Source organism: Vitis riparia, chromosome 1 (genome assembly GCF_004353265.1).
Source record: "Vitis riparia cultivar Riparia Gloire de Montpellier isolate 1030 chromosome 1, EGFV_Vit.rip_1.0, whole genome shotgun sequence".
NCBI classification, from domain to species: domain Eukaryota; kingdom Viridiplantae; phylum Streptophyta; class Magnoliopsida; order Vitales; family Vitaceae; genus Vitis; species Vitis riparia.
This window is the reverse complement of record NC_048431.1, coordinates 12,276,478-12,348,566: the sequence shown is the minus strand read 5'-3', so window position 1 is coordinate 12,348,566 and position 72,089 is coordinate 12,276,478. Positions and strand designations below refer to the sequence as shown.

Below are 72,089 nucleotides of genomic sequence, written 5' to 3'. Positions count from 1 at the left end.
TTGTCTCAATCAATTCATCATTTTTCACCTCAATTAGAATGTAGTCAAACATGATTTTTTTTCATAATCTTGTATTTTGCAATAATTCCCAATAAAAAAAATGAAAACATAATAATGAAATCCCCAAAATTATTAAAAAAAAATGAACGAAATTCTAAGGTTAAAATAGAGTCCATAAAAAGTAAGGGTTTAACTAACAGTGTTCTATGTTTCTATTTTGTGATTTTTGTTTTATTTGACTAGCCTTCAACATTTTTGGTTTCCAAAAACTTAACTATACCAAAATATTTTTATCCTATTTTCAATTTTAAAAACAGAATGTGCATTAAAAAAAAAAAGTGCAACCAAAAGGACTTAGTAAGACAAGTTGGTAAAGAAAGACACTAAATAACTTTACTCATTTTCTACAAGTTATAAACTTCATTACCATTATTAGGAAGAAGAATCTGGGAAAAGAAACTCAATCCACAATAGAAAAAAAGCCCAGTAACTAAAGAAAGAAGCTTTATTTGGTCATTGCTTAAGCAATGACAATCTATTTGCTAGCTTGAAAGGTATAAGTGAAAGGAATTTCTTCTTTAAGGGCATACATGCACAGAAGAAGGAACACAATAGGACATGTAATGCTCAATTTTTTGGTAATTGCAACATTGATCTATTTCAAATCTTAATTCAAAAAAAAAAAAAAAAAAATTCATGTTGTATACCTTCTTATTTAAAATTCAAGAACAACAATTTAGATTAAGAAGCATTAAGACAAATAATGAGTTTAAGAAACCTAAAATATAAAATAAATTCCTTTTATTTTTATTTATTAGAGTTCATAAATTTTATATAAAGTTGCTATTATTTTATATTTTTAAAAATGAAAAATTGGAAGTGCATCAAACCACACCTTACTTATGGGAAAAACAAGTCTATCAAAAGAATTTTCCTAATTGATTGTTTATTTGCTAAGATACCCGAGGAAAAGAATAAAAAAGAAAATGAAATCTAAAACCTTGAGTTATATTTGATTGATTAGATAAGTGAAAAGTGTATTTTCCATTGATTCTCATTCACTTGTAGAAAATCATTTCCCTAAAATTTTCTTTTGCAAGACAAAGCATCACATAAGAAAAAAAAAAGATATGTTTTTTTGTAAAATTTGCCCACAAACCTAACATCTACAAGAAAATAACTCTATCACTTATTGAAATTGGCATATAAATGATGAATCACATAGTAAATAATGAGAAGTGAAGAGAATTATACCATAGAAATATTGTTCTGGTTTATCACATATTCTAGTTCACTCTATGAATTTGATACATCAACATACTGACCATTAATCAGTTGTTGCTTAATCTTCCCAGCTAAATTATTTTCATAAATGAATTTGTTAGGTGACTTAAAGTCTTGAATTTTATAGCTTTTTCTTGTGGGGAAGGGGGTATTGGAAGTGGGAAAATTGGACTTGTTTGATCTTTATAGTCCTGTGTTATCAATCCTTGACAAGTCTTTGAGAAGGAGACCCCATGAGAATTGAAAATTTTCATATTGAGATTGTATATTTAGGACATCGATATTTGAATGGAAACGTTTTTTGTTTGTCGAAAACATGTGAAGTAAATAAATAAATAATTTAAGACAAACTACCGGTTATTTTATATTTAAACGATTAACATAATTTTTCATTTACCAACAAAAAAAATATTGAATTTGAATTTTTTTAAAAATTATAAAAAATATACCCTAAGATATGCTTAAGATAAGATACAGACTGATTGTTGTATCATATCATTTATCATAAGTTTTTAACAAGTACAAATATAAGCATTACAACAATTAGCCTAAAAATTTAAAATCTAGAGAGTGACCAACAATGTATATCAAGGCAACTAACACTTAACATGCTAAAATGAAGAATATGGAAAACATAAATTGCCCAATCAAACAAGATTCAATAAGAATTGCCATTCTTGCATACATATCCCTATTGCATGGATTTGTCAATGCATAGGGGCAAAGTGATAAAAAAAATTAAGGGCATTTTTTCTCCATTAGCATTCCTCAATTTAACTGAACAAAACCAAGGCACAATCGTATTTAATAATAAATACCATTTCTCAATTCAATCCAACAAAACCAAGATATAGAACCCACAAGGGATTAAAAACATTGCTCAACCCATTCCAACAACACCAAGACAATGATCACTATAACATTGCTCAACTAAATCAATCGATCAAACAAAAAAAGACACAGATAATGTCGCCAAGTACTCATTGTTATGGTATGCCAAAAAACCCTTTCTAGATTTCATAGAGTTCCTCGAAGTCGTCCACCTTCTTGTCCAACACCATCAGGGCTAGAAAGCTGAGCGGCTTCAATGAGAGAAGGGTCAACACATCCTCGGACAAAATTGATAACAATTTTTGAATGTTGTAAGCCAAATCGAGATCACCGATACCTTCAAAGTCGAATCAGAAGCAAAGTCGGAGATGACAATGGCGACGAAGAAATTGGCAAGATTTTTAGGATTTGTGTCGATGAGAATACAAGCCCTTCTTAGGGCTTGAAGTCTTCATTGAAGAGGAAATCATTGTTGTCATCACTTTCTCTGCTTTGATAAGGAACTAAGATGAATTAATCTAGAGTTTAGCAAGAGAGAAACAAAGGATTTAGATAGAGACGAAAAGTGAACGAAGCCTTTGCTATTAAGTTTCTACTATTAAGTTTTTTTTTTTTCACTTGTGGAAGTTGACTTGGCAAAAAAAAAAAAAAAAAAAAAAAGGCATGTTGGGCTTAAAAAACACCTCAGCCCAAAGTGCATAAAACCCAAAATATTTTTGGGTTTAACATTGTAAACTTGAAATTGGAAAACCTAGGTTCTCAATTTCATAATATTACGATATTAACATCCCAAAACATAACTTTCCCTTAAAAATTAACTTACCAAAATTTATTTATAAACATACCACTAAAAAATATATATTTAAATACTTAAAAAAATAACTTATCAAAATTTTATTTTCGTATGTACCAATAAACCTTTTATATTAAAACACTTTAAAAAAAAAAACTTACCAAAATTATATTTATGTATATACCACTAAAAAATTTACATTAAAACGTTAAAAAAAAATTAACTTACCAAAAATATATTAAAAGCACTTTAAAAAATAACTTACTAAAAATTTATTTACGTATATACTACTAAAAATTTTATACTAAAACTATTTAATAATAATAATAATAATAATAATAATAAAACTTACTGAAATTATCTACGTATATGCCACTAAAAATTTTATATTAAAAACAATTTTTTAAAAAATAACTTACCAAAAAATAAATAAAAATTAAGTGAACTAAAACAAAGCATCTAAGTGGCCTAAACCTAAAAAGCGTCCAACTGAAATCCAACCTAAAAAGTGTCTAGGTGAACTGAGTGACAAAGATCTAAGTGAAACCTAACCTAAACTCAAAGAGTGGCCAAGGTCACAACAAGGGTCCAGATGGGCCTTTGAACCAAAGGTCCTTGAAGGTGGCTCATAAAAAGAAGTTTCATGAGTGTCAATGGGCCACTAAGGGATGACTATGAGTAAAAAAAAAAGTATAAGGGTCACTTAGTATCACATGTGCTAAGAGGACAAAATAGAGGGTCTAGAGACTCAAGTCACTTAAGATCAATGGGCAACCCTATAAATACCTCCTTATGGGTTAGGGCTTCCTAATTTTAGTTAATCATCTTCCGCATCCAGAGATAAAGAAAGCCAAAGTTTCCACCATTCCAAAGCCCACACTTTGGAGTGTCAAGATTGTGGTTTGTGTTATGCCAAAAGATTTTGGGTGTATAAGATCTCCAAGCTACTCATACATGCTCTTCACTGCAAGGAATTGATATGAGAAAATCTAGACCCAAGCATGAGGTTCATATCTTTAGATCCATAGTTAATAATGGTTTTTATTGTCATTTGATTTCGTTGCGATAGATAAGGATAGATACATGCACCCTACGAGATCTGAGGCATGGGAATAGAGTAATTCAAGGTTCCCAAAAACTAGTATCAGAGCCTTAGTTAGGTTCTATAATGTTAGATATGTTCTAAGGTGTGTGCTAACTCTATTTTGTAGGGTTATTTTTATTCATCCCATAGCCCAAAATGATGAATGGATTTCTTTATTATGTTTGGATTTTTTAATGATTCAATTTCTTTTTGATTCTCTAGTTTGCATTATACACCCCATAAGGGGTATAAGATTTTTATTTGATTGTAAAATTTTCCTCTTCAATAGATGAGTTGTAAGCTCCATTATAGGAGCATATGGATTTTTTTTATTGTAAAAATTTCAGTTTTTTATACCCATCTATGGTTACCTAAGAGAAAAGAAAGAATCTTGATGTTTCTTTTTGAGATTTTATGATGAACCAAGAGAAAAAGAAGGTTTCTTGGAAGTTCTTGTTTTGAGATCCATGATAACACAATAACATCAACATTGACTCAAAATTGGGGCTAATTCTAACAAGTTTCTTGGGGAAGCCACATATGGTTTTGAATCTTAGGAATTCAGGAATCTAATGCTTTAAGTGGATTGCAATTTGAAGTTGAAATGGGGAAAATATGGCTGATTGAAACAAGGCTGTGCAAAGTGCATGGCAGCATAGTGACATCACCTTTGAGTCAAAACAGAGTTTCTTCTAGTTATTTTATTTGGGTAAATCACATATAGTTTTCAAGCTTAGGGATTTAGGATTTCAATGCTTCAAACGGATTGCAATTTGGAGTTAAAACGAGGGAGATATGACTAATTAAAGCAATATTGTACAAAGAACATCATGTTACAGGATTGCATATGGGTCCAATTGCTTTTGGTTGTTTAGGCTCATTTTTTGGGCCTTTTCTTAGGCTTTTTTTTTCCTTTTTTTTTGGTGGCAATTAGGTCTTTTAGAGTTTTTCAATTTTTACTAATCCTAATCTTTTGTTGCAAGGCTATTGTGGTAATTTGAATTTTATCCAAAATTTAATCATCAAATATGCAACAGGATCCCTAAAGGCCATTGGAAATATTCTTTCTAATTATTCCCTTGTTTTTATTATATGCTCTTAATTAATTGCATATGTGGCCTCAAGATATTTTGGTATTCTTAATTACAACTAAATTTTCATGCATTTTTCAAAATTGGAAAACTTACTTAAATTGGAATGTGCATGGTTAGGAAATTTTATTTTAAGAAAAGATAAGTTGGAAAAATGATTAAGAGCTTTCTTTTCCATTTTAAAATTAATTCTCAGAGATTTTAATTTTATTTAAAATCTTCTCAAATCTTTAAGATCTCTAAGAATAAAATCTTTCTTTTAAGGAAAAGCTCTTGTTTTTCCAAATCTTTATAAAATAATATTTTTCCTATCTTACACAAGATTCTAATTTAAAGAAAATAAGATAATTTTATAAATACATGATAGATAATTTATAATTAAGAAAGTTACTAAAATAAGTGTTAAAATCTAAAGAAAAGTATTTTGGTATTTTTAGTAAATTTTTATGAGAAGATATTTTCCAAGATTATTTATTTAAACTAGTTGTTACTAAGAAGAATGATATTCCTTTTGGAATTATCCTTTTGATTTGTGGTATAAGTGGTTCTCCATGCGCTCACCCTTTAACAAAAGAAGGAAATCGTTTTGTTTGGATATAGATAGTTCAAGGGTAAGGAACAAGAGAGCAATTCTTTTGGCATAGAAGTCTCGATTTAAAAGATAAATAATGGATTTGGAAAATCTCATGATAGAGAATTTATGATAAGAAGGGTTGCCAAAATATTTTTAGAAACTTTTAGTAATTTAATGGAGATATAAAATATTTTGAAATTACTTTTCAAAATGGATTGTTTAATTACTTTTTGAAAATAAACATTTTTGGATTTTTTTCGTGGAGAATATTTTATCCATTGAAGAATTGCTAAAAGGTTTTGTTTTTTCATAGTATTTAATGGGATAAATTATTATGAAGTTTCCATAGAAATATTTATTAAATTGGAAAAGTGTAGGGATAAGGAAAGTAAATTTATAAGAAATTTTGAATATGAGAAGCAAAACTTCCATTATTGAATAAGATGCTCTCAAGATTTTCAAAATCTTATAAATTGGTAATTTCCTTATTACACTAGAGTTTTCAATTTGAAAAATATTTTGAAAATATTAATTAAAGATAATTTATCATTAAAAGATTATTACCAAAAGACTTAGTAATTTGATGGAAATAAATTTCTTTGAAACATTTCCTTAATAAAATATTTATTAATTGGAATTGTGTATAAAATGGTAATTTTGTGAAAATAGATTTTAAAATTTTGAAAATGGATATTTTATCAAAATTCTTTTTGAAAATTACTTTCATGGAAATTTTAAAATTTTCAAGTTCATATTCTCCTTTTACACTAGGTATCCAATTATTAAATAAATATTTTTGGAAAATTTCAAAGTAACAATTTATTCATTAGGGAAATTACTAATGATTTTAAAATGCTCTTATTTATCTCAAAAGATTAAGTGGGAGAGTGCCTTAGGCAAGCCACGACCTCCATTGTCAAGCTTATCTTGATTTGGGTTCATCACCACCCTACAAGTGGGTTGGGGCCTAGGAATCAAGGGATGTGGACTTTTCATTAGAACAAGACTAGACATGTCTATAGTGGGAGCAACCACCCCACCCAATGGGTTCCTTACTTGGTGACATTGATAATTCAAGGACAATGGTTATACACTTATCATTGGATATGAAGTAGTTGAATTGCCCATCGTGGTCCTACTTGCATACTCCATGGACCAAGTAAAAAGTATGTTGATCTTGCGTTTAGATAACTTTCATGGTTAAGACAGGGTGATCAATCTAAGAGGGTCTTTAACTAGTAATAAGGTCATGACCTACCCATCGTAGACTTGACTTTTATGATACTAGGATGTCTTGCAAAAGGATATGTAGTTTGAGAGCACTACATTTTTGCTAAATTAATTTCCAAATGTCTTTAATATTCAATTATGTCATATGATTGGTTATATTCTTTGTTATAAATATCTTGTTGGTTTTATTATCACTTTCTTTCTCACAATAAACCAAGCCTAACTAACCAATTGGACTAATTTTATTCTAGATATGGTAACTAATTGCATAGAATCTAGTTTAAGAAAAGCTAGCTATTCTTTATGAACTAACCTAGCAAAAAGGAAGAGTGGTATATCAAGGTGGTATTAGACGAATCAGAAGACCAAGTGTCTAATACTTGGATCTTTGGATAATGTGTTGTAATAGTAACACATGTCTATTACTAAAGACTTTGATACTATCTTTCTAGTTTGCAATGGTCATTTGGTGATAAGGATAAGTTAGCTTTTATAAGCTATTATTAGAACTATTATGAACACCAGTATTCATATGATCTTAAAGACCTTGTCATTTTTCTTCGAGATGGCTAAGGGGATTCTCAAATATTATAGGGTGTTCATATGGAAGTCAAAGGTTCTTCAGGTTCTTTCAAGAAGAACAACAATAATACCAAATAAGGAAAGTTCAAGAAAATAAAAAATAAAAAATCGGGCTCAAGGGCAAGCGATTCCTTTGTGACCTTTTAGGATACTATAAAATGAATGCCTAGTTTACCTAAGTAAAAAAAGGAAAGTATACATCACTTTCTCGTTCTTAAATATTTAGTGGTAGATTTCACCATTTATGGTGAATAGATTCCAAACCCATTATCTGTAAGTCCTTATAAGATATTTAACAAGTGAAAAGATTAAATGACAAGATTATACTTACCTTAGCTTCAAATGCAAGGTTAGTTGTGTAGGTTAGTGGTAGATAATATCTTTTTCTTTTATAGGTATTTCATTATCACTTTGCCAAGTGATGAGAATAGTTAGATCTCAAGATTGAACCTAGCACTAATTAAATATTTGGTATCTAGACCTAGATCATATTAATCTAAATAGGATTCAAAGGTTGGTAAAGTCTAGACTCTTTGATTCTAGAATATCTTCCAATCTGCAAATCCTGTATAGATGGTAAAATGACCAAGAAGACTAAAGTCAAGAAATGTTTGGAGTTAGTGCATACTGACATGTTTATACTTTTAGTGTCCATGCATAGGGAGGGTATGGGTATTTCATCACTTTTAGTGATGATTACTCTAGGTTTGGATATGTACATATGAAATCTAATGCCTTGGATACATTCATTGAATTTAAGGCTAGATCAGATAACCTATTGGTATACATACCAAGGCACTTCGATTAGATTAAGGTGATATGACTAGTAAGTTTGATTCTTTTCGTTGGAACACAAGATTATTTCCCAGTTATGTCCACTAAGGTCTCCACTACAAAATGGAGAAGTGGAAAGAAAATAACAAACTTGGATGGACCTAGTGAGATCATGGATAGGATTTTCATTTTTTTTCCCATATTCTTTTGAGGATGTCTTATGGACTATGTAATACCTCTTTTTCTTAACAGGTATATCAATTTATAAGATATCTAAGAGGATTTCAAGGGTCATTAGAAGATATTTGTTCACATAAATGTCAATTTTTTTTTATGAAAACTATATGATAAGGAATAAGGCAAAGAGTGATATAAATTGGAGGATATATTAGAATATAGTCCCATATTTCATAGGATACCATGGATCCAAAGGGTTAAATACATATCATTCCTATGATTTATAGTACACCAGTGTCTTATCATAGTGGGAAGTTTATATCCCACAAATTATGATGAAGCAATGAGTAATATTTATGCTCACTTAAGGCAAGGAGTTACGAAGAGGTAGTTAGAATCTTTGTATTCTAACATAGTTTGGGTTCCTGTAGAAGCACCTAAAGGGATCAGCCCCATAGGTCTAAGTTGGTTTACAAGAAGAACACATGAGTAAATGAAAAGCTTGAATTTTATGTGGCGAATGTTGTAGCTAAAGGTTATAGTTTGAAACTTTGCTTTAACTAGGGATTAAAATATCATGATATTTCAGCGATATATCGTAGAAATATCATGTGTCGGAGTGTATCGATACAATAATACCCTTCGAAATATCGACAATCGATATTTCTAAAATATCAAGATTTTGCCAATTTTTCGACAATTTTAATGCCACATCACCAATTTTTTTATTTCCAAAATTTTCCAAAATCCTACCTCATATTTCGGGCCTATTGAAGGGCAACCTAGCCCAGTAGCCTAATCCACTTTACTCCTTTCCAATTGCAATAGCCTTTGCTTTAAATATTGGTTTTGAATTTTTTTTGCTAACCCATGTGGGATTGCATTTCAAGAAGCAATGGAAAATAACTTGGTGGTAGTGTAGAGGCGTGAGATTGAACCCATGATCTTGGGTTCAAAATAAGCCATCCATTCCACTAGGTTGACATTGTTGATCGTAATATATTTTATACGCATTATATATATTTAAGTTATAAACAAACATTATGTATAAGGTTCATAAAATAAATATCATTTATGTATTTATATTATAAATTAATTAAAATATCGATTATAGTAAGTAAATTAATTTTAATTATTATGTATTTTGTATAATAATTAAATATAAAATAAATAAAATTATCAACATTTTAAAAATAAAAATAATTATACATGTATCATCATTTATTTTATATTAGTTAATACAATTGAATTAAATGGATTATAATTTTAATATTAAATATATTTAAAAATTAAATATATTATAATAAAATATCACAATATTATTGTTGAATAATATTTAATAATAATGTATATTTATAAAATTCATATTTTTTATTGACGCATATGATATTATTATCAAATATAATAAATTATATTATATATATATATATATATATATATATATATATATATATATATATATATTTCATTTTTTATTTATAAAACAACTTTAAAATGTCTATTATTGCTCATTATATTCTTTTTAGAGTTTTCATCAATATTTTCATGAGTTTTGATCAATTTTGGGCCGATCGATATTTTATGTCAAAATATTCGCCAATATATCTCCAATATATCTGTAAAATCGAAGTACTAATATATCCATGATTACTGATATTTTCATCCTTGATTTCAACTATGAAAAACTTTTTCAACACTAGTTATACTCAAATCCATCATATTACTCCTATCTATTGTAATGCGTCTCATTTATGAGATATAGCAACCCAACATTTTCATAGCAAAGGGTTTTGTGTGTACTAGAAGGCATAGAGAAGCGTGGTGATGTTCTAAGATCTTGTAGGTAGATGATAATCTACTCATTGGATATGATGTAGGGATATTATCATCAGTCAAGATCTAGTTGTTTACTCTATTCTAGATATAAAAAAATAAAAAAAAATTAAAGGAAAGTGCAATATATTTTTGGGGTTAAGGTCCTTTAAGACTGTAAGAATAAGAAAATTGTGTCATGTCACCTACATTGATGAGCATTTGGTCAAGTACATGTGCAAAACTCCAAGAAAGGTTTGTTTCTTTTTGGGTTTGGAGTTGTCTTTCTTAGGATCAATTTCCTTGGACATCTGTGGAGAAAAATCACATTAAGGCAGTATCCTATGTCTCTATAATGGATAACCTTAAGTATGTAATGTTATATGCTAAACTAGATATTTGTTTTACTATAAGAATAATGAGTGGATATTAGTTCATATCCTGATTAGAGCTTTGGGCGAATGTCAAACATATACTCAAGTATCTTTGGAAAACGAAGAATTATATGTTTATGAGTCTTCACAATGAGTTGGTACTCCTTTCGTATTGAGAAATTGGATTTTCAGTCTAATGAGAAATCTTGTAGGTTTACCTCTGGGTATGTGTACACTCTAAGTGGTTTTTGTTGCTTCTATAGCAACAAAGAAATCTTTTTAGCTTATAGGTAGTTCCCTTGGCTAAATAGTCTAAGATCTTGTTATGTGATAATAGTGAGATATTGACATGGTATAAGGATCAAAAGTACCATTAGAAGAAGAAATGCATAAAGAGAAAGTATCACCTTATTGTGAGATAGTATAGGGAGGTGACATAATTATGGAGCATAATCATTCTATGGTGCCCAGTATGCTTTTGGGGTTAGTGGGAGTTTGTTGGGATTGAACCCCTAAAAGCAAGAGATAATGTAATAAAGTTAGACTTAACTATCTCATTGTTATCATTTTGGTGTATTGACATTGATTTAAGCATTCAATTCATGTCTCTTACATTGTACATGATTTGGGTGCATTAGGAGCTACACAAAAAATACAAGTCATGGTTTCCTTGTAAGTAAATAAGTTATCCACAATTAGTTCATGGATTTGGGCAATCCATTAGAGAATATAGTGCACCACCTTCTAATTAGAAGGATAACTTATCTTGGCCGTCGAGTAGAGTTTCCTATAATGAGTGCACTAATGTATGTGATACACACTAGACAAGACCTACGATGAATCATGATGCAAAACTATCAATTTTCATGATTCATCAAGCTACTATACTGCATGGACTTTCAACCTTGAGAGGATATTAAGCCTACGCCAAAATCAACATGAGGCTTTGACCTATGGGTGAGACCCTAAAGTGATCATATATCCTTATGGATTGGGTCATTATTAATGGAAGTTGGTGGTAACAAGTATTCTCAATAGAAACACCATGATATCTCATGAGATTGAGACAGTGTGTCCTCTTGGGTGATCTGAAGGACATGTGATCATGAAATATGTAACCACAGTAATTCTTTTAGTGGAATTTGACATATGCTTCTTGGAGTCAGGGTATGTTAGTTGATCACGAAATAAGTGGGATTTTTAAGTCAAGGATTTGAGAGGTAATCTTAATAGGTGATAGCACCACCTTGTTAGATTATGAACACTAGTTCATGAGAAGTCTACTTGTAATGGATAGTAGTTCACAAACCCAAGCTCCCTCTCATTATTATTTACATAGGATATTGGAGTGCAATTGATTTTCTTTAGTGGAATGTTGAATCAACTTCAGAATTAGATTATGAGAAAGTTAGCACTCCTATGGGTCCCAATGGTCCTCGCACTCTAAGCTCATATACCATGATGACATAGTTTATGAAGGTTGGATTGGCTCTAAGTTCATTCTTGTGCATAAGTGCATTTTGGTAATTAAGTAAGGTTGCATAGGGGATAATGAATAAAGTCTCTAGATTGGGCTAATTGATTAATTAGATGTTGTATGTGGTTAATTAATCAATTAGAACATGTTTTGGACTAAAATTAAATGACCTAAGCCTTGATGGGCTCAAGTCACTTAAGCTCAGTAGGCAATCCTATAAATACCCCTTTATGGGTTAAGGTTTCCTAATGACTTTATTTAGTCGTCTTCTACCTCCAGAAAGAGAGAGTTAAAGTTTCCATCCTTCCAAAGCCCACACTTTGGAGTGTCAAGATCGTGGTTCGAGTCATTTGGCAGAAGATCTTATGTCTACAAGACCTCCAAACTATTCAGACATGTTCTTCACCGCAAGGAATTGATATGAGAATATCCAGATCCAAGTATGGGGTTCATTTCTCTAAATCTATGGTTAATAATGGTTTTTATTACCATTTTATTCTGCTACGATAGATTTAGAGATGTCTAAAGATAAATGCATGTACTTAATGAGATCCAAGACATGGGAACGAAGTAATCTAGGGTTTCTAACACTAGGCACACATTAGACCCACCACAGATCATTCCATTGGTACACCTAAGCCTCTTTCCAATTCACTTTAGCTCACTCAGCTCACTAGTTTTTTTTTTTTAAGAAAGTTTCACTTTGAGTTTGCTTTAACTCACTTAGATCACTTATGTTCACTTCAAGTACACTTTAGCTCAGTTCATCTAATTCATTTTGTGAAGTATTCTCTAGGTTGCACTTTAGATGACATTGTATGTCACTTGATTTTTTTTTTTAGTGGGAAACTGAATTTTTTAGTGGAAAATCAGAATATTTTTTAAAGTGAGAGAATTAGATTTTTTTAATGGGAAAGTCACAATTTTTTTTGAAAATGAGAGAATTAGGTTTTTAAATTGGAAAATAAAGAAAAATGAAAATGAGAGGATAAGTTTTTTGAAAATCGGAAATTCTTTGAAAAATAGATAATAGGTTTTCCAATTAGAAAGTCGTTATTCTTTAAAAAAAAAAAAAAAAAAAAGGCAAATTTTTAAGTGGAGAGTCAGAATTTTTTTTTAGGAGAGACACAAGCTAATATTTTGATGAGAGAATCACGTCATTTGGTAGTAGTGACAGACATTTTGGAAAGGGTATAAGGAACAAGAGTCCTTTTTGGGAGAGAATATTGACCTAAAGATGAGCCATATATAGGATGAATTCAGGCTAGTCTAAAGGGAAATTGAGCACACTTTTGGGGAGTGGAGAATGACAACCGTTTTGAGAGAGAGGCATGCACCGTTGGAGGTATAAGCATCATTGGATTTGAAAAAAAAAAAAAAGGATATCATGAGGTGATAGACACCACAAAATCTTTTGGAGAAGGAATTACGACTTTTGAAATAAAGATACCATTTTTTTTAGAGGCAACACTAGTAACGCACAAAGGAGGGGGGCTACGGAATTCCTAAAGAAAAAAAATAACACATTGTCACACCATTGGGCATCAAAGCTGATCACTTAGGAGCCAGTAGATTTTTCAAGACTTTGTGGGCTGCAGTTTTGGAAAGCACACAGTTGCATATTTGGAAGACGCAGTAGGCTACCATGGCAAGATGCACAGGTGTGGGATCTTCTTTCTCCACCACACATGGGATCGGTGGCCACTTTGAGAGTATAAAGGCATACAAAGCCGCATGACTTTGGATTCTCTCTAAGGAACATGCACAACCCACATAAAAGGAGCAACATGCACCATTGAATTTTCTGGAAATCTTGGGTTGTTAAGTTTCCATTGAATTCAGGTTAGCTTATGTGTTCTAAAGTCTTAGTTGTTAATGGAATTGATTTCATATTCAGTTTATTTATTATAAAATCTTTAAAGTTAATTTTGATTAATCTCATGTTAGTTAGTTTATTTTTTAAGATCATTAGTCGTTAAATTTCTATTAATCTCATGTTAGTTTACTTGTTTTAATTTTTTTTTTTTAGAGTTTAGTTAATTGATTCCATGTTTTCTTTGTTCAAGTTTAAAAGTCATTAACTTTTACTCTTGATTGAATCTATCATAGTATTTAATTTTAGTTAATAGTTTGATTGATCCCATGTAATTATGTTTATATTTTAAAGTGATGAATACTAGATCTTCATTAAATCTATCTTAGTAAGATTTTTAATTTATATGATTTGATTGGATTTACGTCATAATATTCATGTTAAAAAAAAAAAAAAAAGTTGATTTTGGTTTGAGATAATTTTTTGCTCAAATTTTTTTTTGCATTTGTAGATTAGAATGTTAATTCAATATTATTTTCTATTAAAAAATTCCTTGGCATGTTGGATTGTAAATTTGATCTTATTCTTTGTGTATTAGAATGTAGATTTGATAATATTTTTTGAATAAAATTTTTTCCTTTGCAAACTAGAATGGTAATTCAATTTTATTTTATGTTAAAAAAAATTATTGACATGTTAGATTGTAAATTTGATCCTATTCTTTGTTTTAAAATATCTTTAATGTAGGTTTGATAATACTTTCTGATTAAAAGAAATTTCCTTTTTCAATTAGAATGTTGATCCAATATTATTTTCTATTAAAAATGTTCTTTGGCATGTGAGATGGTAAGTTTGATTTTATTCTTTGTTTTTTTTTTTCGTGTGGTTAATGTTACTTTGGTTAGATTATCATGATAGTTATTTATCAAAGTTTCATTGAATGTTAGTTTATTTAACTTCTTATGCTAGTTAGGTTTTAAAGAATTCTTTAAGTGTTGAAAAAACCCTTAAGTCTAGTGGGGTAACACCCAAGGGGGTGAATGTGTGTACTAAAAAAATAAATAAATAAAGATTTATATGTTATACCAACTTTTTTTTGTGAGATATTAGGGCATATCAATTCTTTTTATTATAAGCAATTCAAACAAGATATCGAATAATAAGCAATGAAGTACAAGAGATTTTTACGTGGAATACCCCCACACTAACTGTGGAGATAAAAAACTATAAGGTTTATGACCTCTAATATAAATCCATTATATGAAATCAAGTTACACAGATTTACTTGACCATTTTACCCTAAAAACTTATTCTTTAGTACCTACAACTTGATCCACGTCCACGACGCAACAACATTTGATTGCTCTAGTGTATGCACTTCAACCTCGTTGAAGGGATGAAAGTCTTCAACCTAAAATTCAAAGATCGAATCATTAACCAAAAATCGAGAATGATGTGGCATGTTAAGTTTTCTCCTTAATGAAATTCTCTTAAAAAGTTTTTGATCTCTTACCAATCTCTTCACCATCAAAGGGTTATAATAAGGCATATATAGACAAAAGCCTAAAGAGTTTTGGTTTTGAAATAGTTTTAAATCCTATTTGCGTGAAAAAGCCTCAGCAGAATTAGCATGACCACTCAACCAACTAATCCACTACTTAAGTGTCTCAAGCCCTTGAGCGATAAAAAACGCTTGAGCAATCCTTAACACTTAAGCGCTTCAAGCCACTTAAGCGGTCCTACCTAATATAAAATATTGATTTTAAATCATTTTAAGTTCAAAACAAAACCAATTCTCTTTTATACCTTTTAAGAATCTAACTTGCTATGAGCCAAACCTTTTTAAACAAAACCAATTCACTTAAGTCTTGTTTAATTGTTGGCAATTTTATTTCTTTAAATGTTTGGTCAAATAAGTCCTTTTAGACAATGAATTGCTCTCCATTAGAGATTAAGAGTTGTTGTTCATCCAATCGGGAAGTCATAGGTACATCTAAAAATGTTTGGTTTATGACAATTTAGGCTCCATTGAGGTATAAATGAGATTGGTAATTGTTTTGAACTTAAAATTAAATTTTATAAAGTTTTTGAAAAACAAATGATGCTCAAGTGGGAATCAGTGCTCAAGCATTGATGCTCGAGTACCTAAAATGCTCAAGACACCAAAGTAGGCTCGAGCGGTGATGAATTTCCAACCAAGATTCCTTCATGCAAATCTAATTTGAAAGTCTTACAAAACCAAACCTTTTCAAAATTGACTCTTATAAATAAATCATTATAACCCCTTGAGGGTTAGAAAGATTGAAGAGAGGTCGTTTTAGAGATCCTAAAGAGAAAGCTTAAAGTGTCATACCATTCCTAATCTCTAATTCAAGGATCCGATCATTGAATCTTAGTTTGAAGACCTTCATCCCTTCGACAAGGCTAAAGTGATCCATTGGAGCAATTGAAGGTTGTTGTGTCACAAATGTGAATCAAGTTGTAGGTCCTAGAGAGAAAGTCTTTAAGGTAAATCGGCGGGGTAAATCTATGTAACTTGATTTCGTATAGTGGATTTAAATTAGTAGGTTTAAACCTCATAGTTTTTTATCTCCATAGTTAGTGTGAGGATTTTCCATGTAAATCTCATACCTCTTACATATCTCTTAATTTTATTGCTATATCGTTGAATAATTGATTATCATTGTTATCCCTAGCATCTCAAAGGTTATCCCTAAATGATAAAAATCATATTTTTATACTTAAAGATTTCAAGTATAGCTCATTTGGTTATACAAGGTATCTCTAGTATCTATTAGAATAAAAATTTGGGATAATACATATAAATCTTTATTTCAATTTTTAAAATCACTCGTTCACCCCCTACCCCTTCTGGGTGTTCTCGATTGGACTTTCAATTTTTCAAAAGTGAACTATAATTTAAGTTTAGTAGTACACTAATTGTAAAAATACTAAAATTAAAGCATTAATTTAATTTACTTAAATATATTAGGCATGTACTAATTACTTAGGGGATTAAAATGTAGAACCTTCCATATGAATTAAATATGATCTACATTAGACTATAATTTAACCTCATGAAATTAAATAAACAATTGACTACAATTTAAGTTTAATAGTACACTAATTGTAAATATACTAAATTTAAACCATTAATTTAATTTTCTTTAACATATTGGACATGTACTAATTACTTAGGTGATTAAAATCAACAACCATGCATATAAATTAAATTAGATGTACAATATACTATAATTTAACTTGATTATAAACTAATATTAAATTTAATTCATAACTTGAAATTGAATAAACAATTTACTATAATTTAATTTCAATACTATAGTAATTTTAAAAGAAAAACAAATCTATTTTTTTTAGTATTAAACTATTATTCAAAAAAACTAAGAATTTCAATCATTTAAATTATTAAACTTCTACTAATTACACAATTGAAATTGAATTAAGTACATACCTAATATTTTAAAGTAATTGATCAACCTTAATTTAGAATTAAAGCACCACTTGAACACCAAATTCCCAAATTTATAAAATTTAGAGAATAATTACAAATAAAATTTGAGCAATATGAAACCAAGATACTTTCGATTGAATTGTAGATGAAATGGATTGAGAATGAAGTATTTATAGAAAATAAAATAAAATAAAATTGGGCCAAAATAGTTGTTGGATGGTCATTTTAATGTTAGAATGCATTTCTAGTCGTTTGATCAAAATCTTAAAGAAATTTTACTATTGGATCTACAAATAACCATTGGAATCACATCCCAACCGTTAGATCAAGGTCAAATTTAATCTTGGCCCTTTGATATAACTTTTGACTATTGGGATCAGCTTTAAAAACATGAGCGTGATTATGGTCGTTAAATCAAGGCTAGATTTAATCTTAGCCCTTAGATCACGTTTTTTGACCGTTGAACCACCTTTAGAAAACACAACCATGATTTTGCCCATTCAACTTTAAAACAATCAAAATAATCAGCCAAGTCGTCGATTTTTCCTCAATTAATCAGTGATATATCGCTAACATTTTGTGCCTAAGGGGAAATATTATGTCGTTTCGTCAATTTATCTTGACTCACTGATATATCAATGATTTATCATCAATTTTTTTTGCCAATTTTCTTGAAACTTTGGTCAATTGATTATGTAGTGTCGTGTTTCTATTTGGTGGTCATCGACACTCGATATCTCTCCGAAATATCACAAAATTTTTGCCATTGGTTATGCTAACTTGAATATGGTGTTATCATATGTTCTTTGAAATATGAGATAATCGGTGCATGTTTAGACTTCATAGACATTTTTAATGTATTTTAGACTCTTTATAAGTGTTGTATTTTTTTGTTTTAATTTTATCTTACCTCTAAGTTTGTTAAATAATTTAATCTTTGTATGATATGTTGTTCTACCATGTTTATGAGCAATGATAAGTTTAGTTATATCTGGGATGTTTGGTGCATGTTTAGGAACTTTTAGTTTTAGGTTTGTATTCTAAACACTTTGAGGATGTTTTATAATTTTAATTTTGATTTTATCTCATTTCTAACTATTTTATTCGGATTTATTTCATAAGTACTTATGTGTTGTTCAATTTTTGTATATCTTGTAAAAACTTACTAATTCAGACTCCATTTACATGCTTATGATCTTATTTGACTCTTAATTTGTATTATACACATCTTAAGCATGTTAGTTAAGTCTTTCTTTGTATCATATCTCCCATTTTGCTATTTTATTTTGATTAATTTTGAAATTGCATGCTTGTTGCTGATTCTGAACCTTGTGCATGTTTAGTGTATCTTAGCTCACTTTGATACTAGATTAGCCAACATTGATCATCGATTTGAATTGTATATATCTTGTATATGTTAAGAGGTTCTTATTTTGATTTTATATTTCTTATCTTGTTTGTGGACTAACCCTATTTTCTATGTAAGCACATTGTCCCATTTTTGCCACTAATTAAGGTATGCTTCTTCACTTTCTTGATTTATTCCTTTGATATGCATACTTGGTTTTGGTTGTTCTATTGCTCTCATTTGTTATCACCATTGCCTTATTGCATGTTTTTCTTTTTGTCTCTTAGTATCCATTAGTTTACTAGTCAATTGTCTTAATTCCCTCCATTTGTTTAGTAAAAACTTTTTTAGGGCTTAGAGGGGCATTACCTTATGGTATCTTCCCAATAGGTAAACAAACCCCTAGATCTAAACTCGATTTTTTGCGAACATGTTTTCCTTTTCATAAGGAGTCACTCTTAGGCTTCTATTTTTTATTTTGTCTTTCATTTAAAAAAAATAAACAAAAATAAGTGGAGACTCCAACTTTTTCAAAAATCAATTTTTTTACAATAAAAAATGAGTATCATCATCAAATGGGGATGTATGTGAAAAATACGAGTCCACACTCACTTCGAGGAGATGGCTAAAAACCTAGCTTACAAGGAGGTGGAAGTCCCTTATCGACTCCCAAAACAACCAATTTTCAAGTTATCAAGTAGGTTTATTGTGATTTCAGGTATGTTCCACTAATGTTCTCAATTAACTCTTCTAAAATCAAGTCACCATTTCTTGATTAAATTCTATTCATTTGTGATCCCTGTGGGAAGCTTCACTCCACATGTCCTCCCTAAGATCAAGATCCTTTGGTCGTCCAAAGTAAGCAAATAATCCATCTGGGATCAATCCATCTGCACCAAGATAAGTTCGGTCTAGCACAAGAAGAGAGATAGATTTCATTTCCCCCCAATGCTAAATGGAATGGACAAACCAAGATGATTGGGCCTTCCAGACAGATAAACTAATCCAACCGAAAATTCCAGGCATTGGACAAATGATTAATCACACTCAATGCTTGAGCATCAATCTAGACAACTTTTACACCTAAAAATCGATGTCAATCAATTGTTACAGGCAATCAACGACATTAACAAATGTAAATACACAGTCAACAGCATGGTTCAAGATTCTTGCACGACAGCTAACAAATGGTACTAATCAATAGTTCTTGTTTGATATGATTACCCAATTCATGCTGAGATGATGGTGTTGACTACCTTATTAAGGCTTAGTATCCACCATAACGGCTATCATCAACTCAAGAAAGGCATGAATGCACAATCAATGCTATGATGATGGGTGCCTTATGTTCTATAAAAACCCCACAAGAAGCATGAAAAAGGTATGCGTGCACATAGCCATTCAAAATAGTTGGATTCACTATTGCTAGATTATGACTTGAGCTTCAAAAGGGTGTGCCTAGACCACATGTCCGAACATCTTTTTATGTAGGAAAAAGTTCGTTTAACTCCAATGAAACTAGACAGACCTATATCCAATTGGCATGACAGTAACATTGGTGCCATCTGTGGGAAAGACTAAGGATGTCAACACTCTCTAGAAACCAATCATCAGCTATGGGTGACAAAGACTATTTTGTCTGGCATAAAAGGATGGAGAGATGCTAATGAGAAAATAAACAGCAAATACAAACTCTATTCTACCAAACAAAATGATTAAGAGAAGAGAACGAAGAGTTGTAGGCTCAAATGTCAACAATGGGCCCCTCTCAAAGTCGACATACTCAAAGCTGACAAATAGCTTTAAGACAAACTATTGAGGCATCTTTTCTCGATGGCACAAAGTTATCCTCTAACAACTACTTGAGACAATCCGAGGAGGAGTCTTTGTCAGCTCATCAAACACAGTAGGACAAAGGCACCAGCTTTATCTAGGCTTCAAGGAAAATGAGGCATGGCAGAGGGTCGCATTGGTTTGACACAATACAAACCCGACTGGGACCTCAAGTACCAGGCGTAGAGAGGCAACCATGCATGTCAGAGAACCTGAGGGCACTTATGAGACAACCAGCCATGACAACTACATCCGAATAACCATTTCAACCACCAACACAACAGTAGGTGAAGGCATCAGTGACGCGAGCCCTGCCCAACTCTATTAGCCGACGACTGGACGACATGCTCTTCACACCATTCGACCCCCATATGATTAACTACAAACTACCTAGAGGGTTCGTAGTGCCCAAGTTCATGATGTACGATGGAACAAGTGATCCATTTGACTTCAGGCAACTCATAAACCTCGACATAAAGAATAATGCACTAATATGCAAGGTCTTTTTAGCTAGCTTGCATGTCCAAGCTCTCTCCTGGTTCCATCGCCTCCCGTATAATTCCATGAACACTTTTCGGGATGTCTCAGAAGCCTTTGTAGGCCACTATCTATGTTCCGCTCACCAAAAGCATAACATAAGCACCCTACAAAACATCAAGTTGCAGGAAAATGAGACACTAAGGGATTTCATGCAGCGGTTCGAGCAAACAGTGCTTCAAGTTGAATCCTACAGTATGGACGCCATCCTGCAAATCTTCAAGTGAAGCATCAGCCTGGACACGCCATTTTTTGAGTTCCTCGCGAAGAAGTCACCTACAACTATGGATGACCTATTCAAGTGAGCAGAAAAGTATTCAATGCTTGAAGATGATGTCTGAGCAGCTACTCAACAGGTCTTGGTCACTAATCATCCGACTAAGAATGATAAAGCGGGAAATTCTAAGTCCTCGAACCAATCGAGACAAAGTAATAAGAAACGAGATAGTCGACATCAATAGCAAGTGAGTCTCACCCCCTAAGCATCTCCTATAAGAGACTCATCCCGCTAATTCGTAACCTTTCAGACTTCAAATGGTTGGAGCCAATCAAAACAGATTCGGCTAAACAGGATCGGATCAAAAGGTGTTCCTACCATAAGGATCACGACTCACCATTGAACAATGCAAGAGTTTGCATTACTTGGTGGAGAAACTTATCAAGGCCAAGTACCTTAAGAAATATGTTCGCACAACCAGGGGACAAAGAGAAGCGACACCAAAAGTTGTCGTCCAAACCCCTGCATCTTCGGCAGCTCCCAAAGCTATCATTAACTATATATACGAAGGTCCAATAGCTAATAAGCACAGTTCTAGGCGGCAAAGGCGAAGACTACTCCACGCGACTTTTTTAAGAGAACGGATTAACTCTGTTCATCACACCTTCGTAGAAGGAAGTTTGCATCAATTCGACAACACAATTACCTTTCCTCCAATAGATGTCCATTGGGCATTGCAACTGCAAGAAGACGTTTTAATCCTAACACTAGGGGTAGGTGGATTTGACATGTTGAGAATCATAGTCGATTCGGGTAGTTCAACTGACCTTTTGCAAATATCAATATATAGGCAAATGGGCTACTCACAATCTACCCTAGAAAATCCAGGATATTTGTTGTCCAGATTTGATGGAGCTACAACAACCTCCCTGGGTGATATTGTTTTGCCCATCCAAGTTGACCCGATCACACTAAGTGTGCGATTCTTGGTGGTTGATGATTTGTCTCCATACAATGCCATTATAGGATGTGCATGGCTTCACAAAATGAAAGTTATTCCTTCTACGTACCATCAAATGGTGAGCTGCCTCACAGAAGAGGGATAAGTTAATCTCTTTGGTGCCTAACTAGCCGCACGACAATGCTATTAGGTAGCGTTAGAGTCTGAACATCCCATCGACAAAGAGACGCATTCGAAGCCATCAAATGCAAGGAAACAATAGTAGTTACTGAGTCTGACAAAGAAGATTCATCTACAACTGATCCGCTCCAACTGTTGCCTCTTTCACACGACATAGATCAAATCACCTACACTAGTTCTCTGCTCGCACAGGACAAACTGGAGCTACTAGGGAGTATGCTTCAGCGCAATAAGGACATCTTTGTTTGGACTCACTTAGACATATTAGAGATCCATTTGGTCGTGGCCTCCCACAAGCTCAATGTCTCACCTACCTCGTGGTCTGTCCGGTAAAAGATCCGACATTTTCATTCGAGTAAACAAAAAATCATTCAAATGGAAATTGACAAACTATTGGTAGTTGGATTCATCAAAGAAGTAAAATATCTGGATTGGTTGGCAAACATGGTGGTAGTCTCGAAGAAAGATGGAATGAGGTGGGTCTACATTGATTACACCAACCTGAATGACGCCTACCCAAATAATAGTTTTCTCTTGCCCCGGATAGATCTGATGGTCGATGTCACCATTGAGTATGGAATGTTCTTCTTTTTAGATGTCTTTTTCGGATACCACCAAATCCCTATGTTCCAATCAGACGAGGAGAAAGCAGTCTTTGTCATACCGCAAAGGTTGTACTATTATAGAGTCATGTTGTTTAGACTCAAGAATGTTGGCGCTACCTACCAGAGACTAATGACAAAAATCTTTAAGCCCTCGATTGGCCGAACCGTGGAAGTTTACATTGATGACATTGTTTTAAAGAGTGAAACTTTAGCTAAGCATGTCCAACACATGAAAGAAACATTTCGTCTTATACGAGCATACAACATGAAGCTCAATCGATCTAAGTGTACCTCCGTCGTCAGTGCAGGGAAGTTTCTAGGATTTATGGTAATTCAAAGAGGAATTGAAGTTAATCCAGCTCAAGTGAAAGCCATCCTCGAAACACATGCTCCAAACGGCAAAAAATAATTCCAATGCTTCATGGGTCATCTCGCAACTTTAGGTCATTTCATAGCTCGTTTCACAGATAAGCTGAGATTTTTCTTCCTCACACTTAGGAGGGCAAGCACGCTCAGCTGAATAGACGAGTGTAAGTAGGCATTTGAGGCAGTCAAGCACTACCTCACTGAACCACCCATTCTAAGCAGCCCCAAGTCCGGCGAAAAACTCTACATGTATCTGGTCGTATGTAACTGCGTTGTCAGCGCCGTCCTATTTCGCCATATATGAGATAGAGAGCAGAGACTCATCTATTATGTGAGCAAAGCAATAGTAGATGCTGAGACTTGGTATTCCCAAGTAGAGAAAACTACTCTAATACTAAAGAGTGTCGCTTGAAAGCTCTATCCATACTTTCAGGCTCATCAAGTGATCGTACTTACAAACCAGCCATTCCAAGTCACCTTATACAAGTTGAACCTATCCGGACGAATGTTGAAATGGGCAATCGAGTTAAGTGAGAATGGAATCAAGTATCAGTCGTGGTTATCCTTAAAGGGGGAAGTTATAGCTAACTTTATAGTTGACTCCCTAAAAAACAAACACATTCGGTCGATCGCCTTGGAAAGCAATGGTGAACACTTTATCCAAACACCCGAAGTAGGTTTGATCCTACAATCACCAACTAGGGAACTAATAGAGCAAGTTATATATCCGTCTAAACTTCTCCCCCTTCAACAATGAGGCAGAATATGAAGTTGTCATAACTGGGCTAGATCTCGCCCTAATGTTAGCCGCAACCAAGTTGGAAATCAAAAGCAACTCTCAGCTAATTGTCGGGTAGATTCAACGAGAGTACGAAGCAAATGATGAACGTATGACCCAATACTTTGCCATGGTGGGAGAACACCTGAAAAAGCTAGACGAGTAGATCATCAGACAAGTGCCACGAGAAAATAACGGAAGGGTCGACGCATTAGCCGGAATAACTACCACTTTTCCCATAAATGAGATGATAATGTTGCCTATCTACCTCAAAGTCGCGCCTTCAATCACTCTCAAGCTAGTATGCAACACCAGTCAAGCAAACTCAGGATGGATGCTCGACATTATAAAATACCTCCAAACATGGGAAATACCAAAAGATGGGAAGCAAGCACATAAACTCCACATACAAATAGCACACTTCACTTTAATTAATGATCAACTTTATAAACGATCATTCAAAGTCCATACTTAAAGTGTTTGAGCGAGCTAGAGGCTAAGTATGTCATAACCAAACTCCATGAGGGCGTATGCAAAAATCACCTAGGTGAACCAACTTTGGCACACCACGCCTACACGTTAGGAGACTATTAGCCCACCATGAAGTGGGACGCTGAAAGTTTTTTTAAAAGATGCGATCAATGTCAATGACACACTCCTATTCTCTGTGTACCTTCGAAAGCCCTCACCTTGGTCACAAGTCCTTGGTCATTTGCATAGTGGGAAATGGACATAGTCAATCCCTTGCCTACTAGAGCAGCACAAAAGAAGTTTTTGTTCGTTGCAACCGACTACTTTAGCAAGTGGGTGGAGGCAAAAGCCTATGTCAACATCAAAGACAAAGATGTCTCCAAGTTCAACTCTATATACGATCATTCAGAAGTCCATACCTAAAGTGTTTGAGCAAGCTAGAGGCCAAGTATGTCATAACCGAACTCCATGAGGGCGTATGCGGAAATCACCCAAGTGAACGAACTTTGGCGCACTGCGCCTACACATAAGGATACTATTAACCCACTATGAAGTGGGACGTTGAAAGTTTTGTTAAAAGATGCGATCAATGTCAACGACACACTCTCATTCCTCGTGTACCTTCGAAAGCCCTCACCTTGGTCATAAGTCCTTGGTCGTTTGCATAGTGGAAGATGGACATAGTTGACCCCTTGCTTACTAGAGCAGCACAAAATTTTTGTTCATTACAACTGATTACTTCAATAAGTGGGTGGAGTCAAAAGCCTATGTTAGCATCAAAGACAAAGATGTCTCCAAGTTCGTCTGAAAAAAACATCGCATGCCGATTTAGAATTCCACGAGCAATTGTTACGGATAATGGACTCCAATTTGATAGCGTCGTATTTCAAATATTTTGCTCAGAGTTAAACATCAAGAAATTATACTCAACACTTTGCTATCCACAAAGCAACAGACAAACGGAAACGAAAAATAAAACCCTATTGAATGCATTGAAGAAAATATTGGTATGAGTAAAATGAAAATGGGTGGACAAGTTGCCTGGAGTCTTATGGGCCTACCGAAAAAAATCCAGATAGCCAAGGGGAACCACTCCTTTCGCCCTTACTTATGGAATGGAAGCCATCATTCCAACTGAAATTGGCATGCTTATTGACAAAACAGTTGTACAAGATCAAAGAGAAACAATGAAGAACTCATAAGACAATTGGATTGGCAGACAAAAAGCAAGGAGATGCAGCTATCCAGATAGCTTCTTACCATCAAAGGACAATCGCTCAGTACAACAAAATGGCACTACCACAGTTTTTTCAACCAAGATCTTTGGTCCTCATAAAAGTCTTAAAAACATAGCTAAAGTAGGAGCCGAAAAGCTACAAGCTAATTGGGAAGGACCTTATGTTGTAATGAGGCAGGAAACTCGAGGGCATATCATCTCCAAACACTAGACGACGGGACCTGCTCCACCCATGGAATGTAACCAACTTAAAAGCAATACTATCAATAAAAGTTGCTTATGAAAATTGTGTAGTAAGAACAAACGACTAAAAAAAGCACACTTGGAGAAAATTTAATGAGTGTAGTCACATTAAAGAAAAAACTCAAAAGAGCATGCATTATATTTACAAGTATGAAAGTCCAAGACATAACTAACCAAAGTAAAGAAATGAAAAAGAAGTTAAGTCTGCTCGCCATGAGAGTCGTCTTTAGTGGAAGGTTCGCCTCCTAAAGCATGTTTGTCTCATTGGGCAGGACCACCCAAAAATTCATCATCTTCATCATCAGAAAGGAAGTTAGGAATATCACTGGCAATGCCATGCTTCTTCATACAACACCGATAGCCATAGAAGAACATGTCATCCACATGTTTCTAGTAGTCCGCTTCCAGATCCGCTTTTTGAGCAGCAAACCCTACTTGGAGATCTTGTAGATCTCGCCTCAATTGGGTAGCCTCTTCATCAGCTTTTTCCTTCTCGATCATCATAGTTGTCTTCTTCCCAACCAACCGGCAAGCTTCAGCTTGAAACGCTTCATTCTCCTCATCGGTCTTCCTCAGCAGACATGCACTTCCTTAGCAGACAGGCACTTTCCTTAGCCAGTTTTCAGGCAGTAGCAGTCTCGCTTCTTGCCATCTCCAAGTTGGCTAAAAGCTCCTTGTTTCCATCCATGTCATGGGCAATGTATGCTCTCATGGTTTCAACTGCTTCCAGTTGCTGGAAGAGGTGCACTCACTGTCGCATGAGGTTATGAACTCCAGCTACCACTTGGAGGCAACAAAGATAATTATGAAACACGAGACTAAAGGAAAAAAGGAAAAGTCACAAGTGAAAAAGATGAAGATGGCCTACCACTTCTGTTGTTTTAAAAGTTGTGTAGTCTTTTATATGAATGATAGTGGCAATGGCAATGTTTGGAGTACCGTAAGGAAGTCGTGTCATGAAAGATTGGTTAGGGTCTTCATCCACCTCGATCGGGATTCGTTGCATAGTTGGAAAGAGCACCCCCATGTCCTGCACTGGAGACTCCCTTTCGATGAAGGAAGGAATACTACTTCGAAGCTTGAACACCTCTTCCCGAATGGGTACATAGGTTAGCTTTGGACGAAGAAAAGAAGAATTTAGGCATTAGAATGAGTCCTCATTAATGTTCCCTAAGACGACAAAGGGTTTCCTCATCTCGTGATAGGAAATGTCGTCAACAGAGGAAAGTTTCTCATCTGGGCCCGAAGTGACTGCTGTAGCAGTAGTCGACGGTGTTGGCTTGGATAGAGAATCTAGTCCGAGCGTCGGACGAGCTTTCCTTGAAGGAGATGGGTCAATAGCAATGGATTCGAGTAGGTGTTTACGCTACCTCTCGCAAAATCCGACTCTCAAGTTGGAAACCATCTCTTCTTCTTCCTCCTCACAAATAATAGGGGGTGCCATTCGGTTCACCCTTGTTTCTTCTTTGTCATTAGAAGACGAAGAAAACAAAGAGAATGAAGAGGATGAAGTAGACGATGAAGACATGGTGGCAGGAGGCAGAGTTCTCATTTTCTAGATAGGACAAGCCGCAAACTTCTTCTTTTTTTGGGCAGAAAAACAGACAGTGGAGCTGAAAGTTATACGACAAGCAGTTAGAGCTTACTTCAACACTCTCTCTTGGCGCTTCTTTTCCCGTTCCTCTAAACAAGCCTGACATGTTTCAGAATCCGTCAAACGAGCAACCTCATAGAAAGACAAATCCTTCAACATGAAATATTCGCCAAATACTAAAGACAGCTAGGTGAGGAAACATCAGGATGATAAACGACTTGGGATTTTCAATCAGTGAATGCATATTCTTGTCCAATAAGAGAATTCTATGAGCCTGTTTAGCAACGTATTTTTTGAACAACTTAATAAGACGGGAGAATGAAGCTTTCTCCACCCACTTTGACAAGGTGTCCTCGTCTTTCTTTACCTACATTAGACGAACATAAAGATCATGAGTATATTAACAACAATGAGGAAATAACAACAAGACGAAATGAAAGTAATAAAAGTATAGTCTACTTAGAATCTCCAACGAGTGTCGCGAAGAAAAAACTCCATCCGGACCCTCAGACAAACCGCTCCAAGGGCCGGACACCAAAACATGTGCCTTGGACTAGCCTTTGCTTGAGTTCAGAAGATTGGTCACCAATTGGAGGGAGAGAATGTGGGCAGACAAGCCTAACCTCTCCTTTTGGCTCATCTTGACAGTATAGATGAACAAGACTTCCAACAGGAAAAGATCTAGTTGGAAAAGCATGTCTAACACACTACACTCCATCAGTATCAGGATGATGTTCGGATAAAGAAATGTTAGAGGGATTTGTGTGAAGTGAAGAAATTGTTTAAAAATGGAAGGAAGAGGAAGACAGAGCCCTTCAGAAAACTGCTTCTTGGTAAAATATATCATGTTATTCAGAAGATCGACGGATGATAGAGCCTCGTCGCCTGTTAGCTGAATTGGGATGATGTCTAGAATATGAAAACGAGCCTAGAATTCCCACTTGGATAGGACACCAACTGGGCGATCAGGTCTAAGGCGCTTGACTCTAGTATTTTTTCCATCCACCTTGTTGAGGCCTTCCACTAGTAGAAGTAACTCCTCTTTCCATTATACTAAGTGGATTTAAGCCATGTAGAAACCTGCACAGATCAATGCAGTTATTAGAACCAATCACCTAGCTAATTCATCGTTCGAAATTGTCTCAACAATATATAAATAAATCTAGACAGACTATAGTCCGAGCCTAAACAGATTTGGCTGCGGAAACTTGTAAAACAAGCTTTTTTGCTAACAACAGACAAAAAATCGGGAACATCGCACCATCGCACCATCGCAATAGTAGTGAAAAACGTGAGTGGATGACATAAATACAATGACGACACAAGAGCAAGTAGGAAAACCAAAAAGCCCTAAATCTGGACATCAATACGTCCATCTCTTTCCCAAACAAACAATAAGAGCAAGCAAGAAGACTAAAAAACCCAAAATTTGGACATCGATATGTCCATTTTCTCTCCAAACATATAAAACCAACACAATCCTAGAAATAACAACAAGCACAACAAAGAAACAAATGAGCGGTAGAAAACTTACCAAAGTCAAGATTGAAATGCTCTCTAATGAAGAAGAGATCATCCGATAGCAAACCAGTCATCGATGACGATGAAAGCAAAGGAGAGCAATTGGTGGTAAACATAGTGGTGGCAAAAAAACAACGCAGACAAGAGAACACTAAGTGGGGAAAGCCCAAAGGTGAACCAAATGAGTAGAACCTTGCTATTTATAAGGAACAAAAACCTAAGCAGCCCAAGAGACACACCGCTTAGTAGCACATACCAAGATTAGTGAAGGGACATGCCGCTTAATAGCTAGCCTCATTCAATGTGACCCATCATTAAAACATCAAATGACACGCATCCCTTGGTGCCCAAAAACTTGAAAAAGTAGATAATTCGTCTTGTCCCAACTCATTAGCTACCCTACCAGACAAAAGCAAACGAATTAGAAGGCATTGTGGAAAGTTTTGCTCCACGTGTCCTTCCCAAGCTTAAGACCCTTTGATTGTCCAAGGTAAACAAATAATTCGTCTGGACCAAGATAAGTTTCATTTGATGCAAGAAGAGAGATAATTTTCATTTTTTTCCCAATGCTAGACGAAATGGACAGACCAAGTCAACTGGGTTTTCCAAACAGACAAACCACTCCAGCTAGAAATTTCTGGTATTAGACAGATGATTAATCACACCCAATGCCTGAGCAACAATCTAGACAAATTTTATACCCAAAAATCGATGTCAACCAGTTGTTACACGCAATCAACGACATCAACAAACGTAAATGCACAGTCAATGACATGGTCTGAGATTCTTGCACGAAAACCAAAAAATGGCACCAATTAACAGCTCTTGTTTGGTATGATTGCCCAGTCCGCGTTGAGATGATGATGTTGACTATCTTATTAAGGCTTAATATATGTCATGACGACTATCATTAGCACAAGAAAGGCATGAATGCATAATCAACATTGTGACGATGGCGCCTTATGTTCTATAAAAACCCCACGAGAAGCATGAAAAAGGTACACGCACACATAGCCATTCAAAACAGTTGGATTCACTTTTGCTAGATTTTGACTTAAGCTTCAGAGGGGCGTGCTTGAACCACCTATTCGGACATCTTTTTGTATAGAGAGAAGTGATTACTACCAAAAAGTGCTATTTTGTAGACCTAATTATAATGGTTTTAAGCACCTTTGTGTAGTAATCATATTCATTTAACCCAATTAATTCATTAAGGTCCTTAGTAATTGGTTTTAACCATTTTGTGGCAAGTTTACATGTTTATATCAGCTTATGAATCAATTCAAGCATGCCAAATGATGGAGGAGCTACTTAGACAAGCCAACAAAAGGAGAAAAGCAAAGAAAAGCAAAGAAAAGCAAAGAGAAGCAAAGAAAAGCAAAAGAAAAGCAAAGAGAAGCAAGGAGGAAAACAGAGCACAGCAGCTGCAGTGTTCTTGGGAACTTTTGGAGCACTTCCCGAAGTCCATTTTCTACATTCTATATACCATTTCAAAGCTCAGGAAGTCAAGAATCCAATGCTTCAAACCGTGCACGATTTGGAGCTGAAACGAGGAAGTTATGACCTTCGGAAGAAAACTGCTCCAGGTATGCGAAAATTTCGCATACCTTCTGAATGGTATGCGAATTTCGCATACCTCCTGATCAGGTATGCGAATTTCGCATACCCCTCCCCTGTTTTGCCGACTCCACACGAGATCTTTTATTTTGGATATTTTTGTATAAATTTCCATTCTTCTCCTTGTAATCCACCAATCATAAGATTTCTTAGCTAGGAAGGATGGAAAAGCTTCTCTATTTATACTCCTTTGCATCCGTTGAAACAAATGGAGAAATTTATGTAATATACCCATATATATTGAAATATACCACAGAGCCTTGCTCTGTTTCTCCTTCTCTTCTTTTTCTTATTTTCTTAGTAGCCAAACATCCTTGGTGGATGAAATCCCCAAGGATGAGAGGCTAACCTTTTAAGTTTCTCAAAGTATGGATGTTATGTGATGGCTTGGATGCATTCCATGGAAATCTCTTGCACCCGGAAGGTAAGGTAGTCGTTTTTCATTAATGGTTCATTAATGCAAAGTTTAGTTTTTATTTCCATTGGACAACTTCCAACGGCCAATACTTGATAAGCTTTTGGATTTCTATCCATTAGTTATCTCCTACGAGCTATTGGAAGGTGAGGTTTTCAATTCCAAGTTTTGCATTAATCCATTAGAACCAATTTCAATGGCCATTGAAAGGTGAGTTTATCACTTGGAATGACTTTGAGTTGCCAATATTTGGTAAGCTTTTGGCTTTAGACCATTAGTTATCTCTTACGAGCCATTCAAAGGAAGTCTAAGGTGAATAACCATTGATGAAATTCACTACCATCTGTTTTGCCATTTTAAAGGATTAAAACTTGATTTGCTAAATCGATACCGGTTCGGGAAGCAAGCATCACCATAGTTGCAACCCCAACGCGAGGAGCCTATCCTGAGATTTCCAATTTGCATAAGAGCCAGAGCATAGCTATCCTATCTTTGAGAAACTTGTTTTTACACCCTTTCATTTTAGTCTTTAATGTTAGCTTAAATTAGTTTAAATCTTTCTAAACCATTTACATTTTCTTTTAAAGCTAACATCCATAAGAAAATCACCTATTTTCCTAATTTGAATATCACTTGTGTTTGCGAAAACCCTTCCCAGTGAACGATCCTAGAACCACTATGCTATAGTAGCTTGGCTACTTTAGTAATAGTATTCAAGGTATAAATTTTGTTGATACGCCTTTAAAGCTAAGCTACCATGAGTCGAATCAAGAAGTCCATCTAACTCCAATGAAGTTGGACAAACTTGTATCTAGTTGGCATGACACCAAAAATCCCTTGTTTTATCATGTAATAGTTATGATTGCAACGTGTATATATATATATATATATATTTTCGATTTTTCCTCTAAATTTCCACATTCTCTTTACGATTTTCAATTCTTCTTTTCCTAACTTTCTAGGTTCCTTTCACTTTTAATCTACTTCTTTCATTGTTTTTATTATTTGGGATTCAGGTTATTACTTTAATTTTTTAGTCTACTTTCAAATTCGAAGACAATTTTTCTCTCTATAGCTTTGCCTTTGTCTTTTTTTTTTTTTTTTTTAATTCATGATGCTTTGATATCACAATGCCTTAGTTGCTTTGATCCTTATTTTCATTGAATGGGATGATCTAATTTTAAATAAAATACCTATTGTCAAATTGTGATGCATGAAGTTTTAGTTTGTTAGAATTCAAAAAATCATATTTCTAGAAATCAAGCTTTGATTGGCTAGGATTTTTTTTTCTTGATGTATGGTTATTAAGGAAACAATAGAAGTAATGAAATTGAATACTTAAAGGGTTGATATATTTTTCCTTTTCTTTAAAGCAGCTCCCATGGAATTGAAATAGAAATAAGGGAGAATGTAAATTCAAGGGAAAAGGAAGAAAAAAAAAATCTCTGAATTGAAGTAATGGAGAATGTAAGGTTTCAAATCTCATGTCTCTTATGTCACCCTTATTAATTTAGATATATGTATTTCCTCTTTTGGGAATTGGACGACTGTGAGATGCTATTGGAGTTTTAACCTTATAGTTGTGCGCATGAGTTGGATTTTTATTATTTCCTTAAGAATTGAAAAAACAAAAACTATACGGTTATCTTTGGTTCCAAAAGTTTAAAGGAAAATGCAAAGGAAGAAAACTAATAAGGAAAAATAAAAGGAAAGAAAAAATAGATTATGTCAATTTTTTTATTTAACTTTTCTATATAAAGATTGAATAATTTAAAAATATAAAAATTTCTTAATAATTTTAATTATAATTAACTTTCTTTCATATTTTTCATAGTAAAATCAAATATGAAAAAAACATCATTTTTTAAATATTTTTTTCTTTCCCTTATACTTTTAGGAACCAAACATAATCTAAGGTTTAAAATTCTTTTCTTTTCCCCTGGTTTCATGGTTGGGAGAGAAAAGTAGAAACAAGAGAGAAAAATAAATAAAAAAAAGTGTATATTGTTACTTAAAGCACATTCAATTATATAATCATAGCATATTAGAGGAGCATATGAAAATTTAAACTAAATTAATGAACAACCATATACTAAATTGGTTCCTAGGTCATGTGGACACAAAATGTATTGTTAACTGGGTGGCCTTAGGTTTTACATTCAACATCAAAAGTGATGGGTACATCGGATTACTCCACTCCTAAGCTTGGAATCTTATTAAGTGATGCAACTATTCCATTTGTTACTATAGATTTTTCTTTCTTTAAACAAAAAAACCATTAAAATATTTTTTAAATAAAAACAGTAAAAATGTGTGGACCCCAAAATTTGTCCCAATTTTATTTTTACATTAATTTTGAGTCCAATTTTAAATCCCAATTACATGTGTTATTTTAGGCCCACCCACCATTTAATTTTTAGTCTTTATTATTTTGTAAATTTATTATTATTATTATTATTATTATTATTATTATTATTATTATGTCTATTTTATTATTTTATTTTTATTTATTCATTTTATTTTATTTTTATTATTATGCTATTATATTATTTTTTATATTTTTATTTTATTTTATTAATTTTCTATTTTATTATTTTATTTTTTCTCTTTCCTCTCTCTTCCTTTTTTCTCCCCCACCTACCTTCACCTACCCACTCCTTCTCTCTCTCCTCCTACACCACCGACCACCATCAAAATCTCTCATTTTTTATTTTATTTTTTTATTTTTTTATTCTATTTTCATTTTCCCCCCATTTTCCCTTCCCACACGGAACCCCCCCTCTATTCTCCTTCCCCAACTCTCCAGCCTTTTTCTCTGCCAAAAAGACACCCACATGGCTAGATTTTTTTTGGGTCGCTCCCCATGTTTTTTTTTTTTTTTTCTCTCCCCAAAGAGAACGCACCCGATGGCCATCTTCCTAGCTCCACCCTTCCATTTTTTTTATTTTTGTCCCTTCCCAACAGCACACGCCGACCCATTCTTTCCTCCCATCTCTTCTTCCCCCCAACTCCTTTCTTTCATTTTCATTTTCATTTATTTATTTAATATTATTATTATTTTCTCTTTCCCTCCTTAAACTCTCACACTACCGGCGGTGTGACGCCGATGCCTTTTCCGGCGCCCCCACTTCTTTTTATATATCCATCCGGTTTTTTTTAAACACCTGATAGAGTTTTCTACGACATATTTTTCATATAAGGTTGTATCTTTCAATACAATAGTTATATGACAAGTGGGTCTTTTTATCAGATAACTACGTCCTCGAGTTTGAGGTTTCAATTTTTTCACAATAGTACCCTCGTTGATGGTGGCTTTAGTAATGACTAAATATTCTTCGTTCAAACCCATATTGTGCTTAGCATTTGCTGCTGCAGAATAAATTAATTTAAAAATGGGATAACATGCTCGATAAGGCATGAGTTCAAGTATCCCCATTTTCTCCCATTTTATTTATTTATTTATTTTTATTTGTCTTTATTTTATTTTATTTTTGTTTCCAAAAATCTATCCACTGTCGCCGGTAAGGTCACCGATCGGTCGCCGCCGGCGAACCCCAATCAACTGGCGACCTCCTCCATTTTTCTCTCATTTCTCACTTCCTCGTATCACTCATTTTCCCTTATTATTATTATTACTGTTATTTTTATTGTTATTGTTATTGTTGTTATTTTATTTTATTTTAATAGTAATTGTTGTTTCTGAAATTTGAATTGTTGAATTAATATGAAATTTGGGGTTAATATATTGTTGGTAGATTAATATGTAATTTAGTTTAATTTATTGTTAATGAATTAATTCGAAATTTGTTAATTTAGGTTTGTGGGTATATTGCATTTGGTGATTAATTTGAGATATTTGGATTATATCAATTGCATACTGTTTATTTAGACTTGAGCCTATTGTTAATTTGTTATTTGTTTGGCTCGTTGGATCGAGCTTAGTACATTATTAACTTTGGCTATATATATTATTAATGTGGGCTTGTTAATTGGATATTTGTTTGGGCTTATTAGATTGGGCTTGAAATATTATTTCCTTTGACCATGTATATTTTTTTATGTGAGATTGTTAATTGATGTGAATTTTGGGACCCATAATGTGAGTGAGATTTGTTGGATTATTTGAATATTTGATATGGGCTTGGCCAATTTGAATTATTTAATTTGGACATGGGACAATTGTGGTGTATATTAAATTAGGCTTAGATTATGGAATATTAAATTTAGGCATAGTAGAATTTATTTTAATTTATCCAATTTTAGGTTTGGTTGATTGTGTTTGTATTTTTGGTTATTAATTTGGATGTTCTAGGTAAAGACCTATAGTAATTTGGGCTTATTTTAATTGGCGAAATTTAAGGGACTAATTTGAAATTGGAATTTAGGTTCGAATATTTGTTTGGGATTTTGTATATCTCTGAATATTTACATTTGTACTATTCTTGTTTTTGCATGGACCCATTCTGCAATCTTGTTGGCTGAGTACGAATTGATGACACGTGGAGCTTGTTGTAAGTTTATTCGAGTACATATTTCATTTCCCACTTTTATTTGGTTTTATTTTTATTAGTTCGTTTACATATTTGTTCGTATGTATTTATTGAGTGTGTACAGAATTGAATATCGAATAAACTAGAAATTTTGTTTAAATAAGAGGAAGAATTCAGTAAATATGTTTTGATAAAACGATAATTTTAAAATATTATTTTTAATAAAAGAAATTTTTTTTTCATTATTTATAAAAATTCAAAAAAATGAGTTTAGAAAAATCCAAAAAAATTGTTTTTAATAGAATTCGAAAAATTGTTTTTAATAACATTGTCCAAAAATTTCTTTGTTTAATAAAAATTGTTTTGTAATTAAATTTGTCCCAAAAATTAATTTTTAATAAAATTATCTAAAAATATTTTTTTTTTCAAACGAATTCTTTTTCCTTAATTAAAATGGGATTAAAAGTGTTTTTAAAAAATAGAGGATTTAAATATTTGTTTTTATTTTTTAATTAAAATTTCTTTTGCAAATAAAGTTATGTCATTTTAAATAATTTGTAAAAATCACTTTTTTTTTTTTAATAAAATGAATCTAAATACTTTTATAAATAAAATTATAAAAATCATTATTTTCTAGTAAAAGTAAGTAAAAATAATTTTTGTACCCAAATTGAAATTTTGTAATAAATTCTTTTGATACAACAAGTGTAAATAGTTTTTTTTTTAATTAAATACAAATGAAATTGAGAAAATAAACTGATTCTTTTTTTAAGTAAATAAATTGAAATCACTAATTCAAAATCATTTTTAATAAAATCCAGTTGAAATTTCTATAAAACTTTTTTTAATATCTTTTATTTATTTAATTCAATAAATCATTTTGTATAATTCTCGTATTATTTATTTTGTGTATTTTTTTTTTTGTAATTAGATTTCATCATTGTTTTAGTGTATATTGATTTCCATCATGTCTTGTACATTGATTATTTTTCTTGATATCCATAATTGATTAATTAATTGTCACAATTCCCTTAATTCATTTAGTAGAGGTCATATGTATACGGGTTTAGAGGGGTGTTGCGGTTTACTACCGTACCTTCCCAATAAGTAACCTGACTTCCCTTAAAAAAAATAATCAAACAAAAATAAGTGGCGACTCCAAGTCATTTTCTAATAAATAAAATCATTTTAAAATAAAATCGAGTTTTCCATCGAGTGAAAGCGCATGAGCAGAAATGTGGGGTCCGCAAAATGGTTTTTAAATAAAAATTGCACATTTTCTTTTTTCAAATAAAAAACATTTAAAACGATTTTAAAAAGTGTAAAATGCCAAGATGTTTTTTAAATAAAATCTTAACTGTAAAAAATACCTTTTAAATAATAACGGCAAAACTTTTCTTCGAGTAAAAATTGCTAGAATACTTTCTAAATAAGAATTGTAAAATCTCTATTCAAATAAACACTATAAAAATATTTTTAATAAAAATTTAAAAAATGTTAAAATTGAATGGTAAAAAAAATAAAAAAATAATTGAAACCTTTTCCCTTAAATAATAAATTTGTAGTCTTTTTAACAAAATTGAAATAACATTTATGGAATAAAGTGTAGAGCTCTTTTTAATAAAATGGAAAAAAAAAAAAACTTTTTTCTTTTCTCAAATAAGATGAAGATGAAAGCACTTTGTAATATATCCTTTTTAATAAAATAAAATAGAAATCATTTTCTTAATGAAATTGGATTCAAAATAAAAATTATAAAAATCATTTTCATAATAAAATTGGATTGGTACACTTTTTTATAAATATTATAAAAAAAATTCTAAATAAATTTTTAAAAATTATTATTTTTAAATAAAAATTGAATTGAAATATTTCTTAAAAATAAAATTATAAAAATTCATTTTTTTTCTAGAAAAAGTAAATTTTAAAAAATCATTTTTTTTTGTAACTAAAATCAATTTGAATTTTTTTAATGAAATTACATTCACCAAAATATTTTAATAAAATAAGAAGAGGCCATTTTTAAAAATAAACGCGAATGTCAATAAAAATCATTTTTTTTGTTGGAAATTAACGAAAACTTTATTTGTAAATAAATAAATTAAAACTATTTTTTTAATATAAATAAATTCTTTTCAAATTACTTTAAAATGTATCGCAATATTTGTAATAATAAAAATAATTTTTTAATTTGTCTAATAAAAAAGTCTTTTGTATGGTTTAGAAAAGTATTTTAATTACTGCATTTCTAACGATGATAGTAGGACGATTTCTAATCTTTAAAACATCTTGTAATGTCTCACTCAATTAATAAAAATTTAAATTTTATTTTATTTCTGTAAATTGCGAACAGTTTCGCGTGAATGGGAAAGACTAAGGAGAACACGTGTCCCATAAGCGTTCCATCAGTTACATATTTGTCGTAGGTATATCATAAACTAAGGGAAAATTCTACAGTACCACTTCGGTACCTACCGAAAAAACAATTTGACCATTGGATGAAGATGGTTCAATCCGGACCGTCCAATTGGCTTATGTATTTTTAAAAAATTTAAAAATATATAAAAAAAATAAAAGCAGGTTGTCGGTCACCTGATTTCTCGCTTCTATCTTGCTTAATCTTGTCTAAAGACAAAAATTTGTCTGATGGGTATTACACTTGACGCCTATTTTCGGAGAGGTGAGCTATTAGTTTGATGAGCATTACAACTTTTCCTGGATTTTAGAGAGTTAAGCCTCAGAAATTTGAGGATGTGGAGATGGAATTTTCGGGTGAAATGAATATTTACAAAGAGAGTGAGCTGAGTGGGGATTTTGAAGGAGAAATCAGCAAGAAAGGAATCATGCGGGCTTTGACGGATCCGAAACCAATCTCCCCCTGCAGGCAACTCTACCCACTCTCCCAAAACAAGTACTTCACTCATCTTATGTCATATGGTAGTGATTGAAATGTCGAAAATTTCGACGATATTTCTGAGAAAGACACAATATTTTTACCAATTTTTTGGAAAATTTCCCGATATTTCCTACCAGTCCAGGCCGCGCACAAACACGATATTTTGACCAATTAAAAAATATCACTAAAATTTCGGTATTTTTACCAATTGTTTTTGGGAAATTTCCCGATATTTCCTACCAGTCCAGGCCGCGCACAAGGATACAAAATCTGTCCAATTTTTTTTAAAAAAAAACAGAAGATGCTATTTTGTAATCTGGTCATGATTTGCAGGCAAAGGTTGTGTTTTTCAGCTTGGCTAAAAAATCGTGGATTTAGGGTTCATGGAATTTAAATCGAATGGCACAAAAGCAAAAAGACCCCTAAAACATATTCAAAAAATCGAATGCGGGATGGATTTTATTGGGAATCAAACGGGTATTGAAAAAAAAATGATAACATGATTAGATTAGTACCTGTGAGGATTGAGAGTGGCAGAGTAAACTGGATCCTTTTTAGGGATTCTCTGGTTTGGAGGGAGAAAAGGGCTTCTTGACATCCCAGCCCTGACTATGAGAGGTAGTAAAAATAGGGCCTTTTAGGAATTTCTCTTTGTATATAAATAATTAGTAATTGTCCATTTATATTTTGATTAAATCTTTACCATTGAACTTTCAAATTTTATTACCGATATTTTATGAATTAAAATTAATTTGATAAGATAAATTATTAATAATTTTAATTATTTAAATACATTAATGTTAATAGAAAAAAATTGTTATCACATATTTTTAATAAATTTTAGAAATTAAATCTCAAATAAAATATTTTATATAAATTAATTTATTTTTCATTTAAAATGTAATAAATTCTAGACTTTTGAACCTTTTAGTGTTAGAAATAATAATGCAACATAGATTTGAATCTAAATCTCAAATAAATATTTTATATAAATTAACTTTGGAATTTTATTACCGATATTTTATGAATTAAAATTAATTTGATAAGATAAATTATTAATAATTTTAATTATTTAAATACATTAATGTTAATAGAAAAAATTGTTATCACATATTTTTAATTAAATTTTAGAAATTAAATCTCAAATAAAATATTTTATATAAATTAATTTTATTTTTCATTTAAAATGTAATAAAATTCTAGACTTTTGAACCTTTTAGTTTAGAAATAATAATGCAACATGGATTTGAACCTAAATCTCAAATAAAATATTTTATATAAATTGAACTTTGGAATTTATTACGATATTTTATGAATTAAAATTAATTTGATAAGATAAATTATTAATAATTTTAATTATTTAAATACATTAATGTTAATAGAAAAAATTGTTATCACATATTTTTAGTTAAATTTTAGAAATTAAATCTCAAATAAAATATTTTATATAAATTAATTTTATTTTTCATTTAAAATGTAATAAAATTCTAGACTTTTGAACCTTTTAGTGTTAGAAATAATAATGCAACATGGATTCAAACCTAAAATAAAATATTTTATATAAATTAATTTTATTTTTCATTTAAAATCTAATAAAATTCTAGACTTTTGAACCTTTTAGTGTTAGAAATAATAATGCAACATGGATTCGAATCTAAATCTCAAATAAAGTACCTTGATATGATATAAAATACCATTTATTAGTGTTATATTGTTTATTTGAAATTATGAATGTTGACTTGTGTATAAAATAATAATAAAAATTTGAGGGACAATAAAAGACATTTTTTTTAATAATTATGTGTTTTTAATTAAAATTTCATTTGTTTAAATATTTAATTAAAGCATGAGTATATGTTACTCATTAAAATTAAATTAAATTCTTTTGGTCAGGTGCAAAATGGTACAATTGAGGAGAACTAGGAAAGTACTAAGGGGTAGTGGACCTTGGCCGCGTTTGGATACAATCTTGAACTACAAGAGGGACCCTAGCCATTCTACAAATGAACATGTGGATCATGTGGCTAGTATGTTCAAACGTTTCGAAGAGGAATATATCTTAGAGTCAAACCGTAAAATGCATATTCTACAAATGTCATTAACAGAACCTGAGAAAAAAGTTTTGAAAATATATGGGAATCCATTCAAGAAGGGCCTCATGGTTTCACAAATAGGTCTTTTGATAACCTAGTAGCTATTTTCAAGGAACACTGGGAAACATGCCTCGTGAAGAATGTCATCAGACGAACAACAGTGCTTTCTATTTCTCCTAACTTGCGAAATGCAAGATTTTCAAATTCTAGTAGGCATTAAAATCTTAGAGGGTTATGGTTATTGAAAACAACTTCTAGAGTTATAGAAGACATTGTGTATAATCCTAACATTGTTCCTTTTAGTTTCAAATGAGAAGATTAGTTTTCCTTCTATTTATTACATTTTCTTTTATGTTTTGTACATAACATGTAAATAATTTGATATGTCAACATGACATGTATATTTATCTTGTTGATGTGGCCTCTCTCACAAAAAAATTCCTTAGCTCGCATTACGTTGTTAAGTTGTATGCAAGATGATCTCATGATTGAGTATGAGGTATATCAAACTTCTCATGAAATGTGGGAAGCATTAAAAGAAAAGTATTGTGGATTTTCAGCTACGAAGCTTAGAGGACTTGTAATGAAATTTGGAAATTACGAAATGCGACTGAACCATACAATGAAACAAGATCCTAAGGAGATGAAAAGAATGATAAAAGAGCTTAAAACATTTGGACATATGCTCACTAATGACTTTTTTTTAAAGATAAAAAATTTTAAAATAGCATACTCTAAATTTAACTTTTTTTATTTTCTATTTCTAATCTAATACAACATTATTATATTTAAAAAAATTATAAATTAATTGATAAAATTTTAAAAATTGCCTTTTTGCTATGCCATGTAAAAAAGATAAGATAAAATAAAAAAAAAAGATTTAAAGTAAATAAATTATTTTTATTTGATAATTTAAATTTATTTTAATTAGTTTAACTCATCAATCTAATGATTAAATAATGATTAATATTTTTTAGAAAAAAACTCCATTTTGTTACAAATATTTTCAAACTCATTGTTGTCAAATTCAAAACTTAATTCTTATCGGTATGCTCACTATGTTGCAGGCTACACAGTTACTTAATATAAGAGGAGTTTATCTTATTTTGAGCAGTCTTACTGTATCTTGACTTAGAAAGCCAAATATGTAAGATTTTATATTTGTCACTTAATTATTTGAATATAGTACATAGTTTTAATTAGTTGTAAATTACATTCATAATGTTGTGTTTTAAACAGGAGCAAACAATCATTTGAGGAGAATGATCCTATGGGTTCATGGCTTTATTATTTGTAAGAATATATATACATATATAGTTAATTCATTTTGGATATTTATTCATATGTTGAAAATATAATCATTTTTATGTGATGTTTTTTGCAGTCAAGAACAAGTACTCGCAACAAAAGAAGATAACAAGGAATTGATAATAAATCATGATGTAAGAAAAGAAATGAATATTTGCATTATATGTTTTTTAGTCAACTTTTATACTCTATATGATAACTAACTAATTTAATATTACAGTTGCGAAAAGAGATTGGGAAAAAGTGGCAATTCCTTTCAAATGGAGAAAAAAAGAGTTCTTAGAGAAGTCTAAAAAATGCCCTCATGAATATATAAAACAAAAGGGTCGAAACTAAAAAAATGCATCAAAGGTAAGAAATTTGAAATTTATGTTTTTAAATTATGATAATATTTTCTTTCAATTTAAAATATATATGCTTATGTATATTTATGACTTCCAGTCGTATCTTCACACGCGTTGTTCGCCTGATCGGGTGTATAAACTACTTCAACACTTGCAACCTAATCAAAAGGCCGTCATACAAGAAATAGGGTTTGGAAGTATTTTAGGATTGCGATGTACTAAACTTGATCATAGTTTATGTCATTGGTTGGTAGAGAATTTTGACACTCTTTCATGCACATTAAGTGTGCATAACACTTCCATTAAATTATCCCCAATGGATGTTGAGTTAATTTTGGGCTTGAAGGCTAAGGGAGTGGAGGTAGATATAGAGAGATGCACAAGTAAACGGAATGATTTATACAACATATATTGTGATGGGAAGGGAAAATTGCCATTGTTGATGTTAGAAAACCAAATACGGCAAGAAAAGGAATGTGGGGATGAATTAAAATTCGTTTTGTATTATTTGTTTTGGGTGCCTTGTTATGTCCAACGATGAAAGTTAGTGTCAAGCCTTCCTTCCTCCATCTCCTTCAAGACACTGCATCAATAAAGAAGATAAATTGGGCCTAAATAGTATTCTTCTTCCTTGTACGAGGCATAAACGACTTTAAATCCAAGAAACGAAGTAGTGGGATTTCTGGATGTTTATTTTTTCTAATGGTAATACACTTTTAACAAAGTTGATCTATTATGATATTTTTAACAATAATAGAGTTTGTGATATATTCAACTCTATAATTATTTTGGAATTTATTTCTTGCAGATTTTCTACCTAGACCACATTTCCACAAAGAAGGGTATGAACTTACGTTTTAATGCATATAGCCCTTGTATAAATGAATGGGGAGATGATGAGGTTTCTAGGATGAAACATAAAATCAAAACACTTGGAGGTTATGATGATCCAAAGGTAAAATACATTTACTAACTGAAAAGCTTATTTGTCTATGCGATGTTGCAATTATAATAAAGTTTATGGATAAATGATAGGTCACGATATGGATTATAAAAATTGGGCAAGTGTGGATATAGAGCAAAATAATGGTGCGGAAAATCAAAATGATGAAAAAATGAAGGTAGTTGAGAAAGATGAGAGAACAAGTGATCATAAAGATAATGATATGAGAAATGTAGAAGATGGTGATAAACAAGATGCAAAAGTTCATGAACAACAAGAAGAAGGGCATAAGGTACTTTTTTATACTATATTTATATACATTAGTTTATTCATCTCAAACTTTATTTTTCATGATATTGGAAATTTTCATTTGTTACTAGGTTGAAGAAAAAAGTCTGATGGGTATGGAGGAAGCTTTTGAGAAGTTGAAAAAATTTGTGCTACAAACAAATGTTTCTGATATGGATGAAAGTTGTAAAGAATCAACTTTTAGCGATTTGAAGAAAAATATATGGAATTGAAATGTTTGTTTTTTCCTATGAACAATGTTGTCGTAGAAGAGAGATTGAGTGAGAATGACTCATGTGGTGACATGGAGTTACATGTTTCTCCCATTGTCAACAATCAATGTCAAGATGAAAAGGTATTTGCATATTATGAAGACCTAGTTTTTTACAAAGTTCTATATATACATATATACATACATATATATATATATATAATGTTCAAATACATGATAGGTTAATGTTGATGTTCCATATGTTGCAAAACAAGAAGAACAACTAAGTTCATTGGTGGTGCTCCCACGTCAATTGAAGAAAACACGAACAACAATGGAACGCAAGCCTAGTAAATTCAAGGTGTCACCCTACATTCATCAATCCAATAAGATGCCAAAGCCTAAGAGATTCCCAAGCATAGTTGTTGGATCACAAAAGGTATTAGAGGTAATATGTTACTTCATTGATGTAGTATTTTTTAAATACTTAATAATATAGTGAACGATAACTAATGTTTGTTAGAGATGTTTTCAATATATATAATCCCCATGTCCATTTTGCCGAACGTGGAGGATTCACATTCCTTGAGTACACTTGAGTCTCTAGTTGTTGCTTATGTGTTTGATGTTTCATTGGACAAAAGGTGTGTAAACCAATTATTTTGACTATACTTTATGTATGTCATGTTTTAAAAGTTATACTTATTAAATATCTTATATTTTGCAGTGAACTTCTTGTTAATTTTCAATATGAGCATGCAAATCGAGCAGACTTCTTGACTTTAGGGCCTAGACAAGAATTACTCGATGTGGTGAGTAATACAAGGATAAACCCAATTCTTATTAATTCTATTACATAATTAACATTGTTAACTTTTTTGTGTTTCATTTTTAGATCATAAATGTATTTGCATGCAAACTTAATAGTTTTGAGAACAAATTCAATGGAATACGGCCTACCAGATGCAACTTACCCACCACATTTGCGGTATGTTCATCCATTATATTTCTTATTAAAGAAAAAAAATAAACCTAATAAATATTGTGATATATATGTTTTTTTTTTTTTTTGCATAGCAAAGAATCTTACATGGTGGTAGAAAATTGGCAACTGCTACCAAGATGTTCACACATATTATCAAACACATGGATGAAATGAATGATTGTGATAAGGTACATATATGAAGTTGTATTCATATCATAGTTGTAAATAATTATCAATGCTAAAATGTGTGTTTTGTTTAGATATACATCCCGATGCACGATACATGTCTGAATCATTGGTATTTGTGTGTTATAAATCTTCATCAACGTAATATTCATATATTGGATTCATTACCATCAATAGAAATGGATGACATGCGAACTTCATCTGTGAGAACTGTGGTATGTCTTATATTTTAATGAATTTTATTACTTTTTAATGTTAGTTGTTAAATAGCATGCTTTATTTTGCTAAAAGATATAACGATATGAATATTAGGTTGAAGAGTGTGCACATTTTTTTAATCTCAATGGGCATCTAAAGAATTTATCAAGTGTTCCCATTGAAAGACCTACATGGGTAAATGTGCAAGCAAGCATAATTGTTTCTTCAAATATAATGTGTTCAAGATAATATTTCTATGTACTAACTAGATAAATGTTTACTCATTTTATTTGTTAGGTAGGATTGTGGAGTCCATGTCTTTAATCATATGCAAAGATCCGATTTCATGGACTCAAGTTCAACCCCTTCCCATTGGGACTCTACAGCTATAAGACACAAATTGGCAATCGAATTACTTCTTGATGATGAAAATAGTGAGAAAGCTATAATATTAGATAAAGTTCATAATCATGCAAAAATAAAGAGAAGGAGAGTATAGAATACAATCAAGAGTTGATTTTTTTTTTGTACATAATTTTTTGCATTGTAGTACAACTCATTGGTTATGATATGTAGAACTTGCTCCCGAAATTCCGGATGTAAAATGGTTCATGGTGACCTACATTGAAAATATTTACAGTTATACATAATATTTTGAAAGAAAATCCATATGATTAAATACTAAATGTTTAGGAACTTCTGTCAATATATAGATATATGATATGTGGTGTATATAAGTTATTCTATGACTCTTACTTGGTTTGTGAGTAATTTGGTGGATGTAACCCGAGCCATGAATCATTTAAGCTTGTTTCTGGACCATTCTGAAATGTGCCAAGTGTTGTTTGTAATATGATTTAATTTTTCAATTACTATAATAAGTAATATTTTTCACATCATAATAAAAATTACTTAAAAAATGTTAAACTTACATTTTGAGAAAATTCATTTGTCTCGTGTCTTGATCCACCTTCCATGTTGTGATTTAGTAATGAAGGCATGTCCCCCTGTATTAATATAAAGAATTCAATTTTTTATTTCAACCAATTTAACCAAATAAAAATAACTATGAAGTGAATAATTAATGAATTTAGTGAATGTGTGTTTGAACATATCATATCTTCAATTGAATCTTCAATGTTGATAAATGCATTGTGAGTGTTGACGAACTCTGGGCATTTTCGAACAGTGTGTCCTACTTTCTTACATTTCCCACAATGCCTTGGTTTCTTAAATTTGTCTTTTAAGTTACCAAGATTACCTTCCATCTTCACAATGATAGGATCTTGAACATGGTGTTTTGTAGCTTTCAAATCTTCTCGTTCACTTTCTTCTGCTGAATTTTTATAAAGTTCTTCCATTTGACAAGTGAGTCTTTGTATTTCACATCTAGCCTCTTTAAAATCGTACTCACTCTTAGAAAGTTCATACCCTCTCTTAAAAAGTTTGTACACTCTCTTAGAAAGTTCGTAACCATTCTTAGATGTACCCTATCTTAGAAAGTTCATACCTTCTCTTAGAAATTCATACATTCTCTTAGAAAATTTGTACCCTCTCTTAGATAGTTCGTACCCTCTCTTAGATAGTTCGTATCCACTCGTAGAAAGTTCATACCCTATCTTAGAGAAAGTTCGCACCCTCTCTTAGAAAGTTTGTACTCTCTCTTAGAAAGTTCGTACCCTCTCTTAGAAAGTTCGTACCCTCTCCTAGAAAGTTTGTACCCTCTCTTAGAAAGTTCGTACCATCTCTTAGAAAATTCGTACTCACTCTTAGATAGTTCGTACCCTCTCTTAGAAAGTTCATACCATCTCTTAGAAAGTTCGCACCCTCTCTTAGAAAGTTCGCACCCTCCCTTAGAAAGTTCGTACCCTATCTTAGAAAGTTCGTACCCACTCTTAGAAAGTTGGTACCCTGTCTTAGAAAGTTCGTACCCTCTCTTCGAAAGTTCGTACCCACTCTTAGAAAGTTCGTACACTCTCTTAGAAAGTTCGTACACTCTCTTAAAAAGTCCATACCCTCTCTTAGATAGTTCGTACCCTCTCTTAGATAGTTCGTACCCTACTCGTAGAAAGTTCGTACCCTCTCTTAGAAAGTTCATACCCACTCATAGAAAGTTCGTACCCTGTCTTAGAAAGTTCGTACCCTCTTTTAGAAAGTTCGTACCTTCTCTTAGAAAGTTCGTACTCACTCTTAGAAAGTGTGTACCCTTTCTTAGAAAGTGTGTACCCTCTCTTAGAAAGTTCATACCATCTCTTAGAAAGTTTGCATCCTCTCTTAGAAAGTTCGCACCCTCCTTTAGAAAGTTCGTACCCTATCTTAGAAAGGTCATACCCACTCTTAGAAAGTTCGTACCCTATCTTAGAAAGTTCGTACCCTCTCTTAGAAAGTTCGTACCCTCTCTTAGAAAGTTCGTACCCACTCATAAAAAGTTCGTACCCTCTCTTAGAAAGTTCGTACCCTGTTTTAGAAAGTTCGTACCCTCTTTTAGAAAGTTCATACCTTCTCTTATAAAGTTCGTACCCACTCTTAGAAAGTGTGTACCCTCTCTTAGAAACTTCATACCATCTCTTAGAAAGTTCGTACCCTCTCTTAAAAAGTTTGTACCCTTTCTTAGAATGTTCGTACCCTGTCTTAGAAAGTTCGTACCCTCTCTTAGAAAGTCTGTACCATCTCTTAAAAAGTTCATACCCACTCTTAGAAAGTTCATACCCTCTCTTAGAAAGTACATACCCTGTCTTAGAAAGTTCGTACCAATCTTAGACATTCGTACCATCTCTTAGAAAGTTCGTACCTTCTCTTAGAAAGTTCGTACCCACTCTTAGAAAGTTCGTATACTCTCTTAGAAAGTTCGTATCCTCTCTTAGAAAGTCCGTACTCATTCTTAGAAAGTTCGTACCCTCTCTTAGAAATATTGTACCATCTCTTATATAGTTCGTACCCTCTCTTAAATAGTTCGTATCCTCTCTTAGATAGTTCGTACCCACTCGTAGAAAGTTCGTACCCTCTCTTAGAAAGTTCGTACCCTCTCTTAGAAAGTTCGTACCATCTCTTAGAAAGTTCGTACTCACTCATAGAAAGTTCGTACCCTGTCTTAGAAAGTTCATACCCTGTCTTAGAAAGTTCGTACCCTCTTTTAAAAAGTTCGTACCTTCTCTTAGAAAGTTCATACTCACTCTTAGAAAATTCGTACTCTGTCTTAGAAAGTTTGTACCATCTCTTAGAAAGTTCGTACCCTGTCTTAAAAAGTTCATACCCACTTTTAGAAAGTTCGTACCATCTCTTAGAAAGTTCATACCATCTCTTAGAAAATCTTTACCCTCTCTTAGAAAGTTCATACCATCTCTTAGAAAGTTCTTACCATGTCTTAGAAAATTCGTACCCTATCTTAGAAAGTTCGTACCATCTCTTAGATAGTTCGTACCCACTCGTAGAAAGTTCGTACCATTTCTTAGAAAGTCCGTACCCTGTTTTAGAAAGTTCGTACCATCTCTTAGAAAGTTCGTACCTTCTCTTAGAAAGTTCGAACCATCTCTTACAAAGTTCTTACCATCTCTTAGAAAGTTCGAACTCACTCTTAGAAAGTTCGTACCATCTCTTAGAAAGTTCGTACCCACTCTTAGAAAGTGCGTACCCTCTCTTAGAAAGTTCATACCATCTCTTAGAAAGTTCGAACTTGTCTTAGAAAGTTCGTACCCTGTCTTAGAAAGTTCGTAGCCTCTCTTAGCAAGTTCATAACCTTTCTTAGAAACTTCGTACACTCTCTTAGAAAGTTCGTATTCTGTCTTAGAAAGTCCGTACCCTCTCTTAGAAAGTTTGTACCCTCTCTTAGAAAGTTCATACCCACTCTTAGAAAGTTCATACCTTGTCTTAAAAAGTTTGTACCATCTCTTAGAAAGTTCGTACCCTCTCTTAGAAAGTTCGTACCCTCTTTTGGAAAGTTCATACCCATTCTTAGAAAGTTTGTACCCTGTCTTACAAAGTTCGTACCCTCTCTTAGAAAGTTCGCACCATCTCTTAGAAAGTTCGTACCCACTCTTAGAAAGTTCGTACTCTGTCTTAGAAAGTTGTACCCTGTCTTAGAAAGTTCGTACCATCTCTTAGAAAGTTCGTACCCATTCTTAGAAAGTTTGTATACTCTCTTAGAAAGTTCGTACCTTTTCTTAAAAAGTTCGTACCCTATTTTAGAAAGTTCGTACCCTGTCTTAGAAAGTTAGTACCCTCTCTTAGAAAGTTCGTATCATCTCTTAGAAAGTTCGTACTCTCTCTTAGAAAGTTCGTACCCTCTCTTAGAAAGTTCATATCTACTCTTAGAATGTTTGTACCATCTCTTAGAATATTCGTACCCTCTCTTACAAAATATTGATGACAATTTCATAACAAATTACTAAATGCTCTAAATTTGATTAAAATAACTTAGAAAAAATTAAAAAATCTAGATATTATAAATCATTACATATTTAAATGTCATTTAACATGACATTTGTATCTACAATAGTTATATGTAAATGGAAAAAAAAAATGAAATGTTACATTTTAACACTTGTAATCACTTGACATCCTTCAAGACATATAAATCTTCATCTTCAAATTTAATCTATGAACAAAAAAACAAAAAATTATATAAAAATATTAATAACAATTTGATAACAAAATTTTATAATAAACTCATAAAAAATTCTAAAATCGTTATTTAACATCAAATTACTTCTTACAAAAATTATATTTGGATTAAAAAAATGTCAAATATTACCTTTAACACTTATAATTACTTGAAATCCTTCATCTTCTTCATATAATACAAATTTTAAATTTTCTCTCTCAAAAAGTTTTAAACTTGATCTTCAAATTTGATTCATCAAAATACATCTTACATATTTTATAATTTGGTAGTTGAAATTATTTAATTTTCATAATAAATTACTATCCTTTTTTTATATATGAATAATGAGAGTATAAGAGTAGTAGGTAAGATTTTCTTTTTTTAGATAGAGTTAGGTAATGCATTAAATAACAAATTATATTTGATATTTAATAATAAATTATAAAAAAGTTGTAATATTTAAATATATATGAAATGCATGTGATTATTTCTCACCAACAAGTCATTTTTACTGGTTTGATAAGTTTTTATAAATTTTTTAATGATACATTCTTTACGCATGTCATATTTTTATTGGGGTCAAATTTGGGTGGGTAGCCCAAAATGAAGAGTGGGTACCATAGAACAACCCTAAACTAAGACCCACCCGCCTGTCCCACGTCAGATATTCATACCTAAATCAAGTAGCGGGTCCGAACTTCAACCTATGTAGACTCGAATAAGTCCCATCCTTGGACCTTATTCAGATCTGATCGGGCCGACCTATACACCGCCCCTAATAATCAGGGCTCGTCTTTTTCGATTTCCTTCAGCTTTCTCTCTTCATCGGATCTCACTTCCTTCTTTCTTCCCATCCAAACAGGTACTAATCGCTAATCACTTCCCAATTAAAAGCTTATTATCATCAAAACCTTATTTAAGTTTATTATTCATAAACCAATGATGATTTTCCTGCTGTTTTCCCCCTTTAAAAGGGAAATTAAGATTCAGTTGCAGGGGTATGTTTTTTCAGGTTAAGGAGAAATTTTGAATATGAGTACTAGTGGGCACACTATCGAAGTTACAAGCCTCTCCCCTAAGGTAACGGAGAAGGATGTTTATGATTTTTTCGCTTTCTCCGGCGCCATTGAACGTGTTGAAATGGTCAGGTTTGTATTGATTTTTCTTAATTATTGGATTTGCGCTGTCTTCAATATCCAATACTTTACTGGCCTTCATTTGTTGAATTTGGTTAATTTGTTCAGGTTTGGTTGGTTTATGCTGATTGTGGTTCAGTGGTTGTTTGGCTTTGTTTTGCTGATTGTCGGATTCCATCATAATAGCCTTGAAATGAATGTTTGACTCCGGAATTGCTCGAATTAGGAATTTGAACCATCTTTGTGTATTTTGCTTTTTAATGATTAATGATTGAACAGGTTCCTTATTTGTCATCGTGTACTTGTAGCGATAGTGTCATCAAGTTCAACGAATCTCATTATCAGCACCAGATTTGTGGAAAGTTGATTATTAGTGTTCGTTATTTCGTTCTTCTTATTGAGAATGTTTAATTGTGATGGTTAAACCTGCATTTCTTTTATGTGGAAGGCTGTTTATTCTGTCCCTTTAGAATAAGGTTGTCTTAGGATTTATCTTTGGTGGATAATACAATCTTTACTTACCTATCAAAAGAAAAAAAAAATCTTAGGATTTAAATTAATGTAAATCCATTTTTGTTTTTAAATTTTTTGTTTTTTTTTTTTATATCTTGTGATTATGGTTCTTTTATTCATGGTGATAATGGTTTTTTTTCTCTGTTTCTGCCTAAATGCAATCATAATCAATCAATTGCCCATATAGAGTTTTTGAACTAAATGTTAACAACCATATTTCTAAAAATCTTGATACCAAGAGAAGTATTAAGGTCCAGGTAGTTTATATTTCAGAGTCAGTTTTGAACTTTGTATCATTCCTCTGTTCTTCAACCGTAGTGGCATCTGCAAATTCTATACTGCTCTGTGCAGAGTCCTTATCGTATTTATTATCATATGTACCATGGTGCTTATGTTAGATTCTTCACATATTTGGGAACACAGGTCTGCTGATGAATGTGCCTGTACTGCCTATGTGACGTTCAAGGATGCTTATGCGGTCGAAACTGCTGTGTTGCTTAGTGTAAGTTCCCATTCAACTTTTTGCAAGGAAACTGTGAATGTTAATCTTGTTACTTGGGTATTTGACAATACTGACGTTATATAGATAAGAATACTAATATTATGGTTTATTCATTTTTAAATTTGGTTAAAAGATTGTGGCAAAGTGGTTAACCAAAAAAATGTGTTGCTTACATCAACACTGATCTAGTAACATGAATATATAATCATTTATAGGGGTGGTGTAAGATTTGATATGAGTGTTAACATGATTTAACATGTTTGTGGATGTGGGTTGAGTATAATCCTATTAACTCGTATAATTGTGTTTATTTTTTGAATCCTTAACCCATTTAACCTATTTAGTTGATCTTGTTAATGTGACATGATTGTGTTCCAACCTGTTTGGAAACCGTCTACCCCAAATAAATGTATTAATTAAAATACTTTTTTTTTTTATGTATTATAAATATTCTACAGTAAAATAATAATAATAATAATAATAATAATAATAATAATATTATTATTATTATTATTATTATTATTATTATTATTATTATTAAAGAAAAATCCATATATTTCAAAATTATAAAGATTAAAAACATTTTATGGTTAAAAAATTAGCTAAATTCTAAAACAAGTGTGAAATTAAAATTTTATTTACCTTTTATTTTATAAACATCTTATAATTAAAAAATTAAAAATTCATATAATTAAGATATAATCCAAAAAAAAAAAAGACTTATAAGAAAAAAAGATATCCAAAAAAGGAAAAGGAGTGTAAAAGTTATAATTTAGAAACACTATTTTGAAAAAGCATTTTGTACATTTAAAATCTTAAACAGACTATAATCATACTAGCAAAATGTGTCAAGCATATGTTAAACCTTTTATATGGGTATTGCCATGTTACCCATGTAGTAAACATGTTGTATTCATTTCAAGTCAAGAGTCAAGTTTGGGTTGAGTAAATTTATATTTCTTATCTTGGCAACATACAAACATGTCATAATTTAGTAGTTGTTTGTTTTTTTAACTTTTGCTGAAAGCAATTTACTTTTAAATTTAAGATAACTTTTTGTTGACTTATGACTTATTTCTTAAATTTTTTGATTGAATTGAAAAAGTTAAAATATTTGGCTTTTTCTAAATGTTAAAAGTAAACAATCATAACTAAAGTGAACCTAATTGTTTTTTTTTTTTTCTTGATACTTAATAGAAATAAAATATTAAAAAAAAAACAAACAGCTTAATGCTTAATACTATTAAACACTATTTAGTCTTAAGTTCTAATTAGAATTAGACAAAAAAAAAAAAAAACACCACCTTAGTGTCATTGCTAATCTCTTACAATGAGTGCTTAAATTAGCTGTTTATGTGGTTTTTTCTAATTGATTGTCACGGTCCTTATGGGTTGAGAATTTGTGTGTGTGTGGGGGGGGGGGTTTGATTCGTACTGTTGGCTGCAAAAAGTAGAAAAAATAGAAGTAAAGGCCCTATTTGGTTGTGTTGTCTGAAAATAGTTCCTTGAGAAAACAAGAAGAACAGGGAATGGGTTTTAGGAGTTTTTACTTACAAATGAGTTGGTAAGGTAGACTGAAACTTAGTTTTCAGAAAATAAGAAACAATCAAAATTTGTTTCATTATAGCGTCTAAAAATAATTTTAAAAACAAATGTTGCTTGGCAAGAAAATTTTTCTATAAAGGTTGAGCCGAATTTCAAGTGTTACATGCATATCTCATTTGGGATTCAAATAATGATTTAAATTGGAAGTAAAAGTGTGTGTTATGATTTTATAAGACAATAAGGATTTTTTTAATATCTTGATTTTAAAGTTTCTCAACAATTTTGAGGCCTCTTCCACCTATTTGGGACATTGAACTATCATCAAACCCTCCTTCTCTTTGAGATCATCTTTTAATTAATTTAGTGTTTAAATACTCATATGTTGATCTTTGATTTCTAGTTTTAGTTATTGAAGAACTTTTTACTCCTACAAATTCCAAATTTGATTTATTGTAGACATTTTTTTCTATATTAGAATTTGTAATTTGATTCTCATAATTTATTATTTAATTTGATACTCATAATTTATTATTTTTAAATACTTGAAGTTCTTTCTCTCAAATTCTCCATAGATCCCTTTTCTTTCTTCTCTTTAACTCTCTTAAATTCTCTCTTTAAACTCTTTTAAACATAAACTCTTAAAATCTTGAAATTCCTTTTCCCTAAACTTTTTTTCCCTCTCAAACTCTATGATATGTCTTTTTAAACTTTTTAATTTATTCAAATTCTCTCAAGCACTCTCTATGAACTCCTTTTATTTCATGCTTTACCTTTTTATGCCAAGGGTTTTAAACATGGTCAAACTTGCTTAGTGTTCTTTGAATTTCCATGTTTTCATTATATTATCCTTATTTGTGCTTCATCTTAAGAGCAAGTTTTTGATAACCACGAATAACACCAATTTCATGTTTTCTAAAGGATAAATTGTTTTCTAAATCTGTTTCCTGGAAATAAGAAATAGTAGTCTTTTGTTTTTTTTTAGAGCTGAAAATTAGGCTTTATTTGATAATTGTTTTCGAAAACAATTTTCTATTCTCCAAAGCAAAAAAACTAAAAAACACTTGTGGCAATAAAAAATAGAAAATATTTTTTTGTTCTTAAAAACAGAAAATATGGTGTTTTCAAAAAAATACTTATTAGTTGTTTTCACTTGTTTTCTAAAGGTTGTTTTAAAAAATAATTCTACAAATATGGAGAATGATTAAAAATAAGGCACATATAAAAGGTTTTTTTTTAAGGCAACCAAGAATATATTAAACACACAAAACAAAAAAAGGGGGGTGCACCCCAAGTACGCGGGAGGTAAAAAAAAAATTTATTTTAAAATTGAAACCACTACATAGAAAAGTTATTTTAAAAAAAATTTACAAATATAGCAAATAGCTTAAAAATATTTTAGGTTTCCAAATAGACTATTTAACAAAATTTCATAAAATTGTTCTAAAAATTTTTTTCAAACATTTCAGGTTTCTAAATTGTTTGGGAAATGTTTCCAAAAAAAGTTATGAAAAATAATTTTTTAAAACTATTCTTTGAAATTTATGGAACAAAAGTTTGTTTGGAAACTTGAAATGTTTTTAATCTATTTTCTATATTTTTATAATAACTTTTTTATGTAGTGCTTTATTTTTAATCATTCTCCATATTTGTGTAATTATTATTATTTTTAAAAAAAACTATAGAAAACAATTGAAAACAATTAAAATATGTTTTTTGAAAACACTATGTTTTCTGTTTTTAAAAATAGAATACTGTTTTTGTTTTAGAGAATAGAAAACTGTTTTTAAAAACAGTTGCCAAACAGGGTCTTATTCTTAGAAAACAAAACTAAATATAAAATTTGTTGAAGAACTTAGCTACACTATATCACACATCAATGAAGTAATGTTTACTACTATGTATAGTTTTAGAGTTATGGTAAGTTTTAACTGTAGCGATATTGTTACCAAAAGAATGATGATAGTAACGTGGATAATCTTGTTATGAATGGTACTTCGCTCTCTCATAAACACATGAAGTGAAGTAATCATTCACACTTTGCATGGCTTTAAAGTTACGTAACATTTAACTGTAATCATATTGTTATTGAAAGAGTGATGGATGTCAATGTCTTCCACCTTGACTAAGAATTTTGCCTCTTGAATGGAAAGAACAATATTTTTTTCTTTCTAATCATACAAAGCAACTAGTTAATTCAGTTTTCTGCCTCATATACTTCCGTGCTTCATTCTAGGATTATGTAAAACTTTTAGGCTTAAATGTAATATCGTTAAGACGTTTTGTGATTAGGTTCATCAAGGTCTTCCACCTCAATTAAAAACCTTGCTTCTTAAATGAAATGGATGATACTTGTTTCTTCTTAGTCATGTAAAGCAACACTTAGAGGGTGTTTTTTTTTTTTTTTTTTTAACTTTTTACTGAAAGCAATTTGTTTTCAGACTTCAAGTTGTTTGTTTTTCTATTTTTTCATGACTTATTATAAACTTTTTACCAAATAGAAAAAGCCAAACTATTTGGCTTTTTCTAAATGGAAAAAGTAACATGTTGGTTTTTCTTTACTTTTTAATGCTTAATAGAAATAAAATACTACAAAAACAAATAACCTAATACTTAACATTATTAAGTATTAAAGTTCTATTTAGAATTAAGAAAAAAAAAAGCAAACACCACCTTAGTTTTTTAACTTTCCTACATCATAATTTCGCATTTGTTGTAGACTTATGTAAATTATTCTGGTTTATCCATGTTATTTTTAAACAGTTTTCTAATTAGATCTATTCCAACTCAACTAAAAATCTTATTTCTTAAATGAAAAGGTTGATTTTTTTTTTTTTTTTGAGCATGCAAAGCAATACTTGGTTTTTTCACTTTCCTACCTTATAATTTCATATTTCCTTCTAGAAGTATGAAAATTGTTGAGGATTGGTTTTCTGACCTAAGATGTCTGTAAATTGTTGAGGATTGGTTTTCTGATCTAATATGTCTACATAAGTGGATTTCACCTCTACACTATGCTTGGTTCTAGGAAAGTACTAAGGAAAGAACAAAATTTTAAGAAAAATGACTTTTTTCATATTTTGTTTTGCTAGGGAAAATATGAAAGGAAATAAAATATAATTAAAATTAATTAGAAACTTGTGCATTTTCAAATTATTTAATCCTTATATAGAAGAGTTAAAATAAGTAAAATGAGTTTGAAGTAACATATGAAAATAATTTGACTTTAAATCTTTTTTTTTCCCCTTCATTTTTTCTTTTCTTTCACTTCTTTTTCACATTTTCCTCCAAATTTTCCGGGAACCAAAGATAGCCTTAAGGTTTGCTTTATGATTTGTGATTTGCATGCTAAACTTCCCCTTCAAGCACAATAACCCATTTCATTCCTACTGTAGCTGGGAGAAAATGATTTTGATAATTAGTTTCATTCTACTCCCTATGTGATGATTGTCTAATTATTGATTCTGATTAAAAAATCTTGATGTTTCAGGGAGCTACAATTGTGGATCAACGTGTATGCATAACACGCTGGGGACACTATGAAGATGAATTTGATCTTTGGAATAGGCCTACATGGAAACTTGAAGACGAGACTAGTTCAACTGTACTCATCTTCTGATTTATTTTGTGCTAATAATTTAGTCACTTGTTTTGATATGATATGCTATTCCAAACCACTTTCAACTAAATACATTTTCTTTTCTTACCGTTCTTGTTATCTTAGCATGCCCCAGAAACAAATCGATCTTATCCTGATGCTGGAGAAGCAGTAACTATGGCTCAGGAAGTTGTCAAAACCATGCTGGCCAAAGGATATATTTTGGGCAAGGATGCATTAAGCAAGGCCAAAACATTTGACGAGTCTCATCAACTTTCAGCAACTGCGGTGGCCACGGTTGCAGAGCTTAGCCAGAGAATTGGCCTCACTGATAAGTTTTGTGCAGGTGTTGAAGCTGCTAAATCAGTAGATCAAAGGTACCATGTCTCAGAGATAACCAAATCAGCCGTATCAGCAACAGGGAGAACAGCAGCGGCAGCTGCAACCACTGTGGTAAACAGTAGCTACTTTTCTAAAGGAGCTCTTTGGGTGTCAGATGCTCTAAGTCGAGCAGCTAAAGCTGCAGGTGATTTGGGTAGTCATGGTGTTAACAAATGAGGTGTTGCCTTGACTAGAATGTTCCCTCTGGATCTTATATGTATATCAGTATCTTAAAGAAGCCTTATGTAAAACACTAAGTAATCGTGTGTGTTACTACCTTAAATCTGTTCTGGTTGGCTTTTGTTTTGTCTAGTTTGTATAGGCCAAGTTCGAGTTGGGCAGTACCACTGTGCCAGTTCATGTATAGATATTTAAGTGATTAGATTTTATACCTTCTTCTGAGTTGTCTATATTATGAAATTCATATGCAACTACGTGAAAGCTGAAAGTTTTTTGCCTCAACTTGCAACGTACACTTATGTTATTCTATATGTGCCACTTCTACTTGAAGTAAAGAAAGTCATCACTTGTTCTGAAATGCCTCCATTTTGTTATAGATAGATCATAGAACACACCAAAATATCAAAAACACAAATAGACGGCTCTTGCAATTTTTTTTTATGGTAATTGGACTCGCATTATAAGGTGGTGACAAGGTGAAATTGGAAAGGACATAAATAACCAAAATTTGGATTGTCAAGATTTAGGTATGGGCCAAAACCTCCCTCTTAGTAAACCTGCCCATAATAATTATGTAAATGAACACAAACCTTAACAAAACATTATGGGACATTAGGGGAAAAAAACCAATCCTCGTCTGTGACTGGAAATGGGCATGTCCTAGAAGCCACACAGATTGTGTGACATTTTCAAATGAGAAAATATCCGGTGGGTCAATGGTGGATGACAAGTGACAACTGACCATGCACACACCGGGATCGTCAGCTTTGGTCATTTTCTAAATTCCAGGTTAGACACCTGGAAACCGCGCTTGGGCTGGCATCAGCTGTGGACTATCTTGAATCTGACTCCAGCTATCTAGCGTGCCAGTGTCGGTGACTCGGTGGTGTGACGGTTCCCCTTGATCAAAAAGGCAGGTTCAATACCGCGTCTGATGGGGGGTCCTGATGCTAGGATGCGCACACTGATTTTACGTTGGTGTTAGGTCCATGGTCTTATGCTTCATATTTACAAAATTGGTGGATTAGGTCATCATGCGTTACATGGAATGGCGAACTCGATGTTTCAAGTGGACCCCATTGGGTGTCATAGCCCTTGTGATCCTCCATCAACGGTGAATGGCAACCGAAGCACCACGCCTCATGCTGCTGCGATCTACGCTTTGCTCCTGTACCCGCCCAACTTTTGACCCCTCTATCTATCTGCAAATCTCCTTCTCTTCAAACCCTGGAATTAGAGATAGATCTCTTGGAACTTGGATGCGTATATGACAAGATCAGACTTGTGATCATCTCCGACTGGAACATTCCGCGTCATGCCGGAGACGATGGACGCACCCTCGATCCGAGTTCCCTACAAGAATCTGAAGCAGGCTGAGGTTGAATTGGTTGCCGCCGACGAACCTCGCCATGGAGCCGACTTGAATTCTAGGGTTCCCAATGGGACATCTGATCCCTCATCTAGCCCTTCATCCATTCCTCATCCACCCAAACACGGTGGTTTGAGGACTTTGATTCTCAGTTGTATGATTGCCGCCGGTGTTCAATTTGGCTGGGCCTTGCAGCTTTCCCTATTGACTCCTTATATTCAGGTTTTGTTTTTTGTTTTTGCTTTGCCGTCTTTCTCTACAATTTGGTTGTAACTTATTCTTTCTCTGATCTCTCGTTATGTGGTGTGCATAATTCTGATAACTTGGATAACTTTAGGTAGGAACCCGTTATGGCATTGAATTTTTATGGATGACAAAAATGAAAAAATAAAAAATAAAATCAGAAGTTTGTGAATTAAAAATGTTAATGTTGGAAGATTACAAATGTTTAGTTGTGTTTGAGGAATCTGAATTGGAGGCTGTCTAATGCTGAACCGTATTCTTATTTGTTAACCAAAATGATGGTGATTTCATGACTTGCGTTATTGGAAAAGTATATAGATTAGGATGCTGTTATTGTCAATCTGGTTGCCAGACATCAGATGCCTGCAATTTTGAGTGTCTTGATTTTGGTAAAGAACATACCAAGAAATTGCCAAAAAGGAAAATGAAAAGCATAGAAAGGGCAACAAAAGGGGCCGATTGTAAACCCCGAGACACTATTTTACAAGGTTCTTTAATCAATATATCTACCTCGCTGGTTAATCTTGGAACTTAAGTAACAGCTATAGTGAGTATGAGGGGATAAACTTGGAAACTTGACTCTTAAGAATGCAAATAAACCCTTTTCTTGTTGCTATGCAAATTCCACACAATTACTCCATTGCATACCCTGCTTGGTCCCCACTGCAATCCTGCTTCCACGGTCATACATTATGGTCTCACGTCTCTCACCTTATGCCAAAAGTATGAGAAAATCTAGAAGAAGTTAAGGGGGAACTCTTTTCTGTAAACCATCCCTATCAATCTCTCCTAATTTTCTCAGAACTCTTTTCTTAACCCAAATTACCCTTAAATACCTACTAGTTAGGCTTTGGTTTGGCCATTGAGCTTAATCCAGCATCTGGCTGTTCCTCCAACCCTAGCCTAAGATTTAAAAAGTTTCACACTTCTTATTCATAAAGTGCGCTCTATTCCATTTGCCTAGCACAAGGCTCCTCCAGTCTCGTGCTTTGGATGACCTTGTGGTAGAGTTAAACATTTTACTGAACACTCTTTTTTTAAGAGAAGTGTAACATTTCTAGAATTTTCCCAAAATAAGAAGTGTAACATGGTAGGTGATTGACTATCCTGAAACTGGAAGAAACTTGTAGCATCTAGTTCCATCATGTTAGACCTCAGTGGCAGTGCATTACTCTACTTGAATATAGATTTTATTTTTGTAAATGAAATGTACTGCTTGTTGCCTTTTCGCTTTAGTTCAATGTGTGAGTGTTCAGACAATTGATAAGAGTCTGTTATAGATTAAAAGAGCCATGTTGCTCTTTGCCAGGTGAAATGCTAGAAAAACAAAAAGTATGTCTATTTCAATATAGAACTTTTGCTGGGTTTTTCTAGTCCTATTGCATTTTTCTTGGGTTATTTTCTGTTGGAAAAGAAGTCAATAAATGTAAGAGGAAAAAAGAAAAGAGGACTAGTCAAGATGAAGATACTTGTGGGGTTTCTAATACACTCTTGACTGTTAATGCTTTGAGGTTATTTAGGTTTAATACATTCTTGAATTATAATGTTTTTGATAAACTTCTGTCAACATTTGGCAATTCCATGTCATTTTAATTGTCTATTGTTTTTCTTTATCTGTCCTTTCCATATCAACAATTGTGTTTAAAGTTTTTATTGAGCTCATACAAATTTCTTATTTGATTAATTATGTTTTCATTTGAATAACTGATGCAGACACTTGGAATAGAGCATGCCTTTTCTTCATTTATCTGGCTTTGTGGCCCTATTACAGGCCTTGTGGTAGGTGATAATGACCAGTTTCTTCAACTGTTGTGAACTGCCCAGAATTACTACATTTTTATTTTACAATTTCCTAATAACTTATATCATCAATGCCTTGACTGGGAGTATCTTTTGTTCTCTTAACCTGCCAGCATGCTTATCACATTATTGTATGCCTTGGTACAGAGTACCTCTTTTATTTTCTGACCTGTCATCATGCTTATCACATTATGTTGGAATTATTTTGGGATGTTTGCATCTTTCATCATTTTTTAATTTAATTGGATAATTTTTATGATCATGGGACCTTTTGAGAAACAGGATATTTAGGAAAGATGGTATACAATATTTTAGCTGATCCCAAATTGAGTATCCAAATCATTTGTGTTTGTGCCATTTTAATTCACATCAGATGCTAATCATAGAATGTTTTTTATTTGAAACCTTTGCTGCTTTCATCATGGATTTTTGTTGCGTGAACAATAATTATTGTTTGTTATTGTTGTCATTGAATTTTATTTATTTATTTTTTTTTCTCCTTTTGGCTCTAGCAGGGATCATTGTTGTATGTTTATCATTAATTTTGACTGACTTGCTCCTTTTTTTCTTTATAAACAGAAGAAACTTCATTTTGGTGCCTTTTGAATTAATGTAACTTTATTCTCACTTGTATTCATATTTTTACAGTTATAATTTGTAATACTTATGTAATGTGTGTAAATGTGTAGTAATTCAGAAAAAGGCTTTGAAGGTCAATAGTTGCTGAAAATTCTGGACAGTAGGTAATTTAGAATTTTGGGCTGAGCTAGAAATAGAAGACTAAGGAAGTTGTGTTCTGGGTTAAAAAAACTAAAGAAACAGTATATGGTTATGTTTGAAAAATGCTTGCAGCAATACAAAAAATTGAAGAGAAGAACAACAATAGGACAAAATCGTACAAGGGCAAGAAGTAGGAGAAAGAACTCAAATGCTCTCTAGTCTTGTTTTAGTACATGGGGGCCTCATTTGGTGATCAAACCTTTTAGAAATAAAACTAGTGAATGTAAAAGCAAATATGAATCGAATTCTTAGAATAGTTTTTTTCAATGTGCAGTGAATTGGTTCACAAATTCAACGGAGTAACTCCTCAAAATAGGAAGCTTAACTAAATAGAAACATTCTGGAAATAAGAAAACTTCCCTGCAAGATACAGACCCATAACCAAACTACTATTAACCTGGGGTGCCCAATGGTCGTGTACTCCTTAAAGTTATCAAAGTTCCCCTGTCAGGCTAAAATTCAATGGGGCTTATAAGAATAATTCAACCACCTAAAATAGACACCCTTTGGATGAAAAGAACTTATTAATTTGTGATGAGTCAATCCCTATTCCAAGGATTCCAGAGAAGGTATCCCGAAGTGACTGCTAGTGGGTCATGCTTAATAACTTGCTTACATCCACACACACTCTTGGAAGCATCTAACTTATTAACCAAAGAATCTAGATGTTTCTTGCTTCTTTATTCAATTTATTTAATTTGATCTCAAATCTGTATAATTGAGTATTCTCTCTCTCTCTCTCTCTCTCCAAAATTTCCTTGCACCCTTGTATTGCAGTATGTTAAATGAGTAGCCATGAGTTCAAAGTTCCTTTACACCTTTATATTGCACTATGTTAAATGTGAAGCTGAGAGAAGCTTGTTTCATCACTCTTTCTTTTTATTCTTATTCTTGTTATTTTTTTATTCACTGTAGTAGTTAATTTTATTTAAAATTTATAAAGTTATTTTTATTGAATCCTTGAGGATAATTTTTTATTCCTAATATTTAAAAATTATTTTTTATTTTGAAATTTAAAAATTAAATTTTTATTTTTTAGGGGGCAAAATCTCTATTTTTCATTTTATTTTATTAAAATCTCTAATATTATTTATCTATATATGTATATATAATTACTTTGAACTATAGACAATAATAACTATCAAACTCTTACTAACTACTTATATTTTATTTAGGGTAACATATGACTCCATTAAAACTTTAATTTTCAAGACAATTATGTTCTAACAATGGTACCACCCTCATATTATGATACCATAAATAATTTTTTAAGTGATCTCATCATTTTCAATTGATTTTATACTTATTGATTTGAAAAACCTCAAATTTTGTCAGAAAAATCATTTAAATCTTTGAAATTTTTAAGGACTTTTCATGAAAAAAAAACTTAAATTTTCTTTTCACATTTGTTATCATTTTTTTAATTCTTTATCATTTTTTATTTTTTATTTTTATTTTTTTTTGTAAATCTAATATTGTTTTTGGTAAATTGATGATGTATATATATATATATATATAGATATAGATATAGATACTCCATTTGTAAAATTACTTAGTTTGTTTAATGATAAGGAAGATATAATTAACTACCTTTAAACTTACTGATGACTTATTATAATGCATATAGGTGGGTTTGCACCCCCTAGTCAAAGTTTCTGGCTTCGCCACTGTTCATAATATATGTATATATATATATATTCTTTCCTATATGTGTGTGCTTGTGTGTTCTCTCTTTCTCTCTCCCTCTCTCTCTCTCTCTCTCTCTCTCTTAAATTCATCTTACCATCATATTGCAGTATGTTAAATAAGAATCCATGAGCAGACTGTTCATCAAAAAGTATTTTCTGTTGACAGATAGTGTAGTTGACTTGGTGTGTTCAAGTATGTCACAAACCTTCTCTTAGGCAGTTAAGAGCTTTTCAGGCACCAATCAGTGCCTTGTTAACTTATTTATAAAATGAAAATGATTTACTAATGTGTATTTCATTTCACTTGAAGAGAGAAATTGGATTGTTAACTTACTCATAATATGTATCCTTGACAAACATTGAGCCTAATCTCCCTCACCCACACACATGTACACAAGCAGTGAGTGAGAAGTAGCCTGCCCAAAGTACATCTAGGGTACCTTACTCCATGCTATCTCTTTGTCTTTGCCTTTCTAAGGGAATGGAGTTTGTTTTTTGTTTTTGGTTTTGGTTTTTCCTCCTAGAGATGCTATGATGTAATTTGATTTTAAATCTGAAGTGCAAGTAACAAAAATTTGTTACTACTATATATACACTTCATTTGAATTTAAATTTTCCTGAAAATTGCTCTGACTTTTCAGGTTCAGCCTTGTGTTGGGATATGGAGTGACAAGTGCTCTTCAAAATATGGAAGAAGACGACCATTTATTCTTGCTGGGTCTCTAATGATCTCAGTTGCTGTAAGCATAAAAAAGTTTCTTATATGAATTTTTTAAGTGATTACATATTTTTTATTTATATTGACTAAAACAAAGTTTTGGAATTTAGGTGACAATTATTGGGTTTTCTGCAGACATTGGATATTTATTAGGAGATACCGATATGGATTGCAGGTCTCTGCTGCCTTCTTTTGATATTTTGTTTTCTATCATACAAACATATGTTTAAGTTTAACTAATTCGCTTTGCATATGCAGAAAATTTAAAGGTACTCGAACATGGGCAGCTATTATTTTTGTCCTTGGATTTTGGATGCTAGATCTTGCAAACAATACGGTGCAGGTAAACTTGTTAAGATGGTCCAAATGCATTCCACCACTTCTTTTTATGTCTGTCTGCTAAACTAAAATTTTATTGTTTATAGGGCCCAGCTCGTGCTCTTCTAGCTGATCTAGCAGGTGAATTTTTTTGTTTCCCTTTCCAAACCACCCCCTCCAGGGGCAGTTATGTTGTGCTTGTAGAACTAGTGACAGTGCATCATCCACACATTTGTCTTGTGTGTTAATTTGTCCTTATTACTTCATATTCATGCAAAAGTACTGAGGTATTTTATGATTTTGATAGGTCCTGATCAGCGAAATTCAGCAAATGCCATCTTTTGCTCATGGATGGCTGTGGGAAACATTCTAGGATTTTCTGCTGGTGCTAGTGGACACTGGCATAGGTGAAACTTCTTGAGCACAATTTTGTCTAGATATAAGGGTTAAGGACTCAAAATTTTTATGTGCCAGCCAGTTTTGATGTACTTATGTGCTTAGACATTCTATAATATACATCCTACTTACATTGATGTAATCACAAGCTTTGTTTTTACTATGCTATCAAACCTTATAAAAGTTTTGCCTTTTGCGAGGCCTGATTGCTTTGTCATTTGCTTTTTATCAGTTTTTTTTTTTTTTTTCATTGATCAATGTCTTAGACTATTTAGATTTTTAATTCTTCTTTCTGAGCAGATGGTTTCCTTTTCTGTTAAATAAAGCTTGCTGTGAAGCCTGTGGGAATCTTAAAGCAGCATTTCTAATCGCAGTGGTGAGTTTTTAAAAAGGAATAGTAGTCACATCATACATAAAGAATTATTTCTTTAATTTGTGCTTGCACAAAATTTTTTTTGCACTGATTCATAATAAAGTACCTTCCTGACTATATTGTAAACATCATTTCTGTCAGTGGTTTGCTTGATTTATGACATATAATTTCCCCTTCTTGTGTGCTTTTTGAGGCCCTATTTGGGTCGACTTCTTAGAAACCAAAAGCTCTTTTTTAAGCTTAATAAGAGTTTCTACATCGGTTTGGCTAATTTTGTTCAAAGAGCTTATGATTTAAAAAAGAGCTTAATATGGAGGTCAAAAAAATGTTGTTTCTTGTGGAAGCTCTATTTTAGCTTATGCAAGAAATTCTTTCATATTTAATAATTTTTTTACAAAACAAATATTGCCCTTTAATAATTGTAACATTGGCTTTAACTTCAGCTTTCAACCAAAGCCAAAAACAAGAAGCTATCTCAAATGAGGCTTGAGTCATGGTGTATAAAATGACTAGAACTTGCTGAAAATAATTGATCTTGCAAAGGGTCATTTGGTTTCCCATTTTCATTAGTGACAAGTAGAAACTTTCAGGAATTAGATGAAGCAGGATTTGTTTGGCCATCAAAATCAGCCCTCTGATGCAAGGTCAAATATTTTTCAGGAGGTCACTCAGGGTTATGTTACTAGCTTTGAATATTTTGAGGAATTAATTAAAAATCATGGTTTAGTCTCATTACTATAATTCTTAACCAAGATAATTTCATATTCTGATGACTTGTAACTTACTACATGATAATAGATATGCATACTGTATGTCAGTATATATATTGTCAGTCTCTGGTTGTAGTGTGTGCAAAAAACACATTTATTTGTAAGCTTCTGAAATTTCCTTTTATGCTTTTAATTTCTAGCCTTTTTCTATCTGATTTATTTATGTATTTGTGAATGGAAAATTGTAATTGTTTGTCAAAGTTTGTTGTGGGGTTCTTCTGCAAGCATCTCCTTTCTAGAACTTCTACTCGACTTAAAAAGGGTTTGTTTGGTTTGTGCCAGGTCTTCCTGACTTTGTGTACCCTTGTGACTTTATATTTTGCTGAGGAGGTTCCATTGATGGCATACCAGCCTCACCATTTATCAGACTCCGCGCCTTTATTGGATAATCCTCAACAAATTGGGTTTGATAATTCAAAATCAAAGCTTGATATATCAGCTGTTGATAATGCCACTGGTAACAACCCTGAGAGCAGTTATGAAATTAATAAAAATGCAGAACATCTCACTCCAATCGTTCAAGAACAAAATGAAAGTTTCAGTGATGGACCTGGAGCAGTATTGGTTAATCTGTTGACCAGCCTAAGGCATTTGCCACCTGCAATGCATTCAGTGCTTCTTGTCATGGCTCTTAGTTGGGTAAGTGCCTCAGTAGTTACATGTCACCAATTTTGTTTCCAATACTGCATGGCAATATCAAATTTGAAATTAGCTTGTTTATTGATTATTGATCATTAGTGTTTCTGTGTAATGGTTGCTCTGTTGAGGTCTTTTCCTTGATATTATACTCCTGTATGCAGCTGTCCTGGTTTCCCTTCTTTCTTTTTGATACGGACTGGATGGGTAGAGAAGTTTATCATGGGGATCCTAAAGGGGATGACTCTGCAGTTAAAGCATATGATGCTGGTGTTAGAGAAGGTGCATTTGGTTTGCTATTGAATTCAGTAAGAACTCAAAATTGAGCATCAGCAATTCTATTTTTAGATACTGTTCATAGTTAATTGAATCTAAAAATAATAAATTTGTAAAATATATTAATGGCAAGGAATTCATCAAGTTCTATTCATTTTACATTGCCAATAATAGTTAATTCAAAACTATATTTTTGTTGCATAGGTTGTTCTTGGCATTAGCTCTTTCCTTATTGAACCCATGTGTCAGCGGATGGGGGCAAGGCTGGTTTGGGCCATGAGCAATTTTATTGTGTTTGCCTGCATGGCTGGCACTGCTATTATTAGTCTGGTTTCTGTCAACGAATATATTACTGAAGGGATTCAACATGCAATTGGAGAGAATAGAGCAATCAAGATCGCTTCATTGGTTGTGTTTGCTCTTCTTGGCTTTCCTCTTTCTGTAAGCAATAAATTCTCTAGTAATTTCCTTCTATTTCTGCCCTCAGATTTCTGCCTGTGCTTGCATGCTTTAACTTTCTTTTCTTTTCTTTTCTTTTCTTTTCTTTTCTTTTTTCCTTGTGTTTTGCAGATTACCTATAGTGTTCCTTTTTCTATCACAGCAGAGTTGACTGCTGATACGGGTGGTGGCCAAGGTTTGTATGCGATGTACTTTATTTCTATTATTTTGTTACCATCCTTTCATAATCTAAATGAGCACTGCTTAGTCATAATTCTGAAGAGCTTGTATGGCTGTACAGGATTGGCTATTGGAGTTTTGAATCTTGCAATTGTCATTCCTCAGGTAGTGTAATGCTTTCCTTTTTAGTTTTGATTTCTCTTATATTTTATTTGGCTTTTGTTAGATATTTCTTCTGCAATTCTGGAGCAAAAGGAACTCTTTTAAACCATCAATAGCTGTCTTCGTTTTTTTATAATTAATACTTTTGATTATTATGCTGTAAATTAACACTCTAATCATCTTCAAGTTCAAGTAACTTGACTGATTGTTATGGTCTAGCTTGGTGTCTGATTATTTCTATTGGAGCATGTAATGGTGGCTGGTATGGTTTTTCAAACTTCCATGTGTGCAGCGCTTTTTAACTATCAAGGATTGGTAACTTTTTTCCTTTGGTGGGTGTGGTGTTGGGGATTTTTGAAGTTTGATTATGCATTTAGGAGAAGAGGGGAACTGTCCAGTATTGTCTAATTTGCAGATTTTGTATCATCCAAATTTTAATACTATCATTTTTCTATTACCTAAGAGATGTTGTAAGTAGTCCACTTTGATTTTGACTTTTCATCAATTCTTCTTTTATTTTTAATATCTGGCAGAGCTTGCTGCAAATAAGAAAACAGATAGTTTGACCTAATGTATACCATTAGGCATACTGTACCAATTTTACTATCTTACCTTCCCCTTTTAAAATGTGCTGGTGGCATACTTCCAGATAGTTCTTTGTTTTCTTGTTTCTTCCTCCTTGCATAATCTTTCAATGCTGATTTTGTGTTTCCTACTGGTTTATTTAGATGATTGTTTCCCTTGGTGCGGGTCCATGGGATGCTTTATTTGGTGGAGGAAACATACCTGCCTTTGTGCTAGCTGCATTGTTTGCCCTAGCAGCTGGTGTTATTGCAACTCTCAAGCTGCCAAACCTTTCGAGTAGTTCGTACAAATCATCTGGTTTTCATTTTGGATAACTTCCCTGCCTCAATGAGGTGACAGCAAACCTGTATATGATCCTCTCAGCTGCTACAAGAACAGACCTAGTCAAGTGGTTCTACTATCATCCGTACGTATTATAATTTCATACAAAAAAATTCATGCATTACATATTCAAATTCATTCATTTTTTGCCACTTCTTTGTGGCATCTGTAACTTATTTAGAGTGTAAATCATCCTTAATATTGCAAGGCATATACATCTGATGATTAGGCTTTGATGCCTTGTGCTTTTAAATGATCAAATTACTATATTTAGCATTCTAAGATCGCTTCAATTGTCTTATGTCCTTTTTTTTCTTTGCTGACATTCATGGTGTTCTTATGTCTCTATGAGCGCATAACACCACTGTCTTTAATTATCATGTTCAAACATGCTTTTTGGGCCACTGGACAGCTAGCCTTATGTCTTGGCTTGTTGGATGATTAATCCAATCCCGTTTTAGATGCTTGACTTCAGAAAAAGTTGTCTGTTGGGGGTGGTGGTGGTTGGGGGGGGTTAGGTGTAGTGTTTCATTCAGAGGCTGGATGGCGCATGACATTGGTTTGAGCTTGGCTGAACAGATCACATGAGAAAACACATGGTATCACTTGAAGAAATTCCAGAATTATTAAGGATGGTGATATTTTCTTCTTACGAAGGACAAATGACAGAAATGCCCTGCACAGGAGTTTGCTAGGTTACGCATGTAATGTAGGATTTCATATCTAGGGACTACTCTCAACATCTCTTCTACTCCGATTTCAACTGTTAAACATGCTTCCAGTCTTGATGACTTTCAGCATTAGGAGGTAGGTTCTTCACATGATTCTCCTGTTGATATTCTTGTTATCAAAGTGTAAGAACAGAACAATTAAACATCAAAAGTAAGGAAGTCTCACTCTATTATGGTGAATCAGCAACATGAAAAGGGAACTCCAAAAGTTTCTGGTTATATTTAGTTTGTAGACATGGCGTGACAGTACTTGTAGACGTAGTCTTGACTAGTATCAGGCAAGCGTGTTGCCATTGGTTGTCCTAGGCAATTCTTAGGATAAACGAAATATTAAAACATAAGCAGTTTTCTGCCTTTCTTTGCCTGTTTAATTTTTTCAAGTAGTACTGATGCTAAGAACTGCAATATGAGAGTTGTAGCATCTCTTTTAAAACCCTTGACATAGAGCAGCAGTTCATGATTAAAAACATCCTGAATAGAGTAATTTGAATGAATATAGCCATTATAAGGGATTGTTAAGCACACTGCCTCAGGCCCAGATGGATTTGGAACCAGATTTAGTTTCCATTAGTGTAAGGAGTCACATTCCATGGAATGTTACAAGAATAATTCACAAATAACTATGTCCAACTGCTGTCTCTGAACTGTAATCTGCTCTCTCATTACTAGAGTTGATGTATGTGCAGTATAAAGGGCGGGCTAGTAGGGAGGTTTTGATTGAGCTGTATCTGCAATGCTTTTGTGAACCCAACTTCAGATTGTTAGGCTTATTGGTAGACGGAGTTTTGACTGGCACTTTGATTGCCCATTGGACCCAAATGAATCCCAGGAATGCGAGGTCACCATCTTCAAATTGGGATCGTCTTACCACCAGTTACATCTGCTAGGTGACTTCAGGTTGGGATTGTGCTGCTGTGAGTTACTGCCTAAACCAAGTTCTTGTTAAGTTGGCCCAAACAGTGCTGCATCATCCAAACCCCACCCTTTTCTACCATTAGCCTTTTTAAGACTACACAATTACGTTGTACTTGATTTGTAGCTATTTTTATGCTATGCAGTTTATTTTTTACAATTGATTGAGAAGAAAAAATATCTGGGGATATAAAGAGAAACAATAAGGACTGAGGATATCCTTGTTTTCTCTTTTTCTTTTTGGGCTTTTACCTTCTTTTGTTTGGTGGGATTAAAGACTTTTGACATGGTAGTGATTTATGGATATAAAATCTGTCTCGATCTGTTTTATGTCTGAGGAAAATAGGATGTTTCATCTTGGGATTGGATCGCTTAAATAGAACATCACAAGTTTGGCCCTTAAAATGCATGGTCATGTCTGAAGTACTCCATGGTAGCTCGTATGTTTGAGAGAAAATGGTTGATAATAAGCATTTTGCTGAATTCGTTGTGATGCCCACATATAGCATAAACTGTTATTTTGCTCTTCTACTTGGTCTTGATGCTTGACAGGGAATGTATGCAATTCGAATTTATTACCCTATACCCCTATATATATATATATATGCTCAAGTCCGGCCCTGCTGTGCGCCTACTCCTTTGGGGTCACCCAATGAGGGAATTCTAGGAAGATTCAGATGTAACGTGGTTTTTGATGGAACACAATGTCTTCCATGTTCGGATTGGGTGCTTTCTCACTTTCTCCAAACATAATGTCCTGAAGCTATTGCCAACTCAATTGGATGGTTCTATAAAATTAGGACCTTTTGGGGTATTAAAGGGTTGTTCCAGGTTGATTGACCCTTTTGGGCACAATGTTAGTCTCTACTTTCTACCTTTTAGTATCATGTTTCATTCAAGTACTGTGCTTTTCTGAGTGTAATCATTATTACAAAAAGATGATGACTCTAAATAAAACAGTGGGCTTAAACGTGTAGCTCCAAGGCCGATCCATGCGCATTAAGTACCCAATCAATAATTTTATTTGAACAAGAGCAGTTTAGACGCATATGCTTGTTGCATGTCCAGGTTCCAACTGTTGATTGACATATTGGTCAAACTGTCATGAACATGAACTTGTCTTATTGTAGGAGCTATGAGCCTACGACGAGCCCAGTTCCCTATTAGTATCAGTAACAGTATAACATGTCTATGTTACTCCACTGGAAGGTCTAGAGGGATTTTTCAGAAAGAAAAATGAAATTTGCACTGTTATCGAATATAAAAGGGTCTAGAGTTGTTAAGAATGTTGTAATACATGAAATCATATTTATGTGAAAAGGAAAAGGGAAGAGTTACAGGAGATTCGAGAAGGTCCAAAACAACCAGCCTTCTCATTTTCTGATAGAATAATCTGAGAAAATGACATGGGCGACGCCAGGTAGGTAGGCCATGGTTGTTTTGGAATTCGCAGTCCAATCAGCGGCACCATTCCGGTGCTCAGAACACTGATGTTTTAAATTTTTTTAAAAAAATTTCCTTTTCTGGTAGTGGGTTTTATAATCTTGAATGACTCTCAAAACCAGTAACATCATCTGAGTTGTGCCCCACTCCCGATGGACGGTTCTGATGAATCATTCGCCTTTGTTGGGAAGAATCTAACGTGCCCATTCCAGTGGCAAGGAAGATAAATGCAAATATGTTAAAAAAGTTTAAAAGGAAAGGGGAA

General features: G+C 32.5%; 2 protein-coding genes across 6 annotated transcripts; both read left to right on the top strand.

Moving 5' to 3' along the window:
* Positions 1-50,537: 50,537 nt before the first annotated feature.
* LOC117918580 (binding partner of ACD11 1) lies at positions 50,538-57,967 on the top strand. 4 transcript variants are annotated; one of them, XM_034835533.1, is made up of 5 exons: positions 50,538-50,695; positions 50,846-50,981; positions 51,906-51,984; positions 57,017-57,130; positions 57,251-57,967. In XM_034835533.1, exons 2-5 carry the CDS (start codon positions 50,866-50,868, stop codon positions 57,680-57,682), a joined length of 741 nt encoding a protein of 246 aa, XP_034691424.1. In that variant the 5' UTR covers positions 50,538-50,695; positions 50,846-50,865; the 3' UTR covers positions 57,683-57,967. The 4 variants fall into 4 exon arrangements, with proteins under 4 accessions (XP_034691424.1, XP_034691263.1, XP_034691344.1 ...); XM_034835372.1 differs by having other exon boundaries at positions 50,830-50,981; XM_034835453.1 differs by having other exon boundaries at positions 50,808-50,981.
* A 540-nt stretch (positions 57,968-58,507) lies between these two features.
* Positions 58,508-70,724, top strand: LOC117918483 (sucrose transport protein SUC3). Of its 2 annotated transcripts, XR_004651886.1 has the most exons (15): positions 58,508-59,276; positions 61,011-61,076; positions 64,207-64,305; positions 64,394-64,458; positions 64,542-64,626; positions 64,709-64,742; positions 64,909-65,008; positions 65,298-65,373; positions 66,423-66,779; positions 66,941-67,084; positions 67,257-67,493; positions 67,623-67,686; positions 67,792-67,835; positions 68,561-68,823; positions 70,156-70,724. XR_004651886.1 is itself a non-coding variant. In XM_034835214.1 (14 exons), the coding sequence occupies exons 1-14, from the start codon at positions 59,001-59,003 to the stop codon at positions 68,729-68,731; spliced, it is 1,818 nt and encodes a 605-aa protein (XP_034691105.1). In that variant the 5' UTR covers positions 58,508-59,000; the 3' UTR covers positions 68,732-69,014. The 2 variants fall into 2 exon arrangements, 1 of the variants encoding a protein (XP_034691105.1); XM_034835214.1 differs by lacking the exon at positions 70,156-70,724 and having other exon boundaries at positions 68,561-69,014.
* The last annotated feature ends 1,365 nt before the right edge of the window (positions 70,725-72,089 follow it).

Bases quoted from the DNA above. Each gene is read 5' to 3' on its own strand.
- LOC117918580 (XM_034835533.1), top strand. From the start codon at position 50,866: ATGAGTACTAGTGGGCACACTATCGAAGTTACAAGCCTCTCCCCTAAG. The intron at 50,982-51,905 runs GTTTGTATTGAT...TTGGGAACACAG, and splicing joins GAACGTGTTGAAATGGTCAG to GTCTGCTGATGAATGTGCCT. The intron at 51,985-57,016 runs GTAAGTTCCCAT...TTGATGTTTCAG, and splicing joins AAACTGCTGTGTTGCTTAGT to GGAGCTACAATTGTGGATCA.
- LOC117918483 (XM_034835214.1), top strand. From the start codon at position 59,001: ATGCCGGAGACGATGGACGCACCCTCGATCCGAGTTCCCTACAAGAAT. The intron at 67,494-67,622 runs GTAAGCAATAAA...TGTGTTTTGCAG, and splicing joins TTCTTGGCTTTCCTCTTTCT to ATTACCTATAGTGTTCCTTT. The intron at 67,836-68,560 runs GTAGTGTAATGC...TGGTTTATTTAG, and splicing joins TTGCAATTGTCATTCCTCAG to ATGATTGTTTCCCTTGGTGC.